At 39.2% G+C, this 72,089-nt stretch overlaps 3 protein-coding genes across 4 annotated transcripts; 1 reads left to right on the forward strand and 2 right to left on the reverse strand.

Moving 5' to 3' along the window:
• Nucleotides 1-18,694: 18,694 nt before the first annotated feature.
• Nucleotides 18,695-19,733, forward strand: LOC105279411 (translation initiation factor IF-2-like). The gene is made up of 2 exons (XM_011339178.2): nucleotides 18,695-18,743; nucleotides 19,060-19,733. The coding sequence occupies exons 1-2, from the start codon at nucleotides 18,695-18,697 to the stop codon at nucleotides 19,731-19,733; spliced, it is 723 nt and encodes a 240-aa protein (XP_011337480.2).
• Nucleotides 19,734-29,687: 9,954 nt separating this feature from the next.
• Nucleotides 29,688-30,893, reverse strand: LOC113563024. Its single transcript, XM_026974015.1, has one exon. It carries the CDS (start codon nucleotides 30,891-30,893, stop codon nucleotides 29,688-29,690), a length of 1,206 nt encoding a protein of 401 aa, XP_026829816.1.
• Nucleotides 30,894-54,646: 23,753 nt separating this feature from the next.
• Nucleotides 54,647-59,225, reverse strand: LOC105283779 (UDP-glucuronosyltransferase 2C1). 2 transcript variants are annotated; one of them, XM_026974260.1, is made up of 6 exons: nucleotides 58,522-59,225; nucleotides 56,752-57,165; nucleotides 56,456-56,527; nucleotides 56,037-56,268; nucleotides 55,582-55,807; nucleotides 54,647-55,287 (listed from the first exon to the last, which is right to left on the reverse strand). In XM_026974260.1, exons 1-6 carry the CDS (start codon nucleotides 58,930-58,932, stop codon nucleotides 55,005-55,007), a joined length of 1,638 nt encoding a protein of 545 aa, XP_026830061.1. In that variant the 5' UTR covers nucleotides 58,933-59,225; the 3' UTR covers nucleotides 54,647-55,004. The 2 variants fall into 2 exon arrangements, with proteins under 2 accessions (XP_026830061.1, XP_026830062.1); XM_026974261.1 differs by lacking the exon at nucleotides 56,456-56,527 and having other exon boundaries at nucleotides 58,522-59,223.
• Between the last annotated feature and the right edge of the window lie 12,864 nt (nucleotides 59,226-72,089).

Genomic DNA, 72,089 nt, shown 5'->3' on the forward strand with positions numbered 1-72,089 from the left:
GGACAAGTAAATAGAAGAAATATGAACTATTGGACCGTCGAAAATCTAAGGTGGCTTCGATAAGTAGAACGTCCATGGAGCCTTAGAAAATGTATCGAAGTCGGAGGACATCATTTCGAACACGTCCTTAAATATATTTTTGTGTTGAAGAGCATAAAGTTTGATTTTTCTGTTTCCCGCGTTCAAGATCATTTAAAGGTCATGTTGTCATAGGTCGCTAAACTCCTCTTGATGTTGGCTATAAAATTGCGCAAATAAAAATATGTAGTTCCATTTAAAAAAATTATCTTGACCTTTGAATCTCCGGAAAAAATAGCCTTGAAAAAATTGTTGTTCTGTCATCATGATAGCCCCTTCGAACGGTGCAACTTTTTCCTTAAACAGTTTTTCGTATCATCAAAAACAAGTAAAATATCTAAGATGATCGATTTAAGTGGACCACCCTGTATAATGATAAAGAGAGAAAAAGAAGAAAAAAAAAACGATCTTTACTCCCTCCGGCGGACTGGTCGGAAGATTAGTTCTCCCTGCGGGCGGCGGTGTAGCAGGAACGTTTGCCCGGTCTCCGGATGTCGGTGTCTGTACTTTTGTCCCGGTCGAAGGCGGTCGGCGACGTCGTACGGGATCCGGGGGCTGGCGGGCCCTCGGATAGCTGATAATGTTGAGGCCAGAGTCGACGATCGTGCCCGGTTCGGCGGTGGTGGCGGCCGACACGGTGGCGGTGGTGGTGGCGGCTGCGTCGTGCCCGTTGCGGCCGGATTTGCCGACGGAGTAGGTGGTCTCGGCCCTCGATTACTCCGAGGTCCATATCGAAGTCGGAGTCGGAGAACTGCCCAAACAGGGCCTCCATCTCTGCTCGAAATTGGGCCGGTGTTAAGGGCGCCCGGTGTTCTGGCGACGCGGCTGTTTGCGCACTGTCCAGTCTGTTTGACCGCATTCTGGGCCGGCTCGGTGGTGGCGGTGTTTCTAGAGCGGCGCACAACTTATCCTGCCGGGACCGGGGGTACCGCGACCGGCTGATAGGTGGTCTGCTGGTTGCCTCTTTTGGTGGCGAATAAGCGGGACGCACGGCCTGACTGGCCGCGGCCCGTGCTTGCTCGTGCTCTCGTCGGCTCATGACGACGTACTGCCGGCGCCGCGTGGCATTCGCGCCGTGTGGGGTTTGTTTTGCCCCCGGTATCGCGGTTTGTTTACTCTTGTCCGTACTTCTTGAGGTCTTTGATGTGTACATTCCCGAGATTCCGACCGTTTTCTTCAAGCTGTACGATAACCGGCGATACAATTCTTCGTACCATATATGGGCCGGTGTATTTCGGCGCGAGTTTACCCGCGAAATTTTCTGCGGCGTTGGATAGCGGATGCTCGCGCTTCATGACCGCGTCCCCGGCTTCCGGCCGCCAGTCTCGGCGTCGTAAGTTGTAATAACGGCCCTGCCGCTCGGTGGCCTCTTGTTGCCGGAGGGTGGCCATTTGGTATGCGTCTCGCATATGTCCGAGCCGCTTGGCTCGGGGCTGTCTGTTGGGGTGCGGTTCGGCTTCTCCCTCGTCCTCGTCCTCGTGTTCCAGTCGTACGCTTCCGGGGGTCGGCAGCTCCCGTCCATAGGTCAAGGAGGCCGGGGTGTATCCGGTGCCTTCATGTACGGCGGTGTTTGCTGCGAACACCAGTTCGGGCAATTGGCGATGCCAGGCTCGGTGATTGGCCCCGACGAACTGCGCGATCATTGTTTTTAGTGTGCGGTTAGCGCGTTCCACCGGGTTGCATTGAGGAGCGTACGGAGGTGTGCGTTGGTGGTGGATCCAGAGTCGTTTCATCGTGTCCTCCAACTCTCTGCTCACGAATTGCCTTCCGTTATCGAAGATTATGGTCTTAGGGCACCCGTGCTGATATATCCATTCCTCGATGGCGGTGCTGACGGCGGCGGCGGTGGCGGTTCGGAGTGGCTTGACCTCCAGCCATTTGCTAAAGACATCCTGGGTCACGATGGCCCAAGCGTGTCCCCTAGAGGATCGAGGCAGCGGCCCAATCAGGTCAGTAGCGATAGTGTGACCGGGCTCGGTAGTCAAGCGGTGAATCATCAGTCCAGCCGATGCCTGTTGCTGGACTTTGTGCGCTTGACAACTCTGGCACCGGCGGACATAGCAGACGGCTTCCCGGAGCATTCCTGGCCAATAATACCTTTGGGCTAGCCGGGCGATGGTCTTCGTGATGCCGAGGTGTCCGGCGGTGGCGGCGTCGTGGCATTCGTACAACACCTGGGGCCGTATTGGCTGCGGAACGCACAGTTTCCATGCCGATCTGTCGTCCTCGTCGTCCAGAGAGTGTCGCTCGTGTATGTGTCGATACAGCTTCCCGTTGAGGACGGCGTAATCCGGCCGTTTCTCTGGCGTGTCCTGCGTTTCTCCCAACATTCGTTGGTACTACCGACAGAGCGACTCCGGTCCTAGGGCGGCGAGGTCGTCGTCGGGATCTTCCTTCTCGTCGAGCGGCTGCCGAGAGAGTGCGTCCGGAACGGTGTTGCTGGTTCCCTTCTGATATTGCACCTCAAAGTCGTGTTGTTGGAGGGCGACCCGACCATCGGGCCAGTCGTCCGGTCGGGTGTTCCCAGTGATGATACGCGGGACGGAATTTTCGCGCATGCGCGACAGTAGTCATGGTAATCGTCAACAGAATCAACAACGTACCATGTCGGTTAGTTACGGGCGCAAAGAATTTGCGGGCCAGGCCAGCGTAGTTAAGATAGGTCAAGGATTTCTCGGTAAAATACATTTATTATAATTAATATGGATTCTAGCAAAGGAGCTATTAGTAAAACAGCTTTTCAAACACGTAGAGTTAGAAAATTTCAAGTTGCATGGCTAAATGAAAGTATATTTAAAGGATGGTTGGCTCCGCATCCTTCAGAAGATAGAGCTCTTTGCATGGCTTGTAATAAAACTATTAATTGTCGCAAATCAGATTTGATTAAACATTCACAAACGATCAAGCATATTGAAAGTGTAAATTCGTCAAATTACGAAGTCCTCCCTGATAATGAGAATATATTGTCACATAAAGATAAAGTCAAACGTGCCGAAATTAAATCAGCTGCTTTTTTCGCGGAACATAATGTTGCTTTTTCTACCGTAGATCATTTAATTCCGTTATTAAAGGACATTTGTATAAATCCTGAAATTGTACAAGATCTTTCACTTGCTCGAAAAAAGTGTTCAAGTATTGTCAAAAATGTTATTGCTAAATTTGAAACAGAAAAGGTTGTCGAGATTTTAAAAACTTCTAAACTTTCAGTTTTAATTGATGAAACCACAGACATTTCAGATAATAAAATAATGTGCATTCTCGTCAGATATGTTTCTCCTGTAACTAAAAAAATTAGTACGCGATTATTAAAATTATTGTATTTAGACGCAGCAGATTGTTCTGCAAGTAAACTTTTCGAGTCATTTAAAAGTTGTTTAGAAGAAGAAAAAATTCTCATTAAAAATATAGTTGGATTAGCTTGTAATAATGCATCTGTTATGGTAGGATGCAATAATTCTTTCATGACTCATTTAAAATCAGAAGTTCCAGAATTAATAACATTAAATTGTATTTGTCACTCATCTGCACTTATAGCTAGTAAAGCTTGTGCAAAATTACCGTCCTCTTGTGAAGATTTGATTAAAGGAGTTGCCACTTATATTTCGGGCAGTGCGAAGAGATGTGCAATTTTGGTTGAATTTCAGGATTTTTTAAATTTAAAACGACATAAGATATTAAAATTGTCTAATACTAGATGGCTTAGCTTTCAAAAATGTGTCGTTCGAATTTTAGAAAATTGGGAGGCACTAAAAAAGTATTTCATTTTAGCAGTAGCAGAAGATAAATTAAAGTCTGCAGAAATTATTTTAGATCTTTTAAATAATAATTGTATTAAAGCATATTTCTTATTTTTTAAATATTCATTGAATTTTTTAAATAACTTTAACGCTTTATTTCAGTCGCGTAATATTTTAATACATAAATTACATGAAAGTAGTTAGCAAATAATATTTCAATTCGCTCAAAATTTCGTGAATTTTGATGTTTTAAGTGACATTTTTATTTTTAATTTTGACAATAAGAATAACATCTAAGATAATATATATGTCGGACCGGAATGTGAAAGCTTTTTAGAAACCTTACTTGTAGAACATGTACAAGAAATCAAATTAAAATGTTTAAATTTTTATATTACTGCAGTTCAAGAAATGCTAAAACGTTTACCATGTACTGATATTTTCTTCCAACAATTAACATTTCTAGATCCAAAATTAGCTTTGTATAATGAAGGCAGATCTACAATTAAAGATTTGACTTGTATTGCTACGCGAGTAGGGCTTAGTAACATTATAACACAATTAGATTTTGAGTGGAGAATTTTGCCTTTAATCTTTAATGAACAAAAGAAAAAAGAGTTAACTTCTTTAGAAATAGATGAGATGTGGAAAAATATATTAGAGTCAACAAATTGTGACGGAACAAAATTATTTTCAAATTTAGAATCTTTAATTGAAATAGTCTTTTCTCTTCCACACTCTAATACCGAGGCTGAAAGAATTTTTTCCATTTTAACGGATGTAAAAAATAAAAAACGTAATCGTTTATCTAATGATAGAGTTTCCGCGATTTGTGTAGTTCGATCTAGTTTTCAAGACGCAAATATTAATTGTACTAACTTTGAAATTAATTCGAGGCATTTAGAACTGCATAATAACTTAAATTTATATGGAGAGCGCAAATCTGATACTTCTTAATTCTTTTTGCTTTTTATTCTTATATAGTGTATATTATTTTGCATTACAGATTTATGTAGATTCACATTTCTATCATTCTCTCTGTCATTATCCTCTTTATGCATTCTTTATTCCTTATTCCTTCTTTATTCTTTGAGCTGCCTATATCTAGTCCGCTATCCGCTTTATACATATTTTTATTCTTTCTATTGCATATGTTATTAACCTGCGGAACACGAGAGCCGAAGCAGCAAGAGGAAGGAGCACGGCACCGGTGGCCGAAAGTCCAAGAGCGACGTGGTGGACAAGGTCGTGCACAAGGTGGAACCGCGGGAGGAGAACGAGGAGTTATTATTAACTATTATTAATTCTTAATTTTATTGTTTTCCAGAGTTTATTAATTTCTCAATTTAATTTTTTCAGAGCTTTTATTAATTTTTTTTTAATTATATAAGTTATTGTTATAACTTATTATATATATATATTATGGCTATATTATATAACTGTTATTATTTTTTAGTTTATTTTCGATTATCATATTATCTCATATCTTTTGTGATATTATTAACGTGCAATGTATTATTAATATGCAATAGTTTTATTTAACTTATTCTGAGTTTGTTTTTTATATTTGTTTGGAGAAATGCTGATCGCCCAGCGCTGAGCGCGAGATTTCGGGCTCTCGAGATTCTGAGTAATCTCGAGCGGGAGTGGACAGGGAAGTGAACAGGAAAGCGAAATTACTGAGTCACTTATTTCTTCTAAATAGGCTATATTTCCGAGAAACTAGGTCACGGCCGAGAGCGGACGCAGTTTAGTGTTTACTTCGCGTATAGTGGCCTTCAGATTCTAGCGTCTCTGCACTAAGGCAGGCGGAGATCTTGCCGCGGACAATTCTCTGACTAAGTCAGGCGGAAATCTTGACGCGGATTCGTCGGGACGAGCTCTCGGACCGATCGTTTTCACAATAAAAAGAATGAAAAAAAAAGAATATATTTAGATATCGCCCGAACGTAACTCGAAGCGAGCTGAGGACTCGAACGCGGAACGGCTCAACGGCACTTACGGTCTACCGAACGCGAGAACGAGCGTCGTAATAGCTAAGATGATTTTCAGAGCGATTCAACTTCACGACTTGACGACTGATCGAATTCTGACTCTATTCTCATAATAATCGAGCAAAATAGTTGCTGTTTGTCTCCGACGCGGACCGAACAAAGACTCTCAATCGTCTCTCGATCGGCGAGATTTCCATATATGGAATTGCGGAGCCGTTTTCTAACTGATCTCGTCGAGAGGCGATGAAAATATTTGCTCGTTTCCGCGACAAATATGTTATCCGCGACTCGCTCTCACGAATTTCGATTGAGTGAAATCTTTCTCCGAAATATAATTCGATCAAATAAAATTTACGAAATTAGTTTGTCGAGTCTCAAACAATATTTATGTGTAAAATGTGTTTTGTTTTATTAATACTTGTTAATTAATAAGTTATTTAAGTTTTATAAATATATTTTTGTTTTATGAATACTGGTAAGGTTTTTGGCAGTTTTCCTTACCCTTGCAACAAATGTTGGTATTCAATGAGATTTCTGCCAAATAAAATATTTTATTTTATGTTAATATAAAAAAATGTGTTTTATTTTTACTTTTCCCATGCTTTATCTTAATTACATTTCTTATTACATTCTTATTACAACGGTGCATACCGCCAGTAACCCATAAATACACGTATATATATACAGGGTGGCCCATTTTAATTTATACAGTCGATTTTTTAAAACACTAAAAGAGATACGAAAAAATGTTTCAGACAAACATGTCACGATTTCGAGGGGGACATAAGATGATACCATTGGTTTGACCTTGAATAGTCGTTTGAAGGTCACGCGAAGATCACCTTCAATTTCTTAAATTGAAACCCCAACTTTTTATTGCAGATTCTTATTCTCCATCGAAAAGTAAGTAACTTTTGTCTGAAACATTTTTTCGAAAAATGTCATCTTATGTCCTTAAAATGTCCTCAAAATTCATCTTGAAGATCATTTTAAGGACATAAGATGACATTTTTCGAAAAAATGTTTCAGACAAAAGTTACTTACTTTTCGATGGAGAATAAGAATCTGCAATAAAAAGTTGGGGTTTCAATTTAAGAAATTGAAGGTGATCTTCGCGTGACCTTCAAACGACTATTCAAGGTCAAACCAATGGTATCATCTTATGTCCCCCTCGAAATCGTGACATGTCTGTCTGAAACATTTTTTCGTATCTCTTTTAGTTTTTTAAAAAATCGACTGTATAAATTAAAATGGGCCACCCTGTATATAGATATATGGGAAAAGTAAAAATACAAACACATTTTTTTATATTAACATAAAATAAAATATTTTATATATATATATATATACATACATACATACATATACATGTACACACATTGTATATATACATACACAAGCAAAAATATACAAGTAAAAAAGGAAATTTTTAGAAAATTGTTACGGGTGACTGGTGGTACGCACTGGCGATTTTACTTGATACGTCATTGAGGCTGCATTCGCCGCGCATGCGCGAAAATTCCGTCCCGCGTATCATCACTGGGTGTTCCAGTGTTCGGAGCCAGCGGAGCGAAAAATCGTCCGTGACGACCGTGAATCGGTAGCCCTCCAGGTATGGACGCATCTTCTCTATTCCCCAGACGACGGCTAGGCACTCCTTCTCGGTGGCCGATTAGTTCCGTTCAGCCGGTCGCAGCGTGTGGCTGGCATATGCCACGACCCTTTCCTGCTCTTCTACTTCCTGGGTCAACACGGCGCCGATCCCGGCGTCGCTGGCGTCGGTCTGAAGCGTGAAGGGCCTGGAGAAGTCCGGGCATCGAAGTACGGGTGCGGTGGCGAACTGGTGTTTGATGGTGTGGAACGCGTGTTCTTGTTCCTCTCCCTACGCCCACCGTGTCTTTTTTCGGAGCAGCTGATTCAATGGTGCGGCTACCGTGGCGATGTTGGGCACAAACCGCCGGTACCACGAGGCGACTCCGAGGAATCGTCGCAGTTCCCTTAGATTGCTCGGAGTGGGGAACTCCGTGATGGCCCGTACTTTTTCCGGGTCGGTCCTCAAGCCGTCTCGGTCGACGATATGCCCGAGGTACCGGAGACTGTTCCGGGCGAAGTGGCACTTGTCGATGTTGATCCGGAGTCCCGCCTGGAGTAGCCGGCGGAGTACTTCGCGCAGATTCTCAAGATGTTCTTCAAACGTCCTTCCGAGGATCACGATATCATCCAGGTAGGCGAAGGCCCGGGGTTCCATGTCGGGACCAATGACCTCGTCTAGCAGACGTTGGAACGTTGCGGGAGCGGAATGCAGACCGAACGGCATTACCCTGAACTGAAATTGCCCTCGCCCAGGTATGGCGAACGCGGTCAGTGGTCGACTGCTCAGGTGGAGTGGCACCTGCCAGTATCCGTTGCAGAAGTCAATGGTGGATAAATATCGTGCCTCTCGGAGCTGATCCAGGATATGTTGTACCGGTGGCAAGGGGTATGCGTCGCGTCTGGTTACTGCGTTCAAGCGGCGGAAGTCTATACAGAAGCGGTATCGCCCGTCCTTTTTGGCGAGGACTATGCCGGAGTTCCACGGACTACTAGCGCGTTCAATGCAGCCTTCGGCTAGCATTGCGTCGATTTCCTTGTCGATTATTTCCTGCATGGCAGGATTGTACGTGCGGTATCTCTGTCGAATAGGGTAGTGCCCCTCTTCTAGACGGATATGGTGTTCGGCGCGGTCGGTGGGTCCGGCAATTTTCTCAAATTGCGGCAGGTATTCCTGAAGCAGGGCCTCGAGCTGCCTCTGCTGGTCGGGATTGCAGGTCGCGATCCCGGCGGAGTCTTCGATCGCCTCCACAGCGGTGCCCGGGCCGGTGAAGTCCCACGAGAATCCTGCCTTGGTTAGCAGGTCCATCCCGAGGATGATAGGTGGCCGCAGTCCGGGCAGCACCAGGAAGTCGTGTTTCCCCTGATAGGATCCAACTTAGGCCCAGATGCGGAGTTTCACCTGAATGCTCCGAGTGCGCCCGTCGGCTAGTCGGGCGGTGGTGTGAATGGATTGCTCGTGCCCGCGATGGCGGAGGCGTTGTGCCATCTCTTCGGACATGTACGAGAGGATAGCCCCCGTGTCTAGCAGGGCCCGGTGGTACTCTCCAGCTAGTCGTACCCGCACATGTGACCTGTTTTCGTTGCGGCGTCGTAGTGATGGCCTTACTGCGGGGAGTTGGCGTTGTCGGCCCGTGCGCCACTCCCGCCGGCCTCGGACGGTCGGGCGTTTCCCGTTCCGTGACAGTCGCGGGTAAGTACGCCTTCCTTCCCGCACTGGGAGCAGAATTTCTTGGCGGCCCGCTTGCAAAACCGTCTGATGTGACCTCGCTGACCACAATTCCAACAACAATCCTTGGTGTTGTACGTGGCGGATACTGCGGCTAGGGCCTTGTCAGCCGCCCGGCGGTCGGCGGTTGACTTGCTTGGACCCGTTCGCTCCTCCCCTCGGACTCGTTCGTACTCATCGGTGTGGGCTAGCAGTTCCGGCAGCGTGGTGAAGTCCGTTCGCCGGGCGTACAGTTTATATTCGGGCCGGAGGTTGTGATATATCCTCTCTAGGCGCGTTGTCTCGGTCATGCCCTTGTGTCGGCGCATCAGCATTTGTATGGCCGTCACTTAGTCTTGGGCGACTTCGGAGGACCCTTGTTTTCGTCGCGCTATCTCTTCCTCGAGTTCAAAGGGGGTGGTGGCTGGAGTGTAATATGCTCGGAAACAGGCCTCAAAATCTTCCCAGTTACGCCAGTCCTCCCGGTTGTTGCGGTACCACAGTAGCGCTTGTTCCTTGAACAGGAGCGGCAGGCATGTCAGAAGCTGTTGACAGGTCATACCGTAGCCGGTCCGGAGGTCCTCTAGTCGTTCGAGGAACACCACCCCATTCCGACCATCGAACTGACAGCCCCATTTCCGCACGGTGTCCAATAGCGTGGCGGTCTCGGCGAAGACCTCCGTGGCGGGTCTCTCCTGGGCCATGGCTCCCTCAGCCCCGGCGGGATTGCGTTGCGTGGTGCTATTCTCAAGCCAGAACGCGAGGAGTCGCTCCCGTAACGTGTCCCGGTTCCCGTCGGTCGGTTGGCCTCGGTTGGCCAATTCGGTTTCTAACTCGGCTTTCGTCAGTCGGTGAATCCAGCCGGTCTCGGTATGTCGGTTTGGCATATCAGTTCACTATTCCTGTCGCCGAGGTCCCTGTTCGGGCGCCATTTGTAACGTGCTTCGAGTGAGCGGACAGCTCGCGAGTTACCCAGAGTCGGTGAAACCGTGGCGGCAGGGGGGTTTTAGTGAATTGATAGCCGGTTTAGGAAAAAGAAATCAATATATTCTGTTATCTATTGGTTACACATGTACGCGGAGGCTTATCACTAGGCGGAATCACGGAGACTCGGAGACTCGGAGACGCGGTTGATCTTAAACTAAGTGTTGACGCGGAGTCGCGGAAGCGGAGTTGCTGGAGCGGAGTCGCGGAATCGGAGTCGCGGAATCGGAGTCGCGGCTAGACGGTCGGCTTGCTGCTCAGCATGCAGGCTCGGCCGGAGTGCTGCTCAACACGCAGACTTAGCGGAGCGGGTGCTGCTCAACGTGCAGACTTAGGCGGGTTGGCTGCTCAACGTGCAGGCTTAGGAAGGCCAGAGTCGGAGAGCTCTGGCCGAGGAATGGTGCCGGTGGTCTCGCGGCTCGCGCTTATATACCCCCGGACCCGTGGTCCGGGGGTCGCGGTGCTCGGTGGGGTCTCGCGTATGGCTGTTCGCGGGGCCGCAGGTGTCGCGAGCGTTAGCTGCCGTGTACGACCGCCATGGCGTAGCGATAGCTGCGTCACAACGTACACACAATTTCAGTAACTTTTAGAACACACCCAAAGTCTTCTTCAATTGTTATATGGTGATTGTTGTATAAGTTCTCCAAAGAAGAACGAGAAACGTGAACGTAAAGTCAGACTCCCGTGTTTTATCTCAGGATGGTATACAGAGAAGAAGACGTAAGTATTCTCCGCAATATTCTTCATCTTTTATTGAACATTATACTTAGAGAATACAATCCCGGACCACTTTTTCAATCCCGGGATTTTGGGATTTTTAATATTTAATCTCGGGATCCCGGGACTAATCCCGGGTTTTGGCAAGGATGATTAAATAAATTCTAATATACTTTTTTCAAAATTGAAATAAATTATTATAAGTATATTTTTTTATTAATCAAGCAATTATCGTATTAAAATTAAACAAAACTTTTATCAATCTATCTTAAACATTAAAAACATCGTAAAGAAACATTAAATTAATCTCAAATAATGAAAAACAAAAAATAGACTTTTTGACTTATTACATAAAACATTCAAATAATATTTTTCTTAAAATTACAATATTTTATAAAATATATCTCTTTTAAAATTAAACATTCTCTTTTAATTAAAAAAATAAGGAACATATGAATAAACTTTAAATCAGTCTCAAATATTCTTAGAGCTATAAAAATGCTTACATAGTTAATCATTTAACTCACAGTTACAAAAAAGGTATAATTAATTTTAAGTAGATTTCTGAAAATATAAACGAAGAAATAACAAAGCATCTAATGTATCATCCGCTAGTCGACTTCTTAATTTGTTGCCGATATAACCGGCCGCCGAAAAAGCTCGTTCAGCTTCCACGCTTGTAGGAGGAATAGACAACAAATATTTATATACTAATTCAAGATGATGTCCACGAGTTCCTCCATTGTCAAACAGACTCAACTCTTTTTTTATGCTAGTCAATAAATCTGTTCGTTTTTGAGTCTCAGGTTCTATTATTCTCATACTCTTCTCTATTTCTTCCTGTAACTTTTCTTTTAATGTTAACTGATGAAATTGATACTTTTGGATGGGTTTACTTTCTGTTTCTTCCTCTTCGTTATCTTCATCTTCGTTATCTTCATCTTTTGTATGACGAAGTCTTTCAATTAATATTTTTATTTGTTTTATAATAATGGCTTGATTAGGAGTTGAAAACAGATCATCTGTGTATTTCGATTCTTCATCATCTCGTCGAGGATTTTGGAGATAATTTAATACACCAGATAACTCCACGCGTCGTCTTTGCTTGATGCGATGTAACAAGGATGTCATTTTATTACTTAGTAATGATTTCATTTAGCCAACTGATTTATAAGAAATTTTAATGCTGCATCAGCTGTGCACAAATTAGAATCTCGGCGACAGAGTGCTTCCACTGTTAATTTAACGGGTGCAAGTACGTCAATAATTTCTGCTATCAAGACAAAATCGGAATCTTCTAAACGAATTGAATAGTTGAGATCAATAAGAGCTTTTTGGATGCTGGGTTTTAAAAGGATGAAACGTTCTAACATAGTAAGAAGGCTATTCCATCTTGTTTTACAGTCTAGAAGAAATGAAAGTTCTTTTCCATTTTCTAACTTTACATATTTTTGCAGGACAGTGTCGTTTCTTATCGGTGATCTTTTAAAATATATCACAATATTGCGAACTTTTTTTATAACTTCATTAATCTTTTGTTCGTTAGTAAGATCAGGAACTTCTTGAATTAGATCATTTTGCGAAACCAAGGTCAAACCTGATTCTGAACAGTCCGAATTCTCTAAATTTTCGTCATCAACGTCGTTCATATCCGCTGTATCATTTGTTGTCTCGCTTGAAGAAGATTCATATTGAACAACTCCTTTCTTATAAAGCACATCACAGACAGCTAAATGAATACCATGTGCAAAACAAAGTTGGTGCTCAGCGTCTACAAGCCTTCCTACTTTTACCATTATATTTGGTCCATCGGTTACGATAGCGACAATCAAGCGACGCGGTAGCGTCGCGACGCCAAGTACATAAAAATCAAAAATAAAGCTCCGAACAATGAGAATCACTGCATAAACATCGAGCGTTACCAAGTTCAATGCATAGACGTCGAGCGCTACCGTATAGCTTATCTGGACTTCATATCATTTGACAGATCACATAAACTTATGATTAAAATATTTCAGGAACTAAAGCCGTTATCAAAAATCTAACGGCACTTTTATTATATAATATGGGTGCAAGCTTTCGATTGCGACCAATTTGAATAAGATTGATGCAGTCAATCTTGAGATATTGTAATTGTTATGTTAAAATTGTGACGTTCCGTTTTCCATTTCCGTGGGATTTCAGACCACTCACGTACATATGTTCGTACATACACATGCAAAGCGATTTTGTCCGTCAAGCTGCCGTTCATACATGCATGATTTAATTTATTATAAATTAAAACTGATTTTAATACTTGGATAATGTTTTATTTTAAGATAAATATATAAATTGCAAAACTTATAAAAAATTTAAATTTACTTGTTTAAATGAAATCATCGTGATAGTGTCGCAATGATAAGTAAATAATTCTTCTAATTTTGAACGATATATTATGACAATTTAAGATATAATTTGGAACATTTTATACTCATAGAACAAAACCGAGGAAAAAAGAGAGGGAGTGAGAGAGAAAATTTTAAATTGTCACAATTTATATTTGACAATTAGAAGAATTAAGGTGATTTGCACGATTAGATAAATCTTTATTATCCAAAATTTATATGTTGGATGAGATCTCACAGCAGAAATAAAATGGCATATTATTGCGGCAATACAAAAATACATAAAAATATTTAAAATTAATGAAATATAAAAATTCTTATAAAAAGTAATGAGATCTCTCTAAAAAAAACCTTACAAAGGTAAAAAAATACGCCAAGTACATTAAAAAGCAAAACTAAATATAATGAAATCCATAGTTAACTAGTCAAGTGCCTAGAAGCAATTCAGTTTGAGGATTTGTAATTTGAAATAATACTTGGCGTGCCCGGGTCGCATTAAAACGTACGTCATATCTATAATTTGTGTAAACTCTATGTGTAAAGTATTTGTATTGAATGAATAATGAAAAGGGATATTTATAATCACTCCGCTAATGTGCAAAACTGTAAACGTATTTGTTTAATATTACCAAATACAAAGATTTACGAGTCATTAGTGAAAATACTCAAGGCAGTACAAATTTAGAAGAATGCATGTCCAATGCGACCCGGGCACGCCAAGTATTATTTCAAATTACAAATCCTAAAACTGAATCGCTTCTAGGTACTTGGCTAGTTAACTATGGATTTCATCATATTTAGTTTTGCTTTTTAATGTACTTGGCGTATTTTGTTTACCTTTGTAAGGTTTTTTTAGAGAGTATCCTTTTCCAGTGAAATATCATGTAGAGTGAGGCGATCTTTTAAAATTTTAATACACACCTCAGTTGTCATTGATCCATGGACACGAATAATTCCCAAACTCCAATATTTATTGAACGTATGGACGTTGATATTCATATATCGTTTGTTGGCAGTAGATGTCCATTCATCGAAACTTAAACTAAATCTTTCACCTGAGCTTTTTAATTGACGTATTTCAGCAGTCACTCGCTCTCTGACTTTATGACTATAGTTCATTACACGTTTTCGAATCGATACTGCAGACGAAGGTAAATCACTGTAACCCTTGGCTATCAATAGTTTTTTAAATCACTTGACATTATAAAAATACTGAATGATAAACCATCTAATGCCGTCATGCGCGCCAAAATGTCATCCAGGGTATCATTTTGCGTAGTAAAATAGTCTACTAATTTTCGTTTAGTTGGTGGCTGTGTAGTGGTTACTTCTCTGTGCTCTTGACTTGTAGATGGACGAGTTTCATAGTTTAAAACTTTGATATTATGTTTGGATGATAAATGCGTGTGCAAACCCTTGGTCGATCCTCCCAAAATCTTAAGAACGGATTGGCATCGCTTGCATTGAGCAGTCTTTCCATCCTTTGAACTTAAATAATGATGCCACACTGACGACTTATCGGAATCCTTTTTATGTGTAACAAAAACATTTTCACTCGACATTTTCAAAAACCACTTTAAAGGAAATTAAACAAAGTAACAAGCGTAGTATAAACTGATAAAGTACGTGTGCTGTCCGTGCCGGTTAGAAATATGCTTCTACATACGCCAAACACGTTGCAACTCACTCGACTTGCGATTGCGACTGGAAAGACTCGTTTGGCCACAGTCGCCACAAAAGAAAATTAATGACAATCGTACAGCGATTGTCATTTGACAATTGCTGCGAGAAATAAAACGCGGCCCCGCCGCGATTTTAATCAATATGTTTATAAATAATAGAAAGTAACTTTCTCTACACTTGATAAGGACCCGAAATCTTCGGTGTCGAAACGTTGTATATCTATATAATTACGTTGCCAGCCTGGTTGTTAATAAATTAAGGATTATATTTATAAATAATGTTTACCATTAAGTGTTTACGTAATAACATAACGGATTGTCAATCCCAAAAATCCCGGGATTGGTAGTTTCCAATCCCGGGATTTTTGCGACCAGAAAAACAGTCGGGATCCCGGGATTGTATTCCCTAATTATACTTTATACGTATATGAAAATATATAATAAGTTTTTGATTCCAGATGATAATAGATAAAGATCTGTTTGCGGACAAGTTTCCGCAAGAAGAACCCGAGGCCGCGGGTCCCGTCGCCACGGGTCCCGCACGTACGTATAGCCGCAAGAGCTTCGCTGCATGACACCTCGCCGTTCGTCTCCCCGTCGTACGACAACTCTTTCCTGCGGGTCCCGTCGCCGCGGGTCTTGTCGCCGCCAGTCCTGTCGCCGCCAGTCCCATCGCCGACGACGCTGCTCAGGAGGACGAAAACGAACGAGGTAATATTTTAATAATTAATGGTCAGCTCTTTTCAATCTGTCACTTCATCATAAAATCAAGATGGCAGATTACACAATTAATTAAGATTAATTTTAAGTCATCTACATTTCATTAGTTATTTTATTAGTTATTTTTTTATACTGTTTTATAGTTTGGAGACGTAGAGGTAGAGCTGCAGGAGCGCGGCGGCAGCAAGAACGCTTCATGCGTTTCTTATACAGCCTATCCTCCGCCCATTACAATTGGGGCAGGCGTGGAACATGGGGTAAGCAATCCTTTAATATATGTTAGCAAAAATATATATTCCAGTATTCTTTAAGGTCCATATTCTCAGCTCACTTTTATGATAAATGCGTGCATTTAGTATATAGTTCACGTTACATATATTATAAAATATCAGAAATAAATACGCGTATTTATTGATAAAAGTGAAGGACGTTATTACCAGTCCGCCAGCGGAGCGTAAATTCGACGAAATGAAGAAGGCCCTGGTACAACGATTGGCTACGTCACAGCAGCAATGCACGCGCCAACTGATAGAGCATGAAGAGTTGGGCAACCGCAAACCATCGCAGTTCCTGCGCCATATAAAGACTCTGGCCGCTCAGGCGGTACCCGACAGTCTCGTCCGAACATTATGGCTCGGACGACTGCCAGCACAAATGCAAGTTATCCTCGCAACCAGGCAGGAGGACCGATTAGAAGACGTCGCGGAGCAAGCTGACTGGATACACGAAGTCAACTATCGAGCAGTTGCTGCAGTCTCTCATCAATCACACGAGCCGGAACTCAAAGTTTCTCCACTAGAAGTCCAGATACGACAACTTTCAAAGCAAGTGGCATCTTTGATGCGCAAACGGGAGAAATGAGATAGTTCCCGGTCAAGAAGCCGCTCCAGGGACCGAAAAGAAAATAAAGGACATTGCTGTTATCACCGCAGATTCAAAGATAAAGCAAGAAAATGCGAAGACCCTTGCACTTACAAACAGGGAAACGAAGACGGCAGTCACTGAAGGCGACCAGTGATGACCTTCGCACACGTCGTCTCTTCCTGACAGATCACAAGAGTAAACTGCAGTACCTGGTAGATACAGGTAGTGACATCAGTGTCTACCCAAAGTCACGAGTCACAGACGAACGAAAGAAGGAATCGTATGAACTGTTTGCAGCCAATGGGTCAACAATAGCAACCTATGGCAGCTTCAGCATACAGCCCGATTTCGGACTAAGACGCCTTTTTCCGTGGAGGTTCGTCATAGCAGACGTAACCACTCCAATCATAGGATCCGATTTTTTATCACACTATCACCTGCTGCCGGACATCAGGAAAGGCTGCATGATAGACGGAGAAACGGGACTACGTTCATCAGGAAGAGCAAGATCGGCAGTTTCACCCTTCATCAAGGCACTGGTAGGGAATTCACTATTTCACCAGCTCCTAAAGAAATATCCCAGCATCGTCCAGCCAGGACCAAAGAAAAGAAGCGTCCACGACACGGTACACTATATCGAGACAACACCAGGCCCACCAGAAGCTAGCAGGCCACGGCGGTTGTCACCCGAAAAACTCAAGGCAGCCAAGCTTGAATTCGACCTCCTTTTAAAAGAGGGGGTAATTCAGCCGTCACAGAGTCCATGGGCAACACCACTACACATGGTACCCAAGAAGGGGAACGAGTGGAGACCCTGCGGAGATTACCGAAGGCTCAACAACCGTACGACTCCTGATCGGTACCCCATTCCGCACGTCCAAGATTTTTCCCAGACACTACACGGAAAGACGATTTTCTCCACGTTGGATCTGGTACGAGCGTACCATCAAATATCGATCCACCCGAAGGACATTCCAAAGACCGCAATCACAACCCCTTTCGGTTTGTTCGAATACAAGTACATGCCATTCGGACTACGGAACGCTGCCCAAACGTTTCAACGTTTCATAAACGAAGTACTCAGAGGATTGGACTTTTGCTACCCGTACATTGACGATATCCTGGTAGCCTCCGCCTCACTGGAAGAACATATAGAACACTTACGGCAACTCTTCGACCGTCTACAACAGTACGGGGTACAACTAAACTCCGCAAAGTGTATCTTCGGGGAATCGCAAGTCAAATTCCTCGGCTACCTGGTGTCCGCGGACGGAACGCAACCGTTCCCGGAAAAAGTCGAAGCCATACGAACGACCAAGAGACCGGAAAATATTAAGCAGCTACGCCAGTTCCTCGGCACCATCAACTTTTACAGACGGTTCATGCCAGGAGCCGCCAAGAAGCAAGCCACATTAAACGACCTGCTCGGAGGCCCAAAGACGAAAGGAAAAACACTGATCACGTGGACCGATGATCTTAGCGCAGCATTTGAGAAATGCCGTGAAAATTTGGCACAGGCATCACTCCTCACGCACCCGGACCCAGAAGCCGCAATCAGTGTGATGACAGACGCCTCAGACACGGCGATAGGAGCGGTACTTCACCAGTCAACAGAAGGTCAACCTCGACCGTTGGGATTCTTCAGTAAGAAGCTCTCCAAGGCACAGACTAAGTACTCGCCTTACGACAGAGAGCTACTGGCCATCTATACAGCTATCCGACACTTCCGCCACATGCTGGAAGGAAGGGATTTCACAGTGTATACTGATCATAAGCCACTCACGTACGCATTGGCACAGGATCCACTCAAGAGCTCTCCTCGACAAGCCCGCCATCTAGAGTTTATCTCCCAGTATACAGCAGACATAAGGCATGTCGCTGGGAAGGAAAACGTCGTGGCAGACGCCCTTTCACGAATCGAAGGCATCACGCAAGCTGTTCCACCGGGAGCGTTAGCGGCAGCTCAAAACAACGACGAGGAACTCGATAACCGCCGCCAACAAACAAACAACACCATAAGATGGGAACGAGTAAATATCCCAGGAACCGATGTTACTCTCTGGTGCGATACCAGCACTAACGTCAACCGCCCATATGTGCCACAACGATACCGAAGGCAGATTTTCGACAGTCTACAAGGATTGGCGCATCCAGGCATTCGTGCATCAACCAAGCTCGTCACCCAGAGGTTCGTGTGGCCCAACATCAACAAAGATTGCTAGCGTTGGGCGAAGGCATGCGTACAGTGTCAGCGCTCGAAGATCAACAGACACACACGAACACCAGTAGGAACATTCACCCCATCATCGAGGAGATTTCAACACATCCACGTTGACATCGTCGGACCACTACCTCGCGCTAGAGGCTACAAGTACTGCCTTACGATAGTCGACCGATTCACATGTTGGCGACGTGACGCCTGCAGGACGGCAAAAATGTCGTGCGCCTGCAGAACGGCAACACGCCGCACACACGCCGCCAGCCGCGCGGCCGTAGGCCGCCGCGCGACTCGCTTCGTAGAACGCCGCTAGGCGTCGCATGCCGCCACCGCGCTCTCGCATGCAAAAGCGGTTTACTGCGGTATATAAGACCGCGCGGCAGAGCCGATCACCGCACCCAGCTTTCTCAAGCTCCGAGGCGCTGGGCGTAGGAAATCCGACGCTAGTACAGAACGCAAACCTACAAGACCTAGACGGCCGATAGTACATCACAGGCCATCATCCACGGCAGTAGAAGTTCCCACTCCTGACCGTTTTCCTGAAGATCCGGCCATCGCGGCCATCTCTGTACCTGCGCAGCCAGCGACATCGAAGGTACGACGAGCCTTGACACCACGAGTGGCTCAGCTCATTTCGCCAAGGGCGCTCAAGAGGAAAAGAGCACCGGCCCGAGTGACAGTCCGACCATTGGCAGCAAGCTGCCAGCCTGCTGCTGCTACCAAAACGTCGCCACCATCATCGCCGGTCCCCGGTTTACAGCCGGTTTTCACCGCTGTTTCCACAGCCGCACCACCGACGTCGACGTCGCCAGTTCCCGGCTCCCAGCCGGCCTTCTCACACTCGGACGACGAGGAGCCACCTTCCAGGGCCTGCATCGACTTGCTCCCGTGGAACCTCAAGGAGCTTACACTCTCGCCTCCTAGGCGAACGAGGCCTCTACGGGAAACTCTGTCGCCGTGGGACATACGCGTCCGAAGAAGGACGAGTCCACGACAGAGGCGAGCTTCCGCCACTCCGCCGCCAAGGACTACGTCGGACAAAGAGAACGTCCACTAGGGAACCCAGACGAACATCTCCTGGGTCTCCCTGTTAAGCGACGAGTCGTCGTCCCCAGAGAAGAACAAGTGGGGTCCCATCCGGGTTACGCTCACGAAGCCTCACATCTCCTACAGGGAGAGCCTGATCCGGGACTACCATCCTCCCCGGATCAGGAACGTGGTAACACCACCGTGCCGCAAGGTGCCACTAAACTTCCACAACATCAGCGCCGCCACCAGCGCAGCCTCCTATAAAGAGAGGTAGCACGACAACGAGCGACGGCAGTCAGCAGCAGCCGTGCTCCTGACAACTCCGGCTCAGCCCCCCGAGAAACACGGCGCAGTTCGCCGTTCCTATAATCTTCACCACACTTTTAACAATTGTACTTACTCCAAATAATATAATAAAGAATAAGTTATTATATTCCTCGCCTCATCTTCTCTCCGAGACCAACCCGAATACCCACACGATTATAAATGTAATATCGATATCGACATATATCGAATCGCCTTTCGCTCCCTCATTCACTCGCTCTCTCACTCCCTCATTCAGTCGCTCTGTTGCCCTCTTATTTACTCGTTCTCTTGCTCTCTCGCCCTCTCGCTTTCTCACTCTCTCATACACTCGCTCTCTCGTCCTCTCGCTCTCTCATTCACTCTCTCTCTCGCTCTCTCATTCAGTCGCTCTCTCGCTCTCATTCATTTGCTCTCTCGCTCTCTCATTCTCTCGCTCTCTCGCTCGCTCACCTTCTCACTCTCTCGTCATATTAATCCTTCAAATGTTCTTATTGGATATCGTACAACGTTGTCGTCGTCGTTGTCGTGCAACGTCATCGTCGTCGTCAACGTGGTGTAATGTCGTTATCATTGTCGTCGTCGTCGTCGTGCAACGTCATCATCGTCGTTGTGTCGTGCAACGTCATCGTCGTCGTCTCGCTCTTTCGCTCTCTCGCTTTTTCACTTTCCCGTTCTCTCGTTCTCTCACTCCTTCTAACTCTCTTGTCATATTAATCCTTAAAATTTTCTTATTGCATTGGATGTCGTACATCAGATGCAGTGTGAATTCGACATAACCTATCGTGCATATGTGAACGCGCCTTGAGCGACAAACTCGATTTGATTGTGTGCGTGCAAGCTTACGTACATGAGTCTGAACTTGAATCTGGAGAAGAATGAAAGTCACAATTCTAGCATACGATTACGATATATCAGGATGGATTGCACCAATCTTATTCGCAATCGAATTGGTCGCAATCGAAAGCTTGCATCCATATTATATTATTATATTATTAAAGTGCCGTTAGATTTTTAAATAATGCTATAGTTCCTGAGATATTTTAATCGAAAGCTTCTCACTCTCTCGCTCTCACTCACTCGCCCTCTCGCTCTCTAGTTTTCTCACTAATAAATAATTTTAATTCTTATTGTGTTAAGTCAATGTATTATGTCTGCTAATAAAGTAAATGATAATATTCAATACTTAAATAATTACGCAATGCAAATAATATTTGAAGATAAATGGTTAGAAGACATTCATATTGATCATTAGTGATTGTTTGTCAGTGAAGATGGCGCAAGTTGTTAAGTGTCAAATATCTTACTTATAATATATATATATATATATATATATATATATATATATATATGTACTTACGTATGTATACCTGCTATATAACTCGAAATAGTGAAAGCAATTTCACATATATCGATAGCTGCTTCTGAGTCACGTACCACGTATTTTAATACATGTGCAAACGAAGAGACAAACAACCATCGACTACGAAATAAAAGCTGTAAACCTTAGCGAGCAGTACTGTAAGATATAATGTATATAAACATACAAATATATAAAACTTGTTTCTTGTATATATATATATATATATATATATATATATATATATATACAAGAAACAAGTTTTATATATTTGTATTTTCTGTGTAAGTAATATATGTTAATTGATGTTTGTTATCTACAGGAAGGAAAATAAGCTTTCTAGAGGAAACAAAATCCTGCATCATACGTGGATCATATTTTTTATAGTTTTACAATTTTGTTATAGGTGAGTAGTTTGTAAGAAATTTTATTTTATAATATTAAAAGACAAAATTTTATTTATTTAATCCTTAATTAAAGTTGTAGCTCTTCTTTAAACCGTTTCTTGCCTGTAAAGTGCAATGCAATATAATAGTTGAAAATTTTACAGGACTTTATAGTTATAAATTTTTCAACAGTATTCTTAAAAATTACAGCTAAAATGATTTTATAATGAAGAAAGTTTATGATCGTCCATCTCGGAAACCATTTTACTGTCTTTCTGTTCGTCAACAACAGCGAATTAAAAAAGTAATCAAGGAAAATGAGCACAATAATGCAGCAATACATGATGAGACATACAATATACAATCACTAGATGATCCGTTTTTAGTGAATACAAATGTTCGGAATTGCATTAAAGGAATTTTCTGAAACCGAATCGTCTGAGAAATTGATCATTCGAATAGCTGTGCGGGTGATGTTTGTCTCATAAAGTCATTCGAGAAGTTTCGAGAGTTGAAATCAAGAAGGAAATTCGGAACAAATATTTTCTTTCTACGCTGTTTGTCCCGCAAAATCGAGACAAACATCAACCGCAATCCAACCGTTCACTCGCGACTTTTCTCAGGAGACATGCGCGAGGAGATGACGTCAGACGGCGACTGCCAATCGCTCGGCTTGCGGCTCGCTCCGCGCATGTCCCTTATCATCGGGCTGCGTGAGGCCCAACCATGTGCCAATCGTGTGCGGCACACGGAGGTCACCCCCAAAACTTTGAAATCGATTGGACCTAGCCAAAATTCACGGGCTCTACAAATAGAGCTCCAAGCGATCCGCGGACTCACTTTACAGTCAGTCTGCAAAGTATCAAAAGTTTTCTGGCAATCAACTAATCGCAAAGTCTGTCGCTTTCAGTGCGTGCAAATCCCCGTCGCTCGCGGAATCGTCACGGTGATAAATTCCGTCGCTTGCGGTATCACCACGTTGATACTTTCCGTCGCTCGCGGAATTAAAACGGCGAATTGAACTTGTATATAGTGTACATAATTTATTTCAATTATATATAACTTTGTGCCGTTACAACAGACGCTTTCTTCTTTTGTGTGTTCGTGGATGTGCTATCCGTCCCGTAATACCTCGCGTACGTAACAACAAAAGATGGAATATGCAATGAATCTTTGTGTTTAGGTGCAAATTCTTCGAATAATCAGTTATTTAACAATGATAAAATAAATGATGAGGAATTGCCTAGAATAGATTCTAAAACTGTATGGTTTAACCGTGATTCTACTGCTAAAGAACATGATTTTTCTATGAACAAAGATACTGAAATAATTGACAATATTAACCATAATTATATTGATTATGAAGAATGTGATAATTCTGACTACGAAAATAGTGAATTAATTGACAGTGCATAGATTAAATGTAATTCTGTGGATGATTATGAAGAATGTAATTCTGAATATGAAAATATTGAATTAATTGACAATTTCCAAAAACAATTAGTTCTTGTTTTGTTCAAAATAATTTGACTCATGTTCAGGGAAATGCTATATTGAAAGTATTAACCTCTCATTCTTGTTTTTCATATTTACCTAAAGACGTACGCACTCTTTTAAAAACCCCTTCTATTACTAGAGAAATTGTACAACTTGAAGATGGAGAATATTTGCACATCGGCTTCAAAGCATCTATTATTGCAAAATTATCTAATATGCATTCTCATGCAATTCCATCTTCCCTAGAGATAGATATTAGTACTGATAGAGCACAATTGCATCGTAATGGAAAAATTCAAATTTGGCCTTTCAATTTCGAATTAATAATGTAATTGATAATAGTCCCGGAATCATTGGAATATACAAAGGTTCTAAAAAGCCTAAAAATCCAAATATATTTTTCAAATATTTTATTGAAGAAGTAAAAGAAATTTCTGATGCTAAAGGTATTGTTCATGAAAATAAATTAATACGTATTATTTATAGAAGTTTCATAGCCGATGCTCCTGCTAGAGTATTTATTTTAAATCATAAATCTCACAATGCCACATATCCTTGCTCGAAATGTAAAGTTTCCGGTCATTATATAAATGGATCAATGTCTTTCCTTGGTACAAATCACGAGTCTCGTACAGATAATGAATATGCACAATGGATATATCGTAATCATCATACTAATGAAACACTTAGTCCTCTGTTACAAATTCCATTAAATATAGTATCTCAAGTACCTTTTGATTACATGCATTTAGTTTGTTTAGGCGTTGTAAAAAGACTTTGCAAAGCATGGATAATGGGAAATTTTACAAAAACAGTTAAATTATCTGCTAAAGATATTGACTTGATATCTTCAAGATTGGAAAATATACGAAAATATTGCCCGATAGAATTTTCTCGGTCACCAAGATCTTTGAAAGATTGGAGAGATTATAAAGCTACAGAATTCCGACAATTCTTACTGTATACGGGTCCTGTTATATTAAGTGGAATATTACAGGAAGATGTTTATATACATTTCTTATTACTTCATACATCAATACGTATATTAATATCTCCAACATATTCGCAGAAATTAACGTATTTCTCAAACATTGCATTAGAAAAATTTGTTATGTTATGTGAGAATATTTATGGGAAATATTTCATATCCTACAACATTCATGGTTTGTTACATTTAACAGAAGATGTAAAACGATTCGGACCCTTAGATACCATTTTCATTTCAATTTGAAAATAAAATTCCATTTATTAGAAAGTATATCAGGAAGCCACATCTTCCTTTGCAACAATTTATGCGAAGAATGAGCGAATATCATGGGCAACCAATATACTATGAAAAATTGACAATGAATAATCATATTCGAGTATCACAATCACATGAATCTGGTCCATTAATTCAAGATATAATATGCCTTCATTGTAAACAATATAGAAAATTAGAATGCAATAACATGACTTTTAATCTTCGTCTTAACAATAACTGTTGTCTTTTGAAATGTTCATCAATTTGTTTGATTCAAAATATTCTTGTACCGAATGGACAATATTATTTGATTATAAAAAAATTTAAATACATTAAAGATTTATATGATGTTGGCATTTTATCTGATCAAGTAGGATTCTTTGTATGTTCAGAATTACTTGATAATGAAATGATTCCTTTTACAAATGTTGTAACAAAATGTTACAGAATGCCACTTTTTGAAATTGATAAAAGTGATAGCAGTGACAGTGACGAAGGCATTGATACTTCTAACAAGTAACACTACCCAAGTGCCATTCGCCGATTTTCTTGAAACTTTGCACACACGTAGTACATCGAAAAACATTAGACACGTGTCTTTTTATTTGTACTAACAACGCATTTTAAGGTTAGAATACGCATTCGAAAATTTAACACTCTATAGCACAATGGTAACTAACGCTACTCCTGAGCGTTATTCTTTTACAGCTTTTACGACATTACTCTATTATGATTTCATTGTCTGAATGTTTGGCATTAATTTTACGAGATTCGGAATGGGAGATTCAAAATCGCGGACCGAAATTGCAGAAGTTTCAAAAATTTTATTAAAGTCAGTTTCGAAGAAGTATTTTAGACCCGTGATTACGATTTTGGTAACAGTTATATCAATCTAGAGGTGGCGGATGAAAAATGGCAAATTCAATATGGTGCATCCAAAATGGCGGACCCAAATTCCAATTGTTTTAAATTAGTTTCAAAGACCATTTTTGTGGTGGTTTTCGAGGTCACATATACGCCGATTGCGCAACTATTAATAGGTGTCGGCGTATTTAGCTTCTCTAACTCGTCTGAAATAAAAAATATATACAATCATGTTATTATACAGAGTGTTTCCAGGTTAAATGACCAAACTTGAAATATGAATTTAGAACCTCAAAACAAAACGAAAATCTTTGGAAGCTCGCAAATGCTTCGCTCAAGAGACTAATTTCTAAAATTGTTAGGATGTAAGTTCTGTTAGGAATAAATAATTCTGAAATAATCTAGGTTTGTCATAATAGGCAAATTATTAGACTAGATGGTCAGTCTTAATTACTAAAGAGAATCATTTATTCAAATTCGAGTTTTCTGCACGCCTGCAATTGTAAACATACAATGTTAATAGTAGTTTGACAAAATTCCTCTAGATTGATATAACTGTTACCAAAATCGTAATCACGAGTCTAAAATACTTCTTCGAAACTGACTTTAATAAAATTTTGGAAAATTCTGCAATTTCGGTCCGCGATTTTGGATCTCCCATTCCGAATCTCGTAAAATTAATGCCAAACATTCAGACAATGAAATCATAATAGAGTAATGTCGTAAAAGCTGTAAGAGAATAACGCTCAGGAGTAGCGTTAGTTACCATTGTGCTATAGAGTGTTAAATTTTCGAATGCGTATTCTAACCTTAAAATGCGTTGTTAGCACAAATAAAAAGACACGTGTCTAATGTTTTTCGATGTACTACGTGTGTGCAAAGTTTCAAGAAAATCGGCGAGTGACACTTGGGTAGTGTTACTTGTAAGTATGTAGTTGCTACTATAAATGTTTGATAATAAATAATTTCTGATTTTGTAATGTTTCACTGCATGCTGCTGTTACTTATGACTTCAACAAGTTTAAACTTATTTTCTCCTTTTTTTTATCTTATACATCTTTGCAATTCAAGTTTTTTATTATGCATATGTTTGTCAATGGAAATTCATTTATTACGATATATTTAAAAAAATACAAAATAAAAATCAATAGAAATAATACATTCAATATGCATAATTAAAAAATGCCATTATTTTAACACATTTCCGAATATAATAATAATTTTAAGAATTGTACACTAATATGTTGTGCATGCTGGCCACATGTTTTATATAATTAGGATTATATATTTTATAAAACTGTGTGGAACTATACTTTACTACAAATGTATTTGAAAATGAGTGATATATCAAATAGTGTATATCTGCTTTGTAAAATACATTGTATTTAATATTCTAATAAATTTTTGTAATAAATACGTATTATATGTTTATATGTTTTTATGTGACATAATCACATAATTGTAGAATTGTTGTAAAGAAAAATAAAATGATTGATATATTAGGAACAAAAAGTTTGTTTTAAGCCTTATTTTAAATAAAAGTAGTTTATAAGTGAATAGATTAATAAACATAGCATGATTTATAGCAAATATTTCTAGAATAATGTAATGTTAAAAATATTAATTTAAAATATTGATATCTTTGCACAACATTTTATATATAATTTTATTTTCAATTGTATTGTAGAAATATGACAAACCCTTTGCACTAATCTAAATATTTCATTATCGATATCACACCTTATATTTATTGAATCTTAATATTGTGCGTTCTCTTTTCTTAACTTATATAATTATGTTTTATCATTATTTTATGACCAAATTATTCTGATCGAAATTTATGTAACAATGAAATATTTTCATTTTGCACAGATATATCATTATGAATAAATGTCCTAAAAAAGACAATATAAAAAAACCTTCACGTTATGAAACTACTGAATCTTTTGACGATGAAGAGGAGTCCACTAAACAATATCATAAAAAGCAAAAAAAGACATTTGTTACTGATGCGATCTGTGATATTCGCAATAATGTATTTCAATATGAGAATGAAAAAGTTGCTACAAGGAATGCCATTAACAGCACACCTGAATGTCGTTCTGCATCTATAACATTGCCCGCAACTAGAACATCAACTGACCTGCCATTACATATAGATTCATCTACAATACCTTTAGCATCATCGTCAAATAAATGTTCAACGACAGTCTTATCATCATCCCCATCATCACTTTCACCAGCTGTTCATTCACTAAAACAACCAGTTCAATCTACAGACATGCATCTACATAGATCAGAACCCATGTCATCCTCACATGGTAGTAAGAATATAGTGGGATTTCTGGACCACTTCGCGGCGCGGGGGTATGACGTCACGCGGGGGCGGGGGGTTTCTCTGGGCGCGAGGTATGACGTCACGTGGGGGGTCTTCGAGCGGCGGCTGCAATCAAAGGGATGTTTATGTAAACATACTACTAGGAACCATGGCATTGTGTTACAGAAGCGATAATAAAATTGCAAGCGCCGATACCCGGCTGCTATCAAGCAATGGTAAGGGCGAAGCGCCTCGTAGAGGATACTCGAGTGCGTGAGGGAAATGGGTGTGAGGAAAAGAACAGTACACCTTATACATGTAAAAGTATTTTTATTATTCTATATATATTACATCGGTTTACTAAAAACCAGAGCCAACAGCTCACAATCTATAATGTTATGGGCATTGAAACATTCGCTGGCGCGTATGGCGTTCGACGCATCCTTCGTCTCGGCGAACGCGATATACGAAAATTGCGCAATCTTTGCGTCGACCTTTTCGACGATCCAACTGAGCGTACGTCAGCTCGATGCAGCAGTCCAGGTTACACATGGTGAAGAACGTGGATTCGGTCATCATCAACCGTACGTCGGACGAATCCAGACACACGAGTTTGGTATCGTTTATCACACTGAATCGCACCGTCAACGGTCCAACGGTGATAGGACAGCCGCGAACATCCTTGTGGAGACGGTTCTGGATGTCCCATCGCTGCTCGTAGAGTCCCTTTCACGTTTGAAGAGACAGGATGAGCTCGTTTCCACGATTATCCCCTATAGCGATCGCGACGTAGCTCGGTGGACCGACGTTGATGCCGATTTCCACGTACTTGTACCCTGTAGTCATCAGCGCGTATCGGCTGCTCAGTATACGAACTGCGCGACGCGCGGGTGAAACGCTATGGGAAAAAATCATGAATAAAATTACTTTCTCTAAAAAAAAATAAAAAAGTAGAAGACAAAGGAGGATTGTTAAACGTACCTGGTACATTTCTGCTTCTTCTTAGGTGGACTTGTAGCGTCCTGAAGCGGAACGTAATAGTCCATGCTGCTTCCCTGAATGGAGTTCATTGCTGCTGCTGAGAGAGAAGCGACGTTTTGCACGCACAGTGGCTGATTCAATACTGAACTTGCACGAACGAACGTGTTCAATTCTTCAACCAATTATAAGGAGAGGGGAGAATAAACGTTTTTTAAGCACCGCGTACGTAGCAATTATAGAATTCGGGCTGACGTAATACCGAACCTGCACGAACGTGTTCGATTCGTCAACCAATTATAAGGAGGGGGAGGGTGTTTCAAGCGCCAATGTCACCGCTGCTCGCGTAAAAAATTATGAAAGAAATCCGTCCAACGCCACCGATAAACGGGAGAAATATGGATAGGGAAATAAGAATTGTCAACGTGTTTCATAAAAAAAACATATTTTATTTCGTATGGTAAGACCACCAATTAAACAGTTTGAATACATTTTGCAAAGCACAATTGGTTACATGTTTGTTACAACGTAAAGTATGCGTAACGTCCAGCTTATTCAACGATGGTACGTCTTCGTAGTGCGTATCGATAGTTTCGATGTAGATATCGTCGTCATCCAGGAGCAGATTCCGCAGCCATTCGCGTTTCTCGCGTTCCTTGACGTACACGACGGTACATGACACCTCGTCCGCCACCACCTTTGTAATCAGATCCTTAGCCCTGTTGTACGGAACCGTTCCATCGTCCCATTGTAATCCATGATGATTCGTCATCAGCCAGGAGGCATGGCGTCTCTCCGCCTTGGTGAAACCGTACCATGGTACGCAGGGTCCACAGATACAGTGAGAGAGAATATATCCATTTCGCAGCACAGCAAACTCCTTCGCGACAAAGTTTCCGCCGATGATAAAACCTTGCAGATCCACGAACGTCGGTACGGACATCGTTGTATCAACGCGTCGACTATAATCGTTCTCGCTGTATCACGGATGTTTCTCTTTTTTTTATATAACGAGGTTCTCGATGTTGCCACGCTTAGGTGATTCTGCGTACAACGTTGGTCAACGGGCTGTATTCGACTACGCGATCGTGTATGATGAGACAGTAGGCCGTCGTATTATCCGGTACGTTCTCCTTGCAATCAAATTCCAAGCGCACGTCCACGGTGGCGCTCTTAATCGACTCTTTCTGTCGCGAACAATCGATAACCACCAAACGTCCGCGAATAAGGAAAATGATAGTGGTCAGGAACGTCTCGTCGCAATCACATCCATAATACGCCTTACGGAAACACGAGTACATCTCGTAAAGGATGGCGTGTCTGCCTTTGTCGAAATCCAAATTCATGTCGTCGTACGGATAACATTCCGAGTTCAGATACAGTTTCACGTTGACGAGTTTGCAGTCGTTGAATACGGTAATGTCTTCGTTTGATACATTTTTTCGCCCAGTCTGCAACGCGAAGATCACGTATCGCGGCTTCTCAAGTTGCGGCGCGGTCTTAATGGCCCACGAGTGCTTGGTCGTGCTCTGAAGCAGTGGATACTCGTACAGGTCCCACGATCGGAACCCCATGCTGAGGTATCGTCCACTCTCCAAGGTGCGCAGCATCGATAGTTTAGTGACTTCATCCAACAGCACGTGTGGCATTCGCCATTGTATCTTGAATATGTCGATCCGTGGCTGCGCTGTCCCATCCACCTGGACACAATTGTTGTCGTTGCGCGATCGTATTAGAATCAACTCGTGACGAGCGTTGATCACCACGCGTTTGTAATCTTCACAAAAGCCTAGCAGCATGTTGAGAGGCACGCAAAAGTTGAAATTTCCCTCCACTACACGTTGATACGCAATGTTCCACCCGGCATTGGTCAGGATTAGAGCTCTAGCGGGTGATAACGTCGTATAGTTTTTGAGCGTGCTGGTTATGCCAACGTTTCTGTTGCGATCAATCTCCACGCCGTCAAGTTCGTAGCGAATCTCATCGAACATGAACGCCACGCAGTTATTTCCCAGTCTTGGAATCGTGCCGTCAGGTCTGTTCTGCACCGTGAAGTTGCCCTCGATGTACAGAAAACTTTCATGTGGTAGCGTGTACAGATCCTGTTGCTGTATGAGTATTCTTATCTCGTCGCTGTGTCCGAACGTCATATTGGCGAATGGATTGTACGTGTGAGTCTCGCTCTTGACGATGCGATCGTCGAAGATCGGCTCGCCCCCGATGTTGAGGATCTCGGTCATTTTTAGATATTTCGTACCGCGAATCCCAAAGACCGCAAAAATTCAACGTTCGCTGCTGTGAGCCTCTTCTGCTTCTTGATGCAACGGGATGACCGGATGTTATCGAATGTTGACACCGTAAAGATCGTGTTATCTCTCGCTTGCTTCGCTCCGCTCAATACGAGCATCTCACGTTATCGGCATCGCACGTGCAATCTGACCGTGATCTCTTCTCCACGAAAGTCGAGCAATCGGCCGGCCTGGTCGGTAACGCGTATCGTCAGATCCGTAATGCACCGTATAATGATTGGCAGGTAAATGATCTGTCGCAGCCTTTCCGATATCTTATATCCCGATGCCACGCTCGGTGAAAATTCGTGTATCGTGTGCACGCGCTCGCCGTTGCTGTACGCACCCGCGGTCACGTTACATTCTACACGGATAATGTTCGCGTTGATGATGTCGATTGGCTTGACCGATTCGTGCCATTCTCCCGGTTGCAATATCCGCTGCGACGAGAATCCCAGCAATGAGCCAATGTTGTTTGGTTTTTCGAAATTTATTCTGTAGGCGCATTTGATCTCGCTTCTCATCGTATTACGATTACTGCGGAGCACTATCGGGTACTCGTCGCTGCTATCAACCGCGTGTCGTTTCTGTGAAATTGCTATCGCACGTTTCAAAAACACATCTGTCTCGCAGTTCGTACGATCCCTCGGGAATCATAATCTCCGCGTCGTCTTCGCCAAAGTAAAATTTATTGTTCGAAGCGTTCACGTTCGGTATCGTGTAATACGTCTCAAAGTCCATTAGACCCAGCTCGTAATCACCATCGCTCAAATCTATGGCGGGAAAGTAGTTTACCGCGAGGACACTGCTCCTCCCGGTCAGCGTGAGTGTCAGCGACATGATGGAGAAACCGCTCACCGAATACTGAATATTCACGGCATCCCGTTAGGCTTTAAATTCATACTGATCGTCGACCGTTCGGAGAAACCGTAGACACAATTGTCCGCAGATGCTCTGATCGTACGTTTGATAGGACGTTCGATTGTACCGAATCTTCACAGCGTTACGTCCGAAATATTGCACCACTTCCCTCGGCGGCCGGAGATCACCAAAACTGTCAAAATATATCACGTGGTCTTCCCTCTTTGCGTACGCTACCCAGTGAGTACCGGGACCCGTTGCATCGTCCAGATTCACGATACCGCTCTCGTTTCGGCGCACACCGCTCATCGGTAACGCGTTACGCATGAAAACACCCCTAAAGTACGGTACGCGCATACGTCTTGCCAGTTGATCCAATTGTACGTTGGTGGTTACGCCCGTAGGCATCCTTATCGCTTTTTTGGCGTTTTTTTTTCTTCGGTGCACTCTGTCCTCGTTCGTATGGGGCGAGATACAGTCCCTGGCCGTTCTTGTACGGAGCGAAATACAGTCCGCGACCTTCCATCGCGCGATGGTAGCGCTGCATTTCTTGCAGTTGACGCTGCACGGCTTTGCTGTCGTTCACCGCTTTCGTGACTCCCGCTGCCTCCGCGGCCAACGATCCGAGCGCGCCCAGCATCGGTAAAATCGGCAATATACCGCCGCGTTTCGCTACCGGAAGTATCCGTTTCTTCGTCGTCTTCTTCTTCGTCTTCAGACCCGTACCGAACTTCGTCTTGGCCTTCATCGCTGCCCAGACAGCCGTGGCGGCGACTCTCTCTCCTAGAGCCGAATCCCTCGCGAAAACGCGTTCTCGCGCTCTCTTGGCGAGTATCCTATCCGCTGCGTGTCTCTCTGTGAGCTCCTTACTCCGAGAATACGCTATGTCGTGCTCGCGGCACGCCGCGTCCAACGGATTTATACTCTGATCACCTCTGGCTAACCGTTTTGCGAGTCGCGTACCCGGACCGCAAAACTGATAGCCAGGGATGTGCAGCTCGAAAGGAAGCGCGTTTATCGCGCGATTCAGCAAACTTCCGCCTTTCACTGATTCGTTCGTCGCAAGCGCTGACATTCACAGCAATTCCTGATCAACGGTGCCGGACTGTCGATGTGCGTTCGTTGTCCCGGTCGATTGTAATAATGTTCGTAACAACGGCGGTAAGTCTGCACCTCTGCATCTGCCTTTATATGTTCCGGGAGCTTGTTCCACACGTATTCGATATAGTCCTCGCACTCTAGCAACAGAATTACCTTTGGCACAAATTGCAACTGCTCAACGGTTAAACCGAGTATATCGGAAGGACTCGTCAGCGTGACAAACATTTTGATACTGAGCGATTCGCGATTTCACGCGCCTATAAATAGGCGACTCCACTCCTCCTCCACCTAGAAGTGAAAAAAATGCGATTCGTGCGACAACCATTGACGATAAGGGTTACGAACTGCGACGACAGATTACGACAGATAGGGGACAATGAGGCGATACGCAAACATGGTCCGATGCTGCTGACCACTGTACGCGCGATCATCTGCGGCCCCTCGAACTGCGGTAAAACCAACGTTCTGATAAGCCTGCTGGAGAGTCCGCACGGTGTACGTTTCGAGAACGTGTACGTGTACTCGAAATCGTTGCAGCAGCCGAAATATCAGTACTTGGAAACTCTGTTGTCGTCGATAGATGAAATTGGCTACTTTACGTTCTCCAATAACAGTGACGTCATTCCCCCGAGCGAGGCGCGTCCAAACTCGATCTTCGTCTTTGATGACGTGGCGTGCGATAAGCAAGATACGGTGAGAGAATACTTTGCGATGGGACGTCACTCGAACGTCGACTTTCTATCTCTGTCAGAAGTACGCGAGAATACCGAAACATCTTATACGCGACAATGCGAACCTGCTGATCCTGTTCAAACAGGATGGTACCAACTTGAAACACGTGTACAACGATCACGTGAATACCGACATGTCGTACGATGATTTCTGTACGTTGTGTCGCAGTTGTTGGCAACGCGAGTACGGTTTCGTAGTGATAGACAAGGACAGCCCGCTCACTAATGGGCGATACAGAAACGGATTTAACGTGTTTGCGATACCGCGGAGCGATTAGTCGTTGATCAACGACATGGCTGGGAGCAACGATACTCGCGAGCGCGAAAAGATCGCGAGGGCGATTGAGAAAACGAGCGAATCGATCCGCAAGAAACATCGTGCTCTGAAGACCGGTATGAACGATGACGATATCGCGGTAAGGAGACACCTCGGACCTATTATCGAACCGCTGCAAAAGATCGTTGACAACTCGAGCACGCGCGCGATAAAGAACGTGGCGGTTGAAGTATCCCCGAAGCGCGAGCTGGACGTAGAACTCGCAGTACCACGCACCCCGAAGCGTGAGAAGAAGAACGTGATAAGGAGGATGATAAAGAGGAGACTAGTGAACGACTCTAAATCGAAACAGTCTCGAATCGAATCGAGCGATGCGCCGGATTCGCCAATGATAACCTCTACGCCGCGTACGACGATCGGAGCCGTACAACCGCCGATGGATTTTCCAACCGAGGACAAGAACGTTTTCGAAACCACGAACGATTCGTTCGCGACGTCCGTTCAACGAGAGGTGCAAACGCCAGAGGATCAAGAAGCGCTGCGGGCTCAATTGGGTCCTCTGAGTCAAAAATACGTTGAGGCTGTCATACGCGGTGACAAAGACATAGATAACGTTTACGGAGTTTATATCGGTCAGGATGGAATGCAGTTCGGTAGTCTTCGGTTTGACGTAGACCACGAAGATAACATACTTCTCGACGATGTGCGATACAAAGGTACACCTGGTCTTTACGAGCTGATTTTCGCGAAACATCCCGATAAAGACATGTACACGGCAAATGATATGCAAACGTACAGGAGCATGCTGCTGACGACGAACGTGCATAGACGCGATCACAGCGCGCGGGGTCAGGTAAAGAGTAACAGGGGGTACAAGTACTTACACGTAATCGCGCCGTTACTGTCAACTGAACCTAAGACGAATTCCGGAAGAGGATTACCTCGGACCATGACACTGAACGACAACGCGATCGACTACGTGCACTAGGACGATCCCAACGAGCTGGTGGATCGCCTACGATTGCTCGACGCTTCGCGTCAGACCGGAAACAACTCTCACGACAACGAGATGCTGTCGATCATCGAGGAACTTCGAGAAGCTGGTATCGTTATAAATTGACTCGTGCATCGTCGAGACGAACCAGTCCGTCGACGTCACTCACATTGAATGTCTCTCACCAAATTTGTGCGTGAAACGGTACGTTGAGGAAGTTGATACGAAGCGGCTTGCGTTCGAGAGGAACATGGACAGGTTACGAGACCCGTTTCACCGTATGCGGTTGGAAAGACAGGGTTACAGATTGGTTCCAACCAAGGGCAGCGGCACCGACGACGAGGAGGAAAAGGCGTTGGAAAAACGGATAGACAAAACCAGATCGCGAATGGCAAAGGACCGGAAAACATTGGCTCAAGAACAGCTAACGAACGAGAAAGAACGTGGAACAAACGAGAACGCACGTTGCAAGAACGTGGAACGAACGGTTCAAGAACAGCTAACGAACGAGAACACACGTTTTAAGAACGTGTATCGAACGTGTTTGAACGTGTACCGTACATAGAACGAACGAGTCAAGAACTTCGCGCGGCTGATATCATTATAAAGTGACACGTGTATCAGCAAGACGAACCAGTCGATCAACGACACTCGCATCGAAGGAATATCTCTCACCAAATTGGAACATAAAGGATTATCGGGGCGCGCTAGACGATCTTCGAAGTATGTCCGATAGCAAAAGGCAGGGCCCTCCAGTCCCCCCGAAGAGCATCCCTCTCCCACTCCCCCCGCGCCACTGCTTCAGCGCCCCTCCACGTCGCCCTCCCCCATACCGCCCCCGCGGAGCTCCAGCCTCGGCGAATCGTCCTGGAATAACTCTGGAAGGAGTGCGAACCCCTTCCTTCCCCCGCGGAGCTCCGGCCTCGGCGAATCGTCCTGGAATAACTTTGGAAGGAGTACGAACCCCTTCCTGTAGTAACGGACGACCGCGAACGGCTCAACAATAGATAGCGAACGTGTATCAAACAGCTAACGAACGGCTCAAAATAGATATGAAACAGCTAACGAACAGGTATCGAACAGGTAGCGAATGGCTATCGAACGCGTATCAAACAGGTACGAACGGCTATTGAACGTGTATTAAACAGGTCTCGAACGTGTACAAATATGTATCAAACAGCTAACGAACGGCTAAGCAACTTCGAGAAGCTGGTATCATTATAAATTGACACGCGTATCATCAAGACGGGCCAGTCGATCAACGTCATTCACAGCGAAGGAGTATCTTTCTCACCGCATTTGGACATGGATAAGGACCGGGCCATGCTAGACGGTCTTCGACAGGCGCTCGAGGATCTCAAAAGAATAGACAACAACCTCCCTCCCCCACTCCCCCCGCACCAGTCCAGCCTCAGCGAATCGTCCTGGAATGCCCCGCGGAGCTCCGGCGAATCGTCCTGGAATAACTCTAGAGGGGGGTACGAGCAAGTAACGGATGACCGCGAACGGCTCAACAACGGACGACCGCGAACAGGTACCGAACAACCCAAAAAAAACAAAAATCAAACAGCTCAACGGGAACGAAAGCGTATCGAACGGCTTTGCGAGATAATGTAATTATCTTCGCACATATCGTGCCGACCAGTCGATGATTCACACCCGTCAAAACATGAGCTCCGAAGGACGTAAGGAGGGTGCCGTTAGTTCCGAGAAGCGGCGACTCGTCGAGGAGCTGCATGCCCCAGTGAGACGAAATTTTCCACGAAGACGGGTCATAGTTCGGGGATACGATGACCTGTGGCAGGCAGACTTAGTCGAGATGCGCCCGTACTCACGTTTCAACAGAGGTTACCACTACATACTCACCGTCATCGATATGTTGAGCAAGTACGCATGGGCCGTGTCGCTCAAGAGCAAAGGCGGAAGCGAGACGGCTGCGACTATCGCCCAGATAATTTGAGAGAGCAAGAGATGCCCGAAAAACTTGCAAACCGATATGGGGAAGGAATTTTACAACACCGACGTGCAACAACTCACGAGGAAACACGACATTAATCATTATTCAACGTATTCGGTATTGAAGGCATCGGTCGCCGAGCGATTCAATCGTACGCTGAAGAACGCCATGTGGCAGATGTTTACGCTCAATAGGTCTTACAAGTGGGTCGACAAGCTACCGCGGCTCGTTAAGGAGTACAACACCCGAAAACATCGAACGATCGGTATGCGACCCGTCGACGTAACCCCCGCGGAGGCTGAGAGACTCTTAGCTACTGCATACAGCGCGATAAAGATAGCGGCTCCAGCAAGGTTCAAAGTAGGTGACTCGGTACGCGTCAGCAAATACAAGACGGTCTTCGAGAAGGGTTACGTGCCAAACTGGACCACCGAGGTTTTTCGTATAGCTAAAGTGCAGCGTACGTGTAAGCGTACCAACCCCGTGACCTATCTGCTCGAGGACTATCGCGACAAACCAGTCGCCGGAGCGTTTTACGAGCACGAGTTGCGTAGCGCGAGGTATCCGGACGTGTACCTCGTGGAGAAAGTACTGCGCAGGAGAGGTGACGAGGTCTACGTGAAGTGGTTGGGATTCGATGGATCGCACAATTCGTGGATACACAAAGACAATGCCATTTAATACTTTTATTTTTCAAAAACATATATAAAATATACAAATGTATAACTATATATGAAAATGTATACCTATATGATATAAAATATATATTTTATGGAAATACAATGATATATGTAAACAATTCTTTATTGATATTCTTATCCTACGATACATAGTTTATAAGGTACATATTTTACAATGGTATTTGAAAATGTCCCCACGGTAGCGTATCGGTCGTATCGGGTATGATATAGCGTTTATCGTTGTACGGACTCAGAGCGATTTTCGTCTCACGAACGGTGTACACGTTATGCAGCTGCGATGTTATACGGGATTGATCTCGAGTCATTTCGATCTTTTCCCTCAAACACTGCATGTAATCGTCAAACGTTATTGTTCTTGCGACTACATTACTCTTAACACCTTTCGCTTTCTTCGTATCTTTTTTGCCATCTACTTTCAACGCGTACATTTTCGCTCTGAGCCCCACGAATTCCGTCATGATAGCGCCGTTGTTTTCATCTTTCATTAAACCTGGTACCTTGAAACGACCTGTTTATTTTCCCGAGGTGCTTATGCACAGATAACTCGCCGGATCGGGGTTCGTGTGGTCAGGCCGCAGGCAGTGAAGAGACGTATGGTTACCAACTTAACGTAATAATTTATTCGCTAGATATGTATATGTACAGAGTAGGGTACCGTGTTGACGGGTGGTGCGTGATGCTGTGTCGTAGTCGCGTGAGATGTTTGCGCGACGGGCGTGGTACCGAGTTTCGCGGGGCGTGTCGGTTCGAGTCGCGCTGGGACAACACCTGCCCCCCTCTAGTTCTTATGTCCCGCGTCGTACGCTTCCCTAATTAAGTGGACGGTTGATTCCGCGGAGAATCGCAGCCCGACTTAATGGCGGGTGGATCTACGCACTGACCGGGCCAAGAACACTCGGCGGAGGCGAAGAACACTTCACCCCGCGCTCGGTGCAGTGACGGAAAGACGGATGGTAGTCTGACCGGAGCTTGTGGTCGAGAACTCCCGACGGAGGTGCAGCACGCTTCACCCCCGGGCACAAATCCGGTAACTCGATGGCTGCTCACGGATACCTCGGACGGGCCGTCGCCAAGAACGCTCGGCGGAGGCCAAGAACACTTGACCCCACGGGCGGTGCTGTTTCGAGAGAATCGGTAGCAGGGATCGGATCGGTCGTCTCGCCAAGAACTCTTAGCAGAGGCTGAGAACGCTCAACCCCCGTGTTCGGACCTGAGATAGCTTGGAGCCTAGGAGCTGGAATCGGTATCGGATAACGGCGATGATCGGAGCTTCGGAGCGAAGATCAGATCAGAGCGTCGGATCGGAACGGAATGAATCCCTCCGCGATTCGCAGCCCTTTTATACTGCTCGTCTTAGGAGCGAGGGGGCGACAGCGTCGGGGTAACGGTCGGAGTACGAAAAAATACCCCGACGTGACGTCACCTCCCCGGCGCGGAAAACACGCAAATATTATTCGGCGCTTAGCGCCTTATCTTCGCCCGCCGGGTGTTCGGGCGGGCGGCATCGGCGGCTGTTCGGCCGGAAATACACGATGCAGGGGGGGGGGGGGCATCGTTACAACCTTTTTATTCGCGAGCGGAATACCATATACGTTGTCGGATGCGTAATCGCTGGTGTCAAATCGCGCAATGTCGCGTTTCATCTGCTCGTACACGTCCTCGCACTCGATATGATAAATTAAATTGTCGGTGTCTGTATACATAACTTTACATCTGTCGCGATATACCGGTACCACTCGTGGTGAAACTCGTACAAACAGACCTTGGATATGTCGAGGATGCACATACCCGCGTAGATCGGTTTGTTGAACTTCACCTTGAGCTTACGCATCTCGATCGCGACCAGGTTCGATGAAAAGACGCTGCGACTGTGGAAATTCGGTTTCGCGATCATTGCCTCCGCACCGTATCGTCCATCCCATTTCGTCACAAGTTTAACGTCGACGTGATTGCGCACATTCTCCATGGTTTTACCGAATACCGCGTTGTTCATTAGTTTGTATAAATTTTTTTCGAAATCATTTTTCGCGGCCGCCCTGAATCTCGTATTCAGTTCGATGTAATCGCGGAGCCATGGAGATTGCGTGAATTCTAATACGCGATGAATTTTTATTATCCGTAGACCGTGGTGCGTACACTGTTGCAAGTTGCGGTAATGAATGACGTACCGCTTTTTATCGTACAAAGTTGCGAGCAACTTATCCTGCCGTTTGCCTGGCGGCTTATCGCGCGTCGGACAGAACGGCAGGTCAGCGTGCGCGTCATGGAGATGTCGCGGATACTCGAGATCTACTTCGAGTACGTATCCCTTTGGTGAATCCGGAGCGATCACGTTCACGTCGAAGTTAGACGTATCATCGACCCATCGGAAATCGGTATAGGGCAGTGGTTGACACATTGCCCACCGATCTTCGACGATCGCATCGTCAAGATCGAGACTCACACGTACAATCCGTTCGCCCACACGACGTTCGGACACGCGACGAGATAAGAATACTTATACAGCAACAGGATCTGTACACGCTACTACATGAAAGTTTTCTGTACATTGAGGGCAAATTCACGGTGCAGAACAGACTCGACGGCACGATTCCAAGGCTGGGAAATAACTGCGTGGCGTTCATGTTCGACGAGATTCACATGCGTCGAACGCCATACGCGCCAGCGAATGCTTCAACGCCCATAACATTATAGATTGTGAGCTGTTGGCTCTGATTTTTAGTAAACCGATGTAATATAGAATAATACAAAAATACTTTTACATGTATAAAGGGTACTGTTCTTTTCCTCACACCCATTTCCCTCACGCACTTGAGTATCCTCTACGAGGCGCTTCGATGTGTGTGTGTAGCCGAAATCAGAAGCGTCGCGTTACACCATGGAACTCTAGATCTATTGACACCCTCTTCAGTTATCTTAATGTTAACTATCGCTAGTCCTACTCTTCTTTCTTCTATGAGCTGTGCGCGAAAGATTTTTTCCGTTCAGTCAGTCGGTCTTCGGTCAGTCGCGAGTACGAACAAGCAATCATAAGTGTAGTATAAGAGCAGTACAATAACGAACAAGAATTACATCGATATTGCCGAAGCAAAGTGGACGCGTTGGGAGAGGAGGGGGCAGCAGTTTGATACTGAATATTACGACAATATATGGACGCGCCGGGATATTGATGATGAACAGGACATCTTCAATATGAAGCAGTTATTTTGCATGGAAGAATGGAAGGAGGAAAAGTGGGATGAAATCGGTGAGTTTTTTCTTTTTTCTTTATAACTGCGTTCCAATACGTTAGATTCAGTTACTACTAAATAACTCTTATTATCTTTTCTTATTTCAGCACCTATAGTAGAGAAAAAGAGGAAGAGGATGGAGGAGATGTTGACTGAGACTTTGAACAAACGATTGGTGATCGAGGAGGAAGACGAGATAGGTGAGTTTTTTACAAAGTACACAACTGCGTTCAGAACAGAATACATTGAGTTACGATAGATTACTAATGAATGACTTCGTTTTTGTTTGTCAGAATTCCTCTTCGAAAGGAAATGCGATAGGATAGAGGAAGAGGACGAGAATGAGGATGAAGGAGAAGAAGAGGCTGAAGAAGAAGAGGCCGAAGAGGAGGAGGACGAGGATGAAGGAGAAGAAGAGGCTGAAGAAGAAAAGGCCGAAGAGGACGAGGAGGCCGAAGATGATGAAATACGTGAGTATTGTTTTTACATATTATACAACTGCGCTCGGTTACGATAGTTTCAGTAATTAATAATCGACTTTTTGTTTCAGAAATTATATTTGATAGCGGCGCAAAGCGCATACGATTCGCGGAGGAGTATGATGTCGGTACGTTTCTTATTTTTTATTTTTCATTTTTATTTTAACTAATAGGAAACTTTTGTAATTTCAGAAATTGTATTTGAGAGCAAGAGGGTGTGCATAGGGGGAGTGGACGAGAGTGCGGAGAACGAGGAGGACGAGACGTGATTGCGCACGTTCTCCATGGTTTTGTCGCATACCGCGTTGTTCATATTACTAGTTTAGTACAATATATATGTAGCATATAATATTTTTACTTCATAATTAAATATTCTTATGATATACTTTTACTACAGTTTACATAGTATATATTTTATTTCATAATTACATGTATTTTACTACAGTTTATATATTATAACTATTTTTATTTACTATATTAAATATTCTTATTTTCTTCCTCCTTCCACTCCTTCACTCCTCCTACATTCCCGCATACTAAAACATAAAAAACAAATATATATTTATTAGTTAGTTAGTTATATAATTATTTATTAGTTAGTGCATTACATCACACGTAGTTCTTTTTTTCTTTTATCTTAGTTTGAAACTTACGTGGCAGAGGAATCATGCTCTCGCGCTGCAGTGTACAAACTGATAAACCGCGTATGTATTCGATGTACTCGCGCACCCATTCCTGGATCGTTTCCTCGGTCATCAGACCTGTCCTGTACTGCGTGTACAATCGCTCTGGAAGGTGGCACAATATATGGTTATGAAAGACTTCCGTTGAATAGGTTGGATTCATCGAACCGCGCTCCATCCACAGCGCGTACGTTTCCATCAACGTTACTTTCATGTGCCAGCCCTCGCTCACGCGGCGCACGGGCGCGTCGTTGTCACTCTTCTGCCTCTTCTGATTCCACAGATACTTCGATAGAAAAGCGATTATTACTCGTATATTTTGCGCCACCGATCGTAATGGATTCCAGATCCGATACACAAAATCGAAGGTGTTATAGAGAATCGTATTAAACTCTCTCATAACGCGATCCACTTCCGCCTCATCCATGAACTGCTCGCCCAGGACCCTTCTCGCCTCCTCGTACTCGCCTTCCGCGTTCAACGTCCATCTCAATATCGTCTTCTTTAAAACGGATTTATCATCAAACTCCCTCATAATGCGATCCACTTCCGCCTCATCCATGAACTGCTCGTCCAAAATCCTTCTTGCCTCCTCGTACTCGTCTTCCACGTTCAACGTGTATCTCGTTCTCGGCTTCTTTAAAACGGAGTCACGTTCACTCTGCTCCATGTTTTTGCACAGAACTTCTCATTGACAACTTTTCTATGGAGCACTCGCAATCGACTGTGGTGCTAAACGTTTTCTGCCTGCTAATATGACATCTCCGTCTCTTTCTACCCTGCAGCCGAATATCGGCACTCACCCCTTGCGATATGAACGTATCGCTTTTATCAAACAATCTCATGGTTCGTTCGTAGAACTGCCATTCCGTACACGTGTCTGCAGCCGGCGCTCGAAGATTCGCGTAACTAGATTTTTTTATCTATGAAACATTCCCGCGCTTTGTCGCAATTGATAGCAGCCGGGTATCGGCGTTTGCAATTTTATTATCGCTTCTGTAACACAATGCTATGGTTCCTAGTAGTATGTTTACATAAACATCCCTTTGATTGCAGCCACCGCTCGAAGACTCCCCCCCCCCCCCGCGTGACGTCATACCCCGCGCCCAGAGAAACCCCCCTCCCCGCGTGACGTCATACCCCGTGCCCCGGAGATTCCCCCCGCCCCCGCGTGACGTCATACCCTCGCGCCACGAAGTGGTCCAGAAATCCCACTATATTCCTACTCATGGTTTTCAATCATTTGAATCTCAGTTTGCATTAAATTCCTCACAATCCTCTTCAACAAAAAAGTCATCATTTCCTAACCAACTTCAACATCAATGTTTCAACCTTCTGTCTGTACAATGCCGATATCTCAAGATCAATTTCCAACAACATCAGTGACAACTTCACCTATGGAATGTCAATCTTCATTTGGTACGATATCTCAACCTTTATGTTCTTCGTCACTTAGACATCCATCATTTACAAATTCTCAAACATGTGAATCTCAGACTTTATCTTTTCCATTACCTAGTTCAGTCGTCAATACTGAACAAATACGTGATAAAAACTATCTTAATGAAATGATTAATACAGATTATCCTACTGAAAATGTGGAAATACCTTGTCAAAAAGTGACTAAACATTTTTCTTCAAGTGAATGTTTGCCCCAATCATCGGCATCTCATATTGCACCATTGACTTCAATCGATATGAATAATTATACACCAGATCGCAATAGAGAATTTACACATAATCAGAATATAACACATTTTCAAAATACAACCCAATCGTCTTCAGTAAATGCACAATGTTATTCATCTTCAACGTCATCCCACAGTTCATCATTGACTTTGCTATCACCTCCAATGACTCGTCATAATGTTACTTATAATACACAATCTAATGATCATATGCTCACTTCTAATAACGAACATAATAATAATACTAATGCCACCTTGTGCCATCAAACTATCCTACAGGATAATACTAATATTATGAATGCTATTAAAATGCAAGTAACGGAATCTATAAAAACCGTACTGACAGAATTCAGGTATTTAAATAATTTTGTGCAATTTAAAACTAACTTATCTGTCTTTTTCATATTAAATTAACTTTTCTGTATTATAATTTCAAACATTATCTTTTTATTATTACATCGTTTTAGTATTAAAAACTCATGAATTCATGAGCGCTTTAAAAAGACTGCTGTTTTTCAATCTTGAGTTCTTCTTATCCTATTCTTATTTTCATAATTTATTATATTTTCTTATTATAAATTTCCTATTTACACCTTAGTAAATATATTAATTTCCTATGTATAACATGTCGTAACTTACTTAGCAGTTTCCTTTTTTATTAAGTGAACATCCTAAGAGTGACTCGAATAAAGGTCAACAAACCAAATTTCTATTAATTCACGGATTTTGCAACTTAATAGACATGTGTTTGATACTTTTCGTGTTATAATACTTTTCTTTATCGTTTCCAGTATAATTCCCAGTTTACTTTATGTAATTGTCAATAATGTAATTTTTTATTTCTTTTGTTATTTTTATACGAGGCATAAGAATCATCTGTTATATTAATAGATTTTAAGGTCAAATGTAAGGAAATGTCAGACATTTCAGAAAATCATTGAGAGAGTGTGTATAATACTTTTTTTTAATTTTTCTATTTACAGAATGATGAATCAATGCTGAAAACTAATGAATAAAAAATCTGTAAAACCAAAAATAATTCCATTCCAAACGGTTGAAGCAATATTACAATTCAATCAGTCAAACGACGCACAATATAGTGAAATGGTAATGTTTTTTATGTAAACGTTTTAAACTTGTTTTGATTCAATTATAGTTATTCAATTGATTCAATAGTTGATTTATTATACTTTTACTGCATGTTTTCTATATTAGGTGGAATATCTTGCATCCATTGGAGGACGCAATGCAAGAGAAATCATATATTTGGCATTTAAAGAGATTTTTACTACAAATGTAGCATTGTCATTCACATGGACAGGTAAAGATAATAATAACCAACAAACAAAGGAAAAGTTATCGGATCTACGAATAATTGATGCTTTATATGGTATGTCTACGACAAATCTGTAAAATAATATGATAAAATATAATTCTGTTTTACTTGATTTATTTTTAATAAGTCAATGGAACATTTTTATATATTGCAAACTTGCATTATTGTCGAATTTCGAGATATATGTGAGCGTATTTTTGGAACATTTATATATTTTTTATATTCCAAAATATATTCTATATAAATCTATAATTAAACAAATGGGGATTATTATTTAAAATCAGTATTTCTATTTTAGATGCTGCTTCTGTACATATAAAATTAACAATGGCTGAGTTTAAATTGAACACCGACACCAGCAGCGTAAACACGCAAGAAATTAAAATGGTCATATTGTAGCATAACGTACCATCATACATGGTTTCTGTCATAAAGCAAATAATATTTCGCTTTTCTAAACCTTATATCTCAGATTCCTATGACAATATAAAAATATATTTTGGCAGCACGAGCTGCATGAAAAAGACAAATTACAAGAAAACTACTCAACATTAGTTTAAGGTTATTTAAAGTTATAAAATTCAAATTTTTTCTATATTTTACTTTTTTTTCTCTATTAAAGAAACTATATATTTAAAAAAATACACGATTTTATTTTCCAAACTAAAATACATGATTTTATTTTAACAAAAACCTATGATTTTTTCTTTATGGAATTCCTTTTCTATTCATAATAGTTCCATTTATAATAAGATGTAGTTTTAAATTGCTATACAAATTTTAATATTGCATTAAAGCGTATATACATATTTGCTTGTATCTATAATGTGTTACTGTGAAAAATAATAAAACTGTTGAAGACAATTAGATATATAGACAATGGTACGATATATTTAGCAGTGGTGAGCGATATTTCCATTCTTCTATTTCGGATTTCTTCCTGATTGTAAAAAGAATGTACATCACATAACTTATAAATGTTAATCATGAAATCTTTTTACACAGGTGGAATCAGTAAACACGAAATGTTAAGGACGTTTAATTGTGGTATCAGTGCCATTTTAATATGTTCTAAAGCAGACGGGGCAAAAGTCTTAAATAAACTAAAAGATGAAGATCCTGCAGTCGTCGGAAATATGAATGCACGTTCCAGTAAGAAATTATTCTTGCTACTAATGCAATTATAATATAATCGACTAAAATTCATACAGTTCTGTTAATTGTATTATAACACAGATGGTCTATTTAAAGTACAAGTGAACAACTTTGAGAAAGTTCTCGAGCAAACCCTTGAAGAGAATAGGTGTTCTGATATCTGGTAGCGGTACAAATCTTCAGTCCTTAATCAATGCTTTGCAGAATCCGTCTCAGCACATTGGGGCAGAAATCGTTTTAGTAATCTCAAATAAACCTGGTGTCGAAGGATTGAAACGTGCCGAGAGAGCCGGAATTAAAACAACGGTAATTAATACAGATACGTAATTCACGTAGATATTACATCTATAAATCAAGATAATAATCTAACGAACACTTTCCAAATAATTTTACTTGTTCAATTTGCAGGTGATCAAACACAATGATTATCCAAGTCGTCGATCTTTTGACGCAACCATGAATGTGGAGCTTCATGCCGCCGCACGGTAGGAAAAAAGGCACACTTTTTGGACAAAAATCGCTGGACGGTGTAATTTTTAACCGATTTTAATGTTTTTTTTTTAATGTACTCGTTATAAATTGCTCTACAATCGTGTCCCTTTTTTTAATTAGAGCTTTTTATTCAAAATGGCGCAATCCAAAGTTGTCAGAAGTATAGAAACTGTAAGATGTTGAATAGTTTTGTAACAAATGAAACTACATACGGGTTTTAGGGATCCGTAATAATATATCTGTGGTCAAAATTGTAATTTTTTGCCACTGAAGAAGACCTGAAGTGAATCGAAATGTTTTACGACATTTTGATATCTTCACAATAGCAATACATATAGATCGCGTGTTTATATTAGTACATATTACCTGGTTATCTGCAAATTTCAAAATTTAACATAAAATTTATATAACTGTCAAAATATTAAACTATTATTGTAACGTAAAAGCAAAGAAATAGATTAAATTTTGTTATGTCGCTTATTAGTCCTTTTAATATTATGATAACGGACGTGTCAGAATTGTTTGTATATTTTTTATTGTTTTTGTATGTAAATATATATTTTTTAAATATTTTATATAAACACTTTTTTTAACTTTTATATTAATTACTTAATAACTCTTTAGCCTCAAGAGATAGTTCTTTTGGTTTTTTCTCTTGTTTGATTCTCAAACTACTAATTAAAGGATCTGACGAAATTAGCAGGTAATGCATAATATCTTCGTTGGTAGAATTTCGTGACTTCATCCTACTGTGTTGGGCACGAGCTTTTCTAAAAATTTTATTGCTTGCCTCTTGCGCTTCTTCCGAGAGACAACCGATTGGCAAACCGAAATGTTTAATTATATTACTACCGTGTATCAAAACTTTATGTACAGATGGTGGAATATTGTACCACGGATACAAATAAACACACAGCTCAACGGTCTCCAGACAATATTTTTCAAATTTGTCATAATTAATATTTTTCCCACATGCTAATGCCTGTAAAATATTGGCTAATCGTTTTATCAGATCCTTATTTAATCCAGTAATTTCGGCTATTGTTTCAGCCTCTGCAAAAAAAACAACGGGCAACATTCCCACTATTTGTCGTACCTACTCCTTGTTTTACAACGTCTACAGTTAATGATAATTTAGATTAAAAATTTTTTTGAATAACTTTCTTTCTTTTAGCTTTTAAAATTTTATCATCTCCCCTTGCACAATGCTTTTTAAAATCTAAGTTATATGAAATATGTAACAAATATTCCATAAAACGAATCCAACAATGTAACGTAGAAAGACCAAATTTATAGTTATCTGTATTATATGAAAGACTTTTAACATATTTGATATTATTTATGTTCTTTGGACCTACTCCACAAATGTTGCAACAATTTGAAGATTTTTGTCCGGTTAAAATGTTGCATATTTTACCGTCGATCATTGTGCATTGTATGTTAAAAGTTACATTAAATAATATATTTTCCACTATAATACGTGAAGGATTAGGTTCGTTAAAAATATCTGAATAAAATTTGTATTCATTAATTGTATTAGAATCATTTTCTTTTAGAAATTCAAACTTTACTGGTCGGCAATAATAAACTGACGAAGGTGTTTCATTGTTCCATATAATATTACCATTATCAGTCGTCAACTGAATCGGGACAAAGCAAATTACAAACACTGCGTTGTCAAAGAAGATTTCTTGTTCAGCCTCATCATTATTGTTATCAGTTGATTGATAACCTTTTTTTGCAGACCACTTTTGTCTGGTGGTTTGCTGCCCAGAAGCACCATCCATACCCCACTTACCATGTAAAATTAAGTCTTTATCGCGTATATCATGGAGTTCTTTTTTATGTAATGTTAAAAGTATTCTCTCAGTAGTATGATGTAATAATGATTTTACATCGACACTTGCACTAAACTCACTGATGTTTATACCTTTTGGATAGCATTTTTCTTTTGCACTCTTAATACTAGCATATGAAGGATATAATTTCCTTCCATGTAGTTAGTTTCTTATTGTATTTCTGGAGTTTCTCATATTTCGTTTTTGTTAATTCTAAATCAACGTACATAGCTAAAACGTCATTAATATTATTATCACTATTATCATCAATATTGTTAGTATTTTCATTAGAATCATTATTACACTGACCTTGCAAACATTCAGCAGCTTTCATAATTTCTTTAGCATTGTATTTTGATAGCAGTTCCTGAATACGTCTTTTTTTTGTTTTTTCTGAACCTTTCTCATAAGATAAACGTGGTCTACCTCTTTTTTTAATCGTTTGTTCTTCTACCAAAGAAGTTTTTAATAAATTAGATGATGAAGATGGGGAAATATTCTGAAATGATTGATTTGAATCGATATTAAATTTGACGATGAAATTTTTATTCAAAAATGCCGCATATCTTTTTTGGAAAAGTTTTTTTTTATAGAAAACGGTCTTCCATTTCTTATTATAAAAAGGAAAGAAATTCTCTCTTAACTTAACTTGTAGGTTCTCAAGTTGACTATCATCAAAATAATGTTCACATTTTAAGCTATTTAAAATAATTTCTATTTTATTTGTATTTGTACCATTATAATTCCACATATATTCACATAAGACTTGATTTTTTATTACAAAATCCATTCTTAAAAAAATAGCTAAAAACAGCGAACTAAGCAGCGAATACAATAACAATACTTATTATTAATATTAATATATGAGGTGAAGTAATTAAAGGAATAAAATCTAAGTAAAGGAACGAATTATGTTATGAATAAACTTGAGTAATCTTCTATATATACTATACACGAATAAAATTCGTACTTAAATAACACTTTTATAACATATATTAAATATCGGAGGAACTACAGGAAATATAGAATGCATAAATACATTAAATCGAACAAACGCTATGAATTAATAATAAAAATCTGTTTTAATCAATCAATCAATCAACAATCAATCACATACACATTGAAGGCAGATGAGCTTTACAATTCGCACCATCCAAAGCAATATTTAATATTTATTCGAATTTTATTAATACGCTTATAAAAATGTTTTAAGTGCGAGAAACAGTTAACCTACAAGTGCCATCTAGGAAAGAAATGAAACAACAAATGTGCTATGTGTATCATTTGTTGTTTCATTTCTTTCCTAGATGGCACTTTTAGGTTAACTGTTTCTCGCATTTAAAACAATCAATAATCAATGTTTCTATATAATTATGTACAGTTTTATATGATCGATATATATGTTTACCGGGCGGACATATATAACATATATATTAATAATTTATAAGTATTCCGGAGGATACTTTAAAAAATTTCCTTATACTTTTACATTACGTGTTATATACTGAACAAAAAGTCAAATGTGTGGGTATGTGTAAGTATTGTAATAATATATAATTTATTATTTTATTACTTTATTATTTCTTTATATAACTGTGTGTGTGTGTGTCTCAATATTGTACGGCATATCAGCTGATATATGATATATCTAAATACATAATATATAATTACATTATGTTACACGATCTATATATATAGATCTTGGTCACACTGAGAGAATATCTAGTCTAACAGCTACGTAAATCTTCCATTCTAACTTCACTTGTATATGTTTCTTGGCAATTTGCTATAGAAATAACAGTAATCCGAATATTTACAGAACAATAGCGGTAAATTACCAAAAAGCTTATAAAAGTGAAGCTAGAATGGAAGAATTACACACCTGTTTCACGGATAATCTCTCTCAGTGTGACAAAGTTGCGATTGATAAAAAATCCGACATTTCATTTTATACGACGTAATGCATATAAAACAATTTCCTACACAAATTATCATATCTTAAAGCAACTGTGACATACGTATAGAGATATATCTGACATGCTGACATACGTTTAATCGAAAATTTTAACTTTTTCGATTTTAATGTGTACATTATAGTGAACTTTCACACCACCTTTGAGGTGCCACTAATGGTGCGTTAGGTTTTTGACGTGAATACGTCTTTTTTAAGTGGAAACCTTCGCCTGGAGTCCTATTATACCACATTTTACTATTTTGTCACATTAAATGATTTTGTGTACAGACAAGACATCTTTCGATTTTCAGTGTGATGTCAATCTTTCGCAGACATGATACCTTAGCACACTTTTCGATTTGAAAGAAAAACATAAATAAATGAGAAAAAGATAAATAGTTTTATGTTTATTTTATTTTATTAGTATACATAATTAATAAAAATTGTAATATTTTATTAAGCGACTGTTGCTGCTGTTGTTGCAGATGCTGCTGCAAAAGTCGCAGCACTTGCAGCAGTAGCTGCTGCGTGCTTGGTGTAGCAGCAGCAGCAGTAAGAGCAGACTCCTCGTCTGACAGGAGCATTTCTTCGTCAGTGACTAAAAAAATATTTTATTTTATATTAATACATACATACATTCATACATACATACATATATATATAGATATATGTATGCTATTGAATTTTCCATGTGTTAAATCCACACATGGCCCGATTTGCAGGATCTGCAACTAATTGGACCCTGCAGATTGTGTATAGCGGATATTATGCTACAATGTATCTCATTCATGAAGCAGCTTCATGAATGAGATACTACATAATGGAAGTAGAGAATAATAAGAAATATTATTAATATTATCGTGCTATACTTATGCGACATGTTGCCTGGCATGCACACGGCGAAAACGTCGGAAGCGCACCATGTATCGCCGCGCCGTCACCGCGATGCATTTGTTTAACGACGTATTTATTATTTTCTGTCGCGAAGGCGAAACGTTTATTTAGTAATCTTCTCGCCTTGATCAGTGTTAGCGTTCTTTTATACGTGCTTGTCTGAATCTTGGTGTTAAGGTCGCTACAATCGCAATTCGTAAGTTTTTCAATTTTTTATGCTGTTAATACTGTTACTATAATACTGTTAATACATTACTGCTAATATAATCCTTATCTTTGTCTTATCGTTTACTTTCATATTCTTCGTTCTTTTTGCATATTAAAATGAGTGATAAGTTAACAAAAAGAGCTAAGCGAAGTTTTTTGCACTAACTAAATATTATTTTTTTCACATTTTGTACTGTAACCTCTTTTATTCTTTTCTATTACGTTTTCTATTCCTTCCATTAGAATTCAAACAAATTAAAATCCAAGTGATAAATGAAAGCTACTACCACTTGGATTGGAAGAGGAAGAGTGACAATAAAAAGATATGTATCACTTTTTATTTTTTAAAAGTAGTACAATAATTTTTCAAAACAATATATACATATATTCTCTTTCTAATTGATAAGAATACTACCACTTGAGTTTTTTTAAATAGTACAATAATTAATTTTCGATACATTCTCTCTGCACTTGGCGCAATTTGAAGATTTCATACATTTTTGTGAAAAAATACTATAATAATATTTAAAAAGAATTAAAACAACGCTTGGATTGGAATAGGATGTTGTATACATAATAATAAAATAATAGGTTTTCTGATTTGCATAAATACCCATTTTTATAGTTGGCGCAATGGTTTGATATCATTACTTTTGTAAAGTTCTTTTTTTCTTCGTTTTGTTAACGGCATTAATAACATTTATTATCAGCAAAATGATATTTCGCACTAAATTATTAGTTACTTACTTTATTACAGTATAATTTTGCAACTATGCAACACTTCTTTTACTCTCACCAACCCTGTATGGGCGCAAAGCGATCTTGTATCCTTGTATATATACGGGCGCAAAGCGATCCTTGTATATATACGGGAGCTGATATATACTTTATGTACTATCAAGTTTTTGTAAGAATAATATATAAATATCTTTAGCACCTCTAGGTCATTGTCTTTTTTTAATTTGTGCATCATCAGCTTCAGTTCAATTACTAGACATTCCTTCTCTACATATACTCGTGTAATGACCATCCTCAATACATAAACCACTATGAAATATAGCATTCATAAGCTTATACGTTTGTCTAGCTATTAAAACTTTAGTTGTAGGAATAGTACATATATTAAATTTACGTATTGCTTTCACCATTTTATCATCTTGAGATGAAAATAATACTAAACGAATAATAACTATATCTTTCGTTACTGTTAATTCGTTCTTAAACAAAATATCATTTCCTGTACACTGTTCGCATGACCCATCAGATTCACACCAATGTGAAACTGTAACATTTAATAAATCATTAAGAGTATAGCTTTTTTCCCCAAATTGTTAATAGGTATTGAAATAACTACATCGTTACAAGTAAATTCCTTTGTATAATACAAGATTTACATCGACTAGTAGAAGTTACTTGATGCTCTACCAGTTGTCTTATACAATCATATTTAGTGTACAGGATTGTAAGAAACTGGAACACATCACGTTTTACATTTATTGAAAACGGTTCTCCTAAATATTGCCGTACTGCATATATGTGTTCAAATTGCACATTCCATTTTCATATCGATGCATCAACATTCTTAAAACATCTGATTTATTACACTTCACCAATTGTTTTCTAATAGGACTTAAATGCATTAGACATTGTAATGCTGCATTTGCATAACACGAAACATTGTCTGTATTTTGTAAACCATGTAAAACCCAAGCAACATTTTGTCGTAAGTTTTGATCGCCGTCCGGCGACGTGGTGCAACGTCTTCGCCGTCGCCGTCCGGCGACGTGGTGCAACGTCGTCCCCGTCGTCGTCCGGCGACGTGGTGCAACGTCTTCGCCTTTAGTATATAAAATATACTATGTGCATCTAAATTATTTTTCTCCGTGCGATATTTGTGATTTGAATACATTTTTCACTTGCCTGTACATCACGGTAGATCCAAGCAACTGCCATCTCTGTGGCATTCCGATACTAGAGTTGCAGTCAGTAACCCATATCTCATGGTAAAACGTTGTCGCAGGAATTATGATTCACCTTGTATACATGTAACTTGACTTCATGCATGATATATTGAAGAAGTTTTATCGTATTGCACTATCGTCTGCAACGATGGACATACAATATTTAAGCAGTATTCGTTTTCCATATTTTTGCTGTCTACCTTTATGCTTCTTTATTAGCATTTTTGGAAGCCGTTCGCTTTTGCTGCTAAGCACTTATATACCTAATAAATCGTTCGCAAATATCGCAAATATCGCAAATATCGTTAGAATATCGCAAATGTCGAGAACGCATTAAAATGGAAATTAAAACATTAGTATCTTCTTATTTTTACAAGAGCTTTAGAATTATTACAATTTCATAAAATAACGAAGAACCTGACGGAGAATGCTACGGACACTTGAAAGTCGAAATACTTTTTGCTCTTTTTTTCTAAAAGGTCGATATCTCAATTAAAAAATTAGGTGCAAGAAGTTATACTAACGTTAAAGCATAGTAATATAGCAATGTTGAAAACTAGAAATCACAATATACAGCTGTAAAGGCACTATACAATGGGTTACAAATGTAAGATTTTAGATCTTACAGAATTTGTGTGCAGACATTTGTACCTCAGGACATTTATACCTCCTAAAGGAGATGTCATCTTATACAGTTACCACCCTCAACAAATTGTTCGAAGCAATAATCATCATTCAAGTGCATCATTATTCAATGTTTTCTCATTACACTATGACACGCAAAATTATTAATCACATCTTTTTGTCAACTTTTTCAGCAAGTTTTGATAAACCGGTTGGCAACATATGCTGTTTCGTCGATAAAAAGACATGTTCCAGTTTAATGCGTTACTTTGAATTTTAAAGTCAAATTTCTGATATCATGTGGCTGACTGCAAACGAGCTGCGATAATATAGTTACATGTTAATATTGGTGCGTTAACCTATTATTGCAAGGAACGCCATTTCATTTCATGTGATTTCAGGTATTACAATAATGAAATTCTTTTTATTCACGACAAGTATTTTATTTAAAGTTTTATTAGAATACTATTATTTTATTTCATATAAATTATTGCTCTTTTGTTATATAAAATTTGCTCGTTCCTTGTTTATTTTAAATGTTCTTAGGATATTTCATTTATTAAAATTGCACGAGATAACATGCATAATTTTCAGCATTTACAAAGCACATATAAATAAAAATGTCATTTACGAAATTGTCGCTGATTTACGTATCGACAATGAAGAATATTCTCCTGCTACAATGTAAAATAGTTATAAAAAAAAGTTTAAGTTTTCGTAATTTTTTAATACTTTTGTACCTTTGTAAAAGTATATATTATATTACATCATATCAGCACATGATGGAAGAAATAGTTCTACTAATATAATTTCCAAAATCACTCAGCTGAAACTTAATTGCTTTTAATGAATCATGGCATGTTGTTTCTTTTTTCTCATGTTACTCTCGAATTAACGCAACTAATTAGTCTTCTTCGCATGTAACAACTTGTAATGATTTCTATTTATCATTTTTATCACAAAACGTGCGATAAACACCGCAATAGTAATAATGGCTGCCGCGCAAAGCAAAAGACATGCGGCCACATCGATGAGGTATATTTGCCACCAGGCCAAATCCATGGCGGGCGATCGTAAGACATCGTCGCCATATTTGAGCACGTAGTCGATCCAATAATTTGCGGTGTCAACAGGGCTAAGCGATTGATCATGGAATCTTCGGGATAAATTTTTAATAGTCTCTCTAAAAATGAAGACAGAAAAATGTTATATTATCAAAGAGCAATTAGGACATAGAGTCAAAGATGAAGCAACGAAACCAAATCATGCAAATACAGGATAATGATAATAAATATACACAGCACGCATTTCAGTTAGACAAAAAATAATAAACTGTCAAGAGCAAATTGTATCACACTTTAATCCTGCACACCTATTATGTAAGAAGTGCAAGACATAAAATGCGCAACAATATGTTGCTCACAAATTATTGTAACCGTTGTTACATAAGATAATAAGAGAAGATAATCTCTCTTACATGTATCTCGGGTCGTGCAAGATCGCATTCAGGGCTACATCCATGTCTTTCTCAGTGATCTTATAGACATCCAGTTTCACAGCAATATTTTTCGCGACGTTAGTGTCGATGTTGTTATACTGATCCATACACAGTGGCATACCAATCATGGGAACACCATAGATTATTGCTTCAAAGATGCCCATGATCCCACCATGAGTAATGAAGGCTCTTATATTGGGATGATCTACAACATTGTATTGATACTAGTAAGGTTCCGTAATTTCTACAAAATAATCCGGATAAAAGATACAATGTGCATATTTCATAAAATTTATGTGAAATAGTAGTTACATGTGGCTAGTTTAGAAACATTTAATAATGAAAACTTTTAATGTATATGAAATTATATTATAATCGTGTTTAATTTAACTAATGCAATACATAATTGATTAAATATGAATGATGTGACTCACTTAATACTTTAAGTTGCGGCAACCAAGAGAACGTACGAATATTTTCGGGTAAGCCAGGCGGCAATTTCTTCGGATTCGGTACCTTCATTAGAACTCGTACAGGTGCAATCTTGCCCAAGGAGGCGTAAAAGACATCTAAAATTTTGCGCGGAAACGTTTCGATGAGGATCATCGAGCCGAACGTGAAGTACACAAAACCGTCTTTACTATCGTCCATCCATTTCTTTAATTCCTGTAAAGATAGGATTATTAAATGCTCTTGCGACTCATTCCACTTGTTTTTTTTTCTCCTTATACTTTAAACGAAAAGTACCTAAAATTATGGAACAATTAAGCACAAGATATTTAATGGAACAGCTATACTGTGATTCGTAAGAAATATCAGTTGGAGGATGAATGAAACAAAATTAAATGCATACCGGAACTGGAAAATGAAAATCACGCTGCTCTTTTCGCAATTTTCTTGGATTTGTTACTCTTCTATTTTGCAACTGCAAATCACGCAATCATTTTATCGGCAAAACAGTTTATGGAATAGAGTGACTCATTTTAATTTCATCCTTGTTTTGCAAAGCAGTGTCATTGATATTTGTGAGAAAGAAGAAGGCAAGGGTGTTATCAAATCTAGTCGAGTGTTATCCAATAGTTTTGTTAGTGATAACGCGTAAGTGTGCAAAAGTAAAAATGGTTTCAGATATCGAAAGGATTTTCATACGTGCGACAACGGCGAATCGTCCTCTCGGATATGGATTCCGCCTATTTGAACGAGAGCAGGTGTCATCGGTAGGATCCCATTCAGAGCAATATGAGAGTTGATGAGGACCAGTGCTGGGTTCATATTCCGGATGCTTGGCAGGTTCGGTCCGAGGTACTTTCTCACCATATCATCTTGTGGTATCGTGAGATAGTGGAAATACAACTTGCAGTAGAGAAAGGAGAAGACATTGTATATACGTTGCCACAAGTTCATTGAAAAGTTCACATTCCCACAGTTATTTGGTATGAACGCGAGGTTCTCGGGCTGAGCGATTAATTCATGAAGCCATGGATACATCGACGTTGTGCTGACTCCAATCACGGGTATGTTTAACAAATGGGCGATAGCCGCAAAGCAAGGTGAACCAAAAATCTGATATAAACAGAATAAATTTATGTTGCTATCTGAGAAACGTCAGTTGCTTTTAAAAAAGTTCGAATTACTGTTAGGTTAACAATGAGTGTCGGGAATTTGTAAATTGTGATATAGATAATAATGATCGATATATCGATAAAATGTCAGTGAAGTCTAAGGTTTACATAAGAACTAAAGTTTAATGACAACTATATGAAAACTTATGCTGTTATACAGGGTGTCCCGGGTTTTAACCGACAAACTGTGGGAGCATATTCTACTAGTGGAAATAAGAAAAAATTCTTATATCGAGTTTGCTTAGAAATGCTTTATTACAAAGTTATAAACCAATATTGAAAAGAAATATGAGATAAGTAACAACGGATTTTTTCACAAAAATAAAAATTATGTACGCAATGATTTAGTGACTCATTTCAAAATGTTGTCCTTGCACATCGATACAAGCTAGACATCGACGTAGTACAGAATTTGTTACAGTACGACATTCCTGAAAATTTTGTTGCATCTCAGTAACTGAATTAGTAATTCGTTGCTTTAAATCTTCAAGCGAGATTACTTTTGTACTGTAAACTTTATTTTTTAAAGTTCCCCATAAATAAAAATCAAGAGGCGTTAAATCGGGCGATCTTGGAGGCCAGAAAACCGGTCCTCCTCGACCAATCCACCTATGAGCATAATGTTCATCTAACCAGTTTCTAACTTGTACGTAATTGCAAATGGGTATTACTAAACACAGAACTATCTGGTACTCTCCTGTTAGGAAATCTACGTTGATACTCTCGTACGGCAGCTCGTGCATTTCCGTCACAGAATCCGTACACGAAATGAATATCAGTGTATTCCTCATTTGAAAACACTTTTGGCATTCTGATAGTAATTGCTAGTTCACACGACGATTGAAATCTAACAGCTACTGTTGTGAAAGTAACAATCATACTGAATCGTTTCAACATAGTGAACATGAATACATGTGAATACACATAACATAAACATCTTCGACCTTTCAAATTCTACACTATGTTCCGTTGTTACTTATCTCATATTTCTTTTCAATATTGGTTTATAACTTTGTAATAAAGCATTTCTAAGCAAACTCGATATAAGAATTTTTTCTGATTTCCACTAGTAGAATATGCTCCCGTAGTTTGTCGGTTAAAACCCGGGACACCCTGTATATGTATTATATTTTATATTATATTATATTGTGTTAAAGAGTGAATGTATCCTTTTTATTGCTATGCTGGTTCTTGAAAGAACCTTTGATTGTCTTCGTTGTAATTATAAGATGGATTCTAGCTCGTTACAAGTTTTAAAGTAATTTCCGAAAACATACACCAAAATAATGTTCTGTACCTCCATAATCATCGCGTCGTAGGGTGGATTCTTTGGTGGATTGTGCACCAGGTTTTGTATTACCAGACTTCCCAGATGGGTTTCACAAATATCATTACCAAATGCTGTCGCGATACATTTCCCTACATTTGTGTGCGCTAGTTCTTGCAGCATATATTCATATGTCACATTGTTCAATAAGGATAGAAAAACTGGCACTTTTGCGATATCGGTATAATTCGGATAGGGTTTTTTCTGTGGATATGCACTGATTATGTCGATCTGATGTCCTTTATCGGCCAATCCCTTCATCAGGCCCTCCAGCATAATAAAGCGGCTTTTACCTTGATTCGGAAACATCCCAAGGAAACGATATGCACTGCAAACCACCAGCGACAATAGCGACACAAGTATCATCAGCAGCACTCGCATTTTTATTTTTATAAACTTTGTTACGTAAATTCGGATTTGACACACATAGAAGACTGAAGATCTCGTGTTTTGAATTTATTTAAATTCTGCTGTTTTTTATTTTGTATTAATTTTCTTAATTATTTTTCATTTTTGTTAGTATTCAAATGTTCAACCTAATATGGCAATATAAAAAATAAGCAAATAAAAAAGAAATATTAAAAAGTGCAAAATGACGAATATAAAGTTGAAGCGGAGCAATCACCGCAACATGTGCCAGTCTTAAAACAGAATAACACTGTAGTGACCAGTGCAGTCTTGCCAGATGGGCCGCTTTCTCGCGCATGCGCGCGATTTACGCGCGCACCTGATACAGTGCTGTATCATCACAGTATACTTATATACAGTAGGAACAACGAGCGTCGGCACCTTTGATCTTTTTCAGCCGATCTTTTAGATTCCGCCATGTCTTTGGGCGGCAAGTAGCGTATCAATAATATTAGAAACCACCACTATCAGTAAATATTTTTAATTTTCACAAATGATAAAGATAAGATTTTAGATATAAATGGATATGTTAAGGAGAGGTATAATAAAGGAGAAGTATAAATTATATTTTATATCTTAATTATATGTTAAGGAAAGGTAAGTATAAATTATATTTTATAATAACTAATTGTAGTGTGTAAGATATTATTATTATATAATTTATATAATAAACTTTGAAAAATTAGAAACAAACATTTGGTTATATATCAAGCGACGCGGTAGCGTCACGACGCCAAGTACATAATAAAAAATAAGGTTCCAAACAATGAGAGTCACTGCATAAACATCGAGCGTTACAAAGTTCAGTGCATAGACGTCGAGCGCTACCGCATAGCTTATCTGGAATTCATATCATTTGACAGGTCACATAAACTTGTGATGAAAATAATTCAGGAACTACAGCCGTTATCAAAAATCTAACGGCACTTTTATTATATTGGGTCGTCCGGAAAGTTCGTGCCGATTTTGAAGGAAAATTCAAAGGCAACATTTTTTTATGTCGATAAATATTTATTGACTTATGTACGCACCGTTTTGTTTCACAACCTTTGTCCATCTTTCATGCAACTGGAAGATTCCATTCTCTTAGAACTTCTTAGGTTTCTCGGCGAAAAACTCCTCAAGGTGGTTTTTTATGTCGATCAAAGAGTTGAAGTTCTTGCCGCTAAGAGAATTTTGCAAAGACCTAAATAAGTGAAAGTCTGAAGGTGCAATGTCTGATGAATACGGTGGGTGAGGTAGCACATCCCAGCCAAACTCCAACAATTTTTGTCGGGTAGTCAAAGAAACATGAGGTCTGGCATTGTCCTGATGGAACACGACGCTCTTCCTATTAGCTAATTCTGGACGTTTTTCCTGAATCGCTGTCTTTAATTCGTCCAGTTGCGAGCAGTACTTATCTGCATTTATCATTTGGTTGTGCGGTAGGAGCTCATAATATAGGATTCCTTTCCAATCCCACCAGACACAGAGCATGACTTTTTTTGGATGAAGGCCGGCTTTCGGAGTGGTTAATGCTGGTTCATTTCGCTTACCCCAGGATCTTTTTCGTTCTACATTGTTGTAAATGATCCATTTTTCGTCACCCGTCACTAATTATTCAAAAATGGTACGTTTGCGTTGCGCTTGTACAGCGAGTCGCAGATGGAAATGCGATCCATTAAATTTTTTCGGCCAAATTATGCGGAACCCATACATCATAGCGACTTACGTAACCAAGCTTCACTACATGATCGTGGACAGTGGTTTTCGATATTTTCAGTATCTCTGCTAATTCACGTGTCGTGTAGCGCGGGTTATTCTCGATCAGTGTCTTGATTTGGTCATCATCAGTAGTAGAGGGTCTGCCCGAGCGTTCTTGGTCTTTAAGGTTAAAATCACCAGCTCTAAACTTAGCGAACCACTTACGTACGGTTCTTTCAGCTAAAGCGCCTTCTCCGTAAACAGAACATATCGAATTTGTTGCTTGTGAGGCATTTTTGCCTTTCCGGTAATAGAAAAGCATCAAGTGTCTAAAATGTTCTTTGTTTTCTTCCATCTTCAAAAGAGTACAAAACTGACACGAATCAATTTATCTCAAACAACTTTTTTCCTAAAGATGCGTTGAAATGTCACCTTTAAGCATATGTATATAAATCGTATGTTTTCAATAACATTGATATATTCAGACATGTTCCAACGCCATCTATTAAAAATCGGCACGAACTTTCCGGACGACCCAATATAATATGGGTGCAAGCTTTCGATTGCGACCAATTTGAATAAGAATGATACAGTCAGTCCTGAGATATTGTAATCGTTATGTTAAAATTGACGTTTCATTTTCCATTTCCGTGGGATTTCAGACCACTCACGTACATATGTTCGCACATACACATATAAAGCGATTTTGTCACTCAAGCTGCCGTTCACACATGCATGATTTAATTTATTATAAATTAAAATTGATTTTAATACTTGGATAATGTTTTATTTTAAAATAAATATATAAATTGCAAAAACTATAAAAAATTTAAATTTAATCGTTTCAAATGTAACCATCATAATACCAAAATACGTTTAATGATACTAAAAAATAATTAAAATGACCGATTTTAAAATTAAAGCTGTATCTGGAAAATATATATATACGTACTAAAGGTACGGAATGGTAAATAATAAATACTTTGAAAATACAAAGATATAGTTGGCCCCAAAATGCTAAAATTGCATGTATTTCTGTAAGAGAGGAAGAGAGAGAGAGAGAGTGCGTGAGAGAGAGTGCGCGAGAGAGAGTGCGCGAGAGAGAGAGCGCGCGAGAGAGAGAGAGCGCGCGAGAGAGAGAGAGAGCGCGCGAGAGAGAGAGAGCGCGCGAGAGATTGATTGATTGATTGTGTCTATATTTAGCATCTGCTACTTTTGCATAAATCACAATACACATGCATCATATGTATCACATGCAAATCCCATTACACAATTCATGTTATAAACAATTCTTATCATAAATAAAAAGAAAATAAATACAATAAATAAATACCTAAATCTTCACAAATAAAATAAACTATAGTTACAATACCATTTCCTTCTTTTATCTAATCCTATCCTATTTTTTCTTTATATGTTTCGCTAGTTTCATCTTAAACTCTTTCATTTTCGATATCGTTTGTATTTCTATTGGGATCTTGTTAAACAATTGGAATCCATTATATATTAAATTCTTATGCGCTGTTAATGTTCTTGTTCTTTCTATTGCTAATTCCATATTGTTCCTAGTGTTATATACATGTTTCTCATTTATTCTCCTTATTTCAGCAGATAAATATTTTGGCACCATGTTATTTTTCATCTTATATACCATTATACATACATTATATTCCATCCTTTGTCTTACACTCATAAAACACAATGCCTCCAACATGTCTTTAATCGCTGTATACCTATTTACATCTAGTATTATACGCATTGCACGATTTTGTGTTTTCTGTAACATTTCCATTAATCCTTGATTGAAATTTAACATTATGCTACTACAATATTCATAGTGTGGCGCAATTATAGTTTTATATATTAACACCTTTGCATAACTACTTAATGTTTTTCTCATTCTACCTAGAAAACCTATTTTCTTACCTACTTTTTTAGCTATATACCATGCATGCTTCTCGAAAGTTAAATGTTTATCAATTACTATTCCTAAATACTTCGTATCTTGTACCTCTATAACTGCTTCCTTCTCTATGCATATATTATAATTTGTTCTCATTTTTATTTTTCTGGGGTCACTAATAATCATAAATACTGTTTTTTTTTTATTAATTTTTAAAGAATTTTTCTTTAACCATTCTGTCAGTGCATTTAAAATTTCATTCAAAGTTTGTATTATAAAATTATTATCGTCACTATATACATATATTATTTTGTCATCTGCAAAAAGTCTAAAGCTACATGTTTTACCTCTATAAATCTTAATAATGTCATTAATATATAAAATAAACAACAGTGGTCCTAACACAGAACCCTGAGGTACTCCTGGTTTAATTTCAAGCTTTTGAGATAATTCTTCCCCAATTTTGACTTGTTGAATTCTATTTTCTAGATATGATTCAAACCATTTCAATACAGTTCCCCCTATACCGTACATTTTCAACTTTTTTAACAATTCTTTCCGATCAATGGTTTCAAATGCTCTTTTGATATCTATAAATACTACTCCTATTTTTTCATTCCTATCCAATCTCTGCCTCCATTCTATAAGCGTTTTTTGAATTGCGGTTTCGCACGAATGTCCCGCTCTAAATCCTGACTGCTCTTCAATCAATATGTCATTCTCATTAATATATTCGAGCAATTGGTCTTTCACTACTTGCTCTAAAACCTTTTCATATACCGGTAACGTATTTATCGGCCTATAATCCTCCGCCTTATTACTGCCATTTACTTTTGGAATTGGTGTAATTATTGAGTTCTTCCAACTTCCCGGTACCTTGCCTTCTTGCAAAGATTTATTTATTAATTCAATTATGGGCTCCTTGTTTGTCTTCCATGTCATTTTGATTATCTCTGTTGTGACTCCCTCTCCTCCTCCTTTTTTTATATCTAATCCATTTATTATTTTATCTAATTGTTTCTCTGCCATTTGTTTAAATTCGTTCATTTCACTATTACATTCTCTTTCGTATTCCATTTGTGTACTTTGTACTCTTTGTATTTCATTCACAATATCATTCACGCTATCTATAAAGAATCCATTAAATTTATTTGCAATTTCTTTCTTCTTTACATAAGTATGCCCATCAAATTCTATACTTTTGATTTCCTCCTTTATTTTCTTATTACCTATTAAATCTTTTAATGATTTCCACATTTCCTTTGGTTTATTTCTTTTCTTATCTATGGTCCTCTCATAATACTCTCTCTTCTTTTCCCTAATCTTTCCTACTATATCATTCCTACAACTCCTATACTCCCTCCAATCCTCTTCCGTTTTTGATTCTACCGCTTTTCTATATTTCCGATCCCTATCTCCCAACATCCCCCTCACCCCTCCATCCATCCATCCCTTATCTTTCCATTTTACAGGCATACTTTTCTTCATTTTGGGCGCGATTTCATCTACTGTCTCCATTATACTAACCATTATGTTATTTGCCATTTGATCTATTTCATTGTTACAATTAACCCTTTCTTTTAGCTTATTGTTTAATATAATTTTAAACCGTTCTTGATTGAAGTTGCAATAATCTCTTTTGTGATATATAATCAATTCTTCTTTTTCCTTTTCATTCGCCATATTAACTTGAATCTTCACTATGTTATGATCTGTAATCTTTGGAGTTTGTAATACTTCTGTCGTAACAAGGAAGTTTGAGAATACTACATCTATGATGGTCTCTGAGTCTCTTTCATATCTCGTGGGTTCCTGCACACATTGTTTCATTCCCAGTCTACTCATTTCCCTACTAAGCCTTTTCGTATAATGATTTACTTTACTCATATCTATATTGATATCTCCTAACATTATCACATGCCCTTCATCCACCAACCTCTCACACTGACTAACAAATAACTCAATAAACTTACCATCACTTGTACTTGGTGAGTGGTATGTATTACCGATTATGATATCTTCACCCTATCCTATGCTCACTTGTACTATATTCATCCACATCACCTGTTTATTGTCTGTGTCTTCCTTATTTTCTATTATTTTATAATTTATTTCTTTTTTTACGTAAGTTAGAACCCCACCAGTTCGTCGATTTTTTGTGTTTGTTCTAACTACCCTATAATTTCTAATACTAATTTCCATATCTTTTATTTCTTCATGTACATCTTCATGTACAGAGAGAGAGAGTGCGCGCGAGAGAGAGAGCGCGCGCGAGAGAGAGAGAGAGCGCGCGAGAGAGAGAGAGCGCTCGAGAGAGAGAGAGCGCGCGAGAGAGAGAGAGTGCGCGAGAGAGAGAGAGCGCCAAAAGTAGTAAAATATTACCTTGTCTATTGGCTACGGGAACATTATCGGCGACGGGAGCAGCGGCGGCGACGGGATTGTCTTCGTACTCCATTTCGTCCGAAAAGGATAAATCCTTTAGAAAGTCCTCTTCGTCTATATTTATCTGTAGGTTCAAATAATAAATTTATTAGTATAATAACACAATGCACTTTAATAAAATATTAACAATATTAAAAATACTTACATTTCGTTTTTCTCTTGACATGTTGAGGTGTCGGGTGTTAAGACGTGACTGAGATACGTGAAATTGATGCTTCCGCGGATAGAAAAAGTAACATCGTTGCGTAGTAAAATAACAAATAATTGATGTAATCATTGATCAAGCACTGCGGTAGCATCGTGAAGTTCGATTAAACCATAATCGATTAAATCACAATCGAAAATTTATATTAATTGGATTTTAGCGTCACTGCTGCTCCCGTCGTTGTTAGTCACGTCGTCTCCACGTTGTCACTATCAGAGAAGGTAGTATTATATCAGTTTTTATTAATTAGCTAATTTCTATAATTTAATACACTTCATATATTAAATATATTACAAAAGACAATAAGTTTGTTCCGCCAGGAAATAATTATATATAACTCTTCATTTAAATCGACACCACTGGCACTTTTATTAATCCATAAAACACAACGTTTAGACTAGAATTTCTAGTCCTCTTCAGGTGTAACAATATTAAGCAAATTATGTCATCTTTCTAAAAATAATAAACGCAATTTGAAAGACCACATCAACAAAAATACAAGAATAAAATATACAAATCACACTTACTACCAGAAAAATACATCAAAAATTATTCAAGAATCAATAAGCCACGGAGACGACCATAGGCACGTCCGTACAGAGAGATAATCGGCAAACACGTGATCTAGGTGACAAACACTAGATGTTATTCAATACTGGATCATAAACACCAGGCAAACCTTCAGTATCTTTATGTAAGTTGATAATAAACGAATTTCTTTTAATAAATATCATTTCTGCTATTTCTCTTTTACGTAAATGGTGTTCATGATACAATACGTCCACATTTGACCAATCAAAGTCATGAATCTATGTTTGCTCACCACTGACCAATTATTTTCACATTTATTTATGTCTTTCCTATGTTCAGAAATTCGAGTAGCAAGATGCCTTCCAGTCTGACCTACATAACAGGCCTCGCAGTTTACACAATTAATACGATATACAACTCCTGTCTTATTGCTATTAGTCATTTCGTCTTTGCCACACTTTATCACGCAATCTACTTTCTTGTTCACACTATGTAAAACATTAATTTGGTATTCTTTTAGAATTCTGTTAACTTGGTCACTAAGACCCTTTACAAAAGGAAAACATATATAATGTTTGGTTTCCCTATCTTTATTGTTAGTTACAATCATTCCCTCATTATTGTCCATGTCTTTATGTTTGATTGTTTTAAGTCTTCTCTTGATATGTCTGTTTATAAATTCTAATGGATAGCAGTTGTTACTCAAAATAGACTCAACCATCGCAATATTTGCATCGTGAAATTTTGTGTCCGAGAGTAAGACTGCTCTATCCGTCAAGCCTGTGACCACACTAACTTTGTGTTGTAATGGATGACTAGAGAAGAAGTTAATGTATCTGCCCGAGAAAGTCGGTTTACGATACCAATTTGTAAATTAAATTCTTATTGTTCCTAATAATGATAGTGTCTAAAAAATTGAGCATATTATTATGTTCCAACTCCACTGTGAATCGAGATTAAAGTGTATTATAGATATGTAGACGATATTTTTATGATTTTACCATCTGACAGAATTCAGCATGTTTTAAATATATTTAACAGTTATCATCCACGGCTACAATTCACAGTGGAGTTGGAACATAATAATATGCTCAATTTTTTAGACACTATCATTATTAGGAACAATAAGAATTTAATTTACAAATTGGTATCGTAAACCGACTTTCTCGGGCAGATACATTAACTTCTTCTCTAGTCATCCATTACAACACAAAGTTAGTGTGGTCACAGGCTTGACGGATAGAGCAGTCTTACTCTCGGACACAAAATTTCACGATGCAAATATTGCGATGGTTGAGTCTATTTTGAGTAACAACTGCTATCCATTAGAATTTATAAACAGACATATCAAGAGAAGACTTAAAACAATCAAACATAAAGACATGGACAATAATGAGGGAATGATTGTAACTAACAATAAAGATAGGGAAACCAAACATTATATATGTTTTCCTTTTGTAAAGGGTCTTAGTGACCAAGTTAACAGAATTCTAAAAGAATACCAAATTAATGTTTTACATAGTGTGAACAAGAAAGTAGATTGCGTGATAAAGTGTGGCAAAGACGAAATGACTAATAGCAATAAGACAGGAGTTGTATATCGTATTAATTGTGTAAACTGCGAGGCCTGTTATGTAGGTCAGACTGGAAGGCATCTTGCTACTCGAATTTCTGAACATAGGAAAGACATAAATAAATGTGAAAATAATTGGTCAGTGGTGAGCAAACATAGATTCATGACTTTGATTGGTCAAATGTGGACGTATTGTATCATGAACACCATTTACGTAAAAGAGAAATAGCAGAAATGATATTTATTAAAAGAAATTCGTTTACTATCAACTTACATAAAGATACTGAAGGTTTGCCTGGTGTTTATGATCCCAGTATTGAATAACATCTAGTGTTTGTCACCTAGATCACGTGTTTGCCGATTATCTCTCTGTACGGACGTGCCTATGGTCGTTCCGTGGCTTATTGATTCTTGAATAATTTTTGATGTATTTTTCTGGTAGTAAGTGTGATTTGTATATTTTATTCTTGTATTTTTGTTGATGTGGTCTTTCAAATTGCGTTTATTATTTTTAGAAAGATGACATAATTTGCTTAATATTGTTACACCTGAAGAGGACTAGAAATTCTAGTCTAAACGTTGTGTTTTATGGATTAATAAAAGTGCCAGTGGTGTCGATTTAAATGAAGAGTTATATATAATTATTTCCTGGCGGAACAAACTTATTGTCTTTTGTAATATATTTAATATATGAAGTGTATTAAATTATAGAAATTAGCTAATAATAAAAACTGATATAATACTACCTTCTCTGATAGTGACAACGTGGAGACGACGTGACTAACAACGACGGGAGCAGCAGTGACGCTAAAATCCAATTAATATAAATTTTCGATTGTGATTTAAATCGATTATGGTTTAATCGAACTTCACGATGCTACCGCAGTGCTTGATCAATGATTACATCAATTATTTGTTATTTTACTACGCAACGATGTTACTTTTTCTATCCGCGGAAGCATCAATTTCACGTATCTCAGTCACGTCTTAACACCCGACACCTCAACATGTCAAGAGAAAAACGAAATGTAAGTATTTTTAATATTGTTAATATTTTATTAAAGTGCATTGTGTTATTATACTAATAAATTTATTATTTGAACCTACAGATAAATATAGACGAAGAGGACTTTCTAAAGGATTTATCCTTTTCGGACGAAATGGAGTACGAAGACAATCCGTCGCCGCCGCTGCTCCCGTCGCCGATAATGTTCCCGTAGCCAATAGACAAGGTAATATTTTACTACTTTTGGCGCTCTCTCTCTCTCGCGCACTCTCTCTCTCTCGCGCGCTCTCTCTCTCTCGAGCGCTCTCTCTCTCTCGCGCGCTCTCTCTCTCTCTCGCGCGCGCTCTCTCTCTCGCGCGCACTCTCTCTCTCTGTACATGAAGATGTACATGAAGAAATAAAAGATATGGAAATTAGTATTAGAAATTATAGGGTAGTTAGAACAAACACAAAAAATCGACGAACTGGTGGGGTTCTAACTTACGTAAAAAAAGAAATAAATTATAAAATAATAGAAAATAAGGAAGACACAGACAATAAACAGGTGATGTGGATGAATATAGTACAAGTGAGCATAGGATAGGGTGAAGATATCATAATCGGTAATACATACCACTCACCAAGTACAAGTGATGGTAAGTTTATTGAGTTATTTGTTAGTCAGTGTGAGAGGTTGGTGGATGAAGGGCATGTGATAATGTTAGGAGATATCAATATAGATATGAGTAAAGTAAATCATTATACGAAAAGGCTTAGTAGGGAAATGAGTAGACTGGGAATGAAACAATGTGTGCAGGAACCCAAGATATGAAAGAGACTCAGAGACCATCATAGATGTAGTATTCTCAAACTTCCTTGTTACGACAGAAGTATTACAAACTCCAAAGATTACAGATCATAACATAGTGAAGATTCAAGTTAATATGGCGAATGAAAAGGAAAAAGAAGAATTGATTATATATCACAAAAGAGATTATTGCAACTTCAATCAAGAACGGTTTAAAATTATATAAACAATAAGCTAAAAGAAAGGGTTAATTGTAACAATGAAATAGATCAAATGGCAAATAACATAATGGTTAGTATAATGGAGACAGTAGATGAAATCGCGCCCAAAATGAAGAAAAGTATGCCTGTAAAATGGAAAGATAAGGGATGGATGGATGGAGGGGTGAGGGGATGTTGGGAGATAGGGATCGGAAATATAGAAAAGCGGTAGAATCAAAAACGGAAGAGGATTGGAGGGAGTATAGGAGTTGTAGGAATGATATAGTAGGAAAGATTAGGGAAAAGAAGAGAGAGTATTATGAGAGGACCATAGATAAGAAAAGAAATAAACCAAAGGAAATGTGGAAATCATTAAAAGATTTAATAGGTAATAAGAAAATAAAGGAGGAAATCAAAAGTATAGAATTTGATGGGCATACTTATGTAAAGAAGAAAGAAATTGCAAATAAATTTAATGGATTCTTTATAGATAGCGTGAATGATATTGTGAATGAAATACAAAGAGTACAAAGTACACAAATGGAATACGAAAGAGAATGTAATAGTGAAATGAACGAATTTAAACAAATGGCAGAGAAACAATTAGATAAAATAATAAATGGATTAGATATAAAAAAGGAGGGGAGAGGGAGTCACAACAGAGATAATCAAAATGACATGGAAGACAAACAAGGAGCCCATAATTGAATTAATAAATAAATCTTTGCAAAGAAGGCAAGGTACCGGGAAGTTGGAAGAACTCAATAATTACACCAATTCCAAAGTAAATGGCAGTAATAAGGCGGAGGATTATAGGCCGATAAATACGTTACCGGTATATGAAAAGGTTTTAGAGCAAGTAGTGAAAGACCAATTGCTCGAATATATTAATGAGAATGACATATTGATTGAAGAGCAGTCAGGATTTAGAGCGGGACATTCGTGCGAAACGCAATTCAAAAAACGCTTATAGAATGGAGGCAGAGATTGGATAGGAATGAAAAAATAGGAGTAGTATTTATAGATATCAAAAGAGCATTTGAAACCATTGATCGGAAAGAATTGTTAAAAAAGTTGAAAATGTACGGTATAGGGGAACTGTATTGAAATGGTTTGAATCATATCTAGAAAATAGAATTCAACAAGTCAAAATTGGGGAAGAATTATCTCAAAAGCTTGAAATTAAACCAGGAGTACCTCAGGGTTCTGTGTTAGGACCACTGTTGTTTATTTATATATTAATGACATTATTAAGATTTTATAGAGGTAAAACATGTAGCTTTAGACTTTTTGCAGATGACAAAATAATATATGTATATAGTGACGATATAATTTTATAATACAACTTTGAATGAAATTTTAAATGCACTGACAGATGGTTAAAGAAAAATTCTTTAAAAATTAATAAAAAAAAACAGTATTTATGATTATTAGTGACCCCAGAAAAATAAAAATGAGAACAAATTATAATATATGCATAGAGAAGGAAGCAGTTATAGAGGTACAAGATACGAAGTATTTAGGAATAGTAATTGATAAACATTTAACTTTCGAGAAGCATGCATGGTATATAGCTAAAAAAGTAGGTAAGAAAATAGGTTTTCTAGGTAGAATGAGAAAAACATTAAGTAGTTATGCAAAGGTGTTAATATATAAACTATAATTGCGCCACACTATGAATATTGTAGTAGCATAATGTTAAATTTCAATCAAGGATTAATGGAAATGTTACAGAAAACACAAAATCGTGCAATGCGTATAATACTAGATGTAAATAGGTATACAGCGATTAAAGACATGTTGGAGGCATTGTGTTTTATGAGTGTAAGACAAAGGATGGAATATAATGTATGTATAATGGTATATAAGATGAAAAATAACATGGTGCCAAAATATTTATCTGCTGAAATAAGGAGAATAAATGAGAAACATGTATATAACACTAGGAACAATATGGAATTAGCAATAGAAAGAACAAGAACATTAACAGCGCATAAGAATTAATATATAATGGATTCCAATTGTTTAACAAGATCCAATAGAAATACAAACGATATCGAAAATGAAAGAGTTTAAGATGAAACTAGCGAAACATATAAAGAAAAATAGGATAGGATTAGATAAAAGAAGGAAATGGTATTGTAACTATAGTTTATTTTATTTGTGAATTAGGTATTTATTTAGTATTTATTTTCTTTTTATTTATGATAGAATTGTTTTATAACATGAATTGTGTAATGGGATTTGCATGTGATACATATGATGCATGTGTATTGTGATTTATGCAAGTAGCAAGATGCTAAATATAGACACAATCATCAATCAATCTCTCGCGCGCTCTCTCTCTCTCGCGCGCTCTCTCTCTCTCTCGCGCGCTCTCTCTCTCGCGCTCTCTCTCTCGCGCACTCTGCGCACTCTCTCTCACGCACTCTCTCTCTCTCTCTTCTCTCTTACAGAAATACATGCAATTTTAGCATTTTGGGCCAACTATATCTTTGTATTTTCAAAGTATTTATTATTTACCATTCCGTACCTTTAGTACGTATATATATATTTCCAGATACAGCTTTAATTTTAAATCGGTCATTTTAATTATTTTTTAGTATCATTAACGTATTTTGGTATTATGATGGTTACATTTGAAACGATTAAATTTTAAAATTTTTTATAGTTTTTGCAATTTATATTTTATTTAAAATAAAACATTATCCAAGTATTAAAATCAATTTTAATTTTAATAAATTAAATCATGCATGTGTGAACGGCAGCTTGAGTGACAAATCGCTTTATATGTGTATGT

Source organism: Ooceraea biroi, chromosome 12, assembly GCF_003672135.1.
Source record: "Ooceraea biroi isolate clonal line C1 chromosome 12, Obir_v5.4, whole genome shotgun sequence".
Lineage (NCBI taxonomy): Eukaryota > Metazoa > Arthropoda > Insecta > Hymenoptera > Formicidae > Ooceraea > Ooceraea biroi.

What these genes read in the sequence shown, in the direction of transcription:
- LOC105279411 (XM_011339178.2), top strand. Translation starts at nt 18,695, where the DNA reads ATGCGTACAGTGTCAGCGCTCGAAGATCAACAGACACACACGAACACC. An exon ending in ACAGACACACACGAACACCA is followed by an intron (nt 18,744 to 19,059) that starts GTAGGAACATTC and finishes ACCGCGCGGCAG; the next exon opens with AGCCGATCACCGCACCCAGC.
- LOC113563024 (XM_026974015.1), bottom strand. Translation starts at nt 30,893, where the DNA reads ATGACCGAGATCCTCAACATCGGGGGCGAGCCGATCTTCGACGATCGC.
- LOC105283779 (XM_026974260.1), bottom strand. Translation starts at nt 58,932, where the DNA reads ATGCGAGTGCTGCTGATGATACTTGTGTCGCTATTGTCGCTGGTGGTT. An exon ending in ACGATTCGCCGTTGTCGCAC is followed by an intron (nt 56,528 to 56,751) that starts GTATGAAAATCC and finishes CGTGATTTGCAG; the next exon opens with TTGCAAAATAGAAGAGTAAC. An exon ending in TTGCACGACCCGAGATACAT is followed by an intron (nt 55,288 to 55,581) that starts GTAAGAGAGATT and finishes CTTCATTTTTAG; the next exon opens with AGAGACTATTAAAAATTTAT.